Consider the following 52,201-nt stretch of genomic DNA (forward strand, 5'->3'; position numbering starts at 1 on the left):
TGGCAAATAAATAAATGAATGAACAGAGGGAGGGAAGTGGCTTGTGGGTTCCTTCCACCCCGCATTCTCTCCAAACATGTGTTCCATGCCCCTGCTGGAGCACATGATAGCTCATGCCTCAAAGTTACACCTCCGACACACACCCCTGAATAAACCCGTGAGATGCCACCGTCTTCCTCCCTACCCCATGCCAGGTGTAACTGATCCATTCTGACAAGGGCAGGAGAAAGGAAGCCGGTGGAGGACGTTCTGTCCCCAGTACCAGCACTTCTGCCCTACCTGGATCTGAGCCACCTGGCTCAGGCCTTCCTCACCACGTCTGGGGATGAAGCTGGCGAGATGATGTCCTTGGAGATTCTGCATTGCTAAAGCTTCTATTTGCATCTGGGATGTAAATTGCTACCTAAACTACTCAGTTTAAATTATGTAGGAATTTGAAAACTATATATTTGAATATTTAGGAGTAGCAACAGAGACTTTTTAAAAGCAAATTTACAGTAGAAAGTGAGAGATGCCCTGCGTGAAGTATCACCTAAGTCATTTATTCAGTTACAAATAATTACCAAGAGCTGCCTAGGGCTATAATTATGAAGAAGAGTCATCTGCCTTAATGGAGATTACTGTGTAGTGAAGGGAGACAGGAAATAAAATAATAATAGCTAACTTTTTCATAGTACTTATGATGTGTGGGGCACTTTACCTTTCATCGTTGTAACAATTCAGTGATGTTCTATTACTATCTCATTGTAGAATTAAAACTGATAAGAGTTGTTATGGGGGTCTCAGCTCTTCTTGCCTACGCAGTGAAGAATCAAAGGTCAGCAAGTAGGGTTTATTAATGATACATATTCAGGGAAGAGAATGGGCCTAGCGGAAGTGGGGAAGAGAGAGAGAGAGAGAGAGAGAGAGAGAGAGAGAGAGAGAGAGAGAGCGCGCGCGCGAGCCAGAGAGCTCAAGGGCCAGGGGCCAGAGAGAGAGCCCTTGTCCCGAGGACTTCTAGTTTGCTGGGTGGGGTGGGGATTAGATATTGATTTGGCAGGAAAAGGTGGTACATGCTCTTCCACAGGAGGGTGTGACCCCCTAAGATGGGTGGAGGTGGAGGTCTGTTGACTCAGATCCTTATCTTGCTCCAGACTACCTCTTGCCGTATGCTGTAAAAACAGGTCTGTGGCTGGAAGCAGTTAATTGAAGCTAGTTAGGAGCTTTCTCTGTAGGCACTGTGGGACCCCTTCCACCCCTCCTCCTCCTCCATTTTCTAACTTCTACTAACAGTCACAAAAGTAAAGTATAGGGAGTAGGGAGACCTAATCTAGTCCTAAGAGTCAGGGAAGACATCTCTAAATATAGAAGATTGAAGCAGAAATCTAAGGATTGAATTGGAATCCAATAGACAAAGATATCGGGGGAAGAGAATTTCAGGCAATTAGAAACATCAGATGCAAAGGGATAATCATTTGTTTGAGGAACTGAAAGGCTGCTTTGTAGAGGGGAGCACAAACAGCCCAAGATAAGGCAGGAAAGGTAGGCAGGGGCCAGATCACCTAGGTTTTTTCTCTGTTGTCTTCAAAGATAAGGTCAGGGAAGCGGAGTTAATTAGAAGATTTAGGGTTTAGCCCTAGCTTTGTTCTTAATAACCTCAGCCATCTCTCTGTGGCTGTTTCCTCATGGGGGTGAGGGGACGCGGAAATGAGTGGATGGACCAGAGCTCTCAGGTGGCCACAGGTTCTAAATCTGATTCTAGGTAAGGCTCTGCTGGAAGGAATTGCCAGATTGAGCCATAGGCCCCAGCTGCTGCTGAATGCACGGGAGGCCTCTGACTCTTCAATAGATTAACAAACGATGGAGAACATCACACACAATAAACACAGCTATGAACTTGACTTGCTCTTGCTCCCCTGGTTTGAAATGGTGAACAAACAATAACAGTGTAATAAAGATAATGACCTCTTTTGAGCAGTTACTGTGTGCCAGGATTGTACCAGGTACTTTTAGGTAGTCAAAAACTGAAGCCTCAAAGGGTTACACAACTTTGGGAAGGTCCTCACCACCCAAATTTGTCCTGCCAATGGAGCATGCTCAGTCCTGTTTCCTATGGCCAGGTGTGTTAACTTGAGCAAAGACTTTCTCTGAGTTTGCACAATGGCTAAGTTGAAATTTGAACCCAGTTTTGACTCCCAAACTGAGGGTGTTGACCACCATGCGATGTTGATGATGCCCTACGTCCTTAAAAGACAGGCAACTTCTTACGCTATTAATAGAATGACATTGTCTCTTCAAGTCCTTTCTGGGTGAGGAAAGTGCTTTTTATAGCTTGGAACTGCTTCTGTTTACTTGGTCTCTTCCAACATTGGTTAATCCTGCCTACAGCTGTGTCCTTCACTGTCCTTACACTGTATTCCTAGGTTACCTCCTGCAAAAGACAACTCCCCAAGACCACATGGTGTTTGTGTCGGTGCCAGCAAAGAAATATCACTCCTCTCCTAATCAGCCTACCTTTCTAAAAATAATTGTTCTCCGCCCTCCCCTCAGGCTTGTGAGTAGTTTGGTCACTTAACCAAACACACGCACACTCACAAAGGTTTCAGGGAGGAGGCAACAACGTGAATGACCTTGCAAAGGCATCTAACCCACTGGGGACAGGATTAGCAAACCTGCAACCTTGACAAATATTTATCGGCTTCCCCCGCCATTCCTCCGGAAGCAGCCCTCCTCTCTCGCGCCGGTCTCGCCCAGTCGCTTCTCGGCTCGCTCAGCCATACAAAGCCCAACCCGCCCATCTCTTCTTTGCAAACCCAGAGAACTTCAGTCCGCATGTTGAAACTCGTCAGTGGCGGTAGCGGGCAGGACTGGGCATGCTCAGTAGCGGAGGCTGGTCTGGGAGGCGAGGGAGCCGCGTTTGAAGTCGCGCGGCCGGGAGATTTGGGGGAGGCGAGCTGCGGGGGCCCTGGCTGGGGGTGCGCCGGGATCCCCGATTCCGCGCCCGCGGTGGGCATGCTCCAGGCCGGCGCGGCGGGGTCGGCATGCGGGGGACAGGACGCGGAGGAGCTCGGGGAGCCGGTGGGAGGAGCGGAGGAGCGCCCGGCTCGCCTTCCCCCGCCGCCCGCTCTGCGGGTGCTGAATCGGAAGCCGCAGGGAGGATCCGAGGAAATAAAGACGTCTGAGAATGACTCCCAGCGAGGCCGCCTGAGGCGGGGCCCGCGCGCCGCCCCGCCAGCCTCCGGCATGGGCGACTACGGCGGGCAGCCGGAGCGCTCGGCCCCGCACACCCCGGGGGATCCCGCCGGCGCCCGCGCTGCCGCCGTGAACGGGCTGCTGCACAACGGTTTCCACCAGCTGCCGGTCCAGCAGCCGCGCTTCTTCAACCGGGGATCCGTGGGCGGCGGCGACGCGGCGCCCCCGCGCCTCCTGCTCCAGCCCGAGCTCCAGCCGCAGCCGCAGCCGCAGCCGCAGCCGCCGCCCGCTCAGCACGACTCGCCAGCCAAGAAATGCCGGCTGCGGAGGAGGATGGACTCGGGGAAGAAGAACAGGCCGCGTAAGTCCCACTGGGAGGGGAGCGCCGACGCGAGGCAGGCGCAGCGCGTAGGGCCGGCACCCAGAACCGCGGGGTGAGCGGGGAGCGCCCCAGAGCCCGCTGTCGGAGGGGGCGCTCGGAACTTTTCCTCCAGGGGCGCTAAGCACTAAAGATAGCTACCTGAGCCTGAGCCTTGCTTGCCACTATCTGTAGAATGGGCCGGTGGACACCGAGCCCGAGCCTTGGTCGCGGCTCCATAGAAAGCGACCGCATTGCCTGACTTTCTAATTTGTGGGACAATGCACGTGTGTGAACATTTGGTGGGGTCCGGAGTAGGAGTAAAGCAGAAGGGACCGTCGGAGCTCCCCTTGCCCTTCTCAGAGTTCGTCTTTCTGGGGTTGGCGCTCAGGCAGGCAGCTTGCCCTTTGAATCGTAGACTAGCCGCCAATACCTTGGGTCTATTGGCGAACGCGAGGTCTGGAGGCGTGGAGTTTGACAACCCCTGTTAGACGCTGTTTCTTCGCAGCCAATGAAAGGACCTGTTGTGCCAGACACTCCCACTGATACCATGTGGGCCGGAACTATGTGGACCAATGAGGATTGGAGGTGGATTTTTTTTTTTTTTCGGAGCTTGCAGCGATAGAGTTGGGTTTCTAATGGTAATGTACAGCGCAGAACGCTGAAATGCATTATTTCACAATCTAAAGCTTGTACGTGTAAAGTTAATTTGTAAAGAGTACCTTCCCCGCGGGACGTTCTGGGATGCAAATTTGTAGATCGAGTTTAGAACTGGTTTTCCGATCTGAGCTGAACCTCATTCAACTGGTTACCTCTTTCTGGGCGTCTTTAATGAAGCTTATAAATGGCAAAAAGCAAAGTAAGTGGAATGCATGCCAATGAGTGATTGCATTAAAACATGCACCTTTTGCCTACAGGTTATTCTCTTTGTTATAAGGAAATTACTAGATAGGTTTTGGATTTGTCTGTAAAAGCTTGATATTTGTCAAACAGGTTCAGTTTTTTCTGTTTCTGTTTATCAATTTAAACTCTTAGCTTTTCTGTATTCAGTTAAAATCTTCGCGACTTGGGCAAGTATTTTAACCTGACTGTGGGACTTGGTGATTCTGATGCTTGTGTTTTGTAGGTCTGAAATGTTTAGGTTGAAAGTTAAAATCTTTTCTAGAACTTTGAAGCCATAGCAAATTTGGCTATCGTTGTAAGGAAGACATCCAGCACCGGAGTTTGTTTTTGAGACTTGTTAGAAAAGGACCTTCTTTATGTGTTTGATATTAGTTACTTGTGATTTATTAATTTTTTTACTTCTTTTGAAACCGTATTTTAGTTATTTCTCTAACCTATATTACCAAATTGTATGAGAGTTTGCAATATAAATAGCTAAAATATAATGAGAGGACTGTATTGAGTTTTTGTTTAGTATTGATTGCTAGCTTAAATGGTCTATGTTTAATTGAGGGTGTACCACCTCTTAAAATAATATCTGAGGAATTGAAAATATACTCTTAATAATGGCTTGGAGGCAAAGAAAATATAATCTTGAGACTTAGAGACTTAATTTGTGCTTGCAAACCCACGGGGATTATTTTAGAATATAAGAAAATACAATTATGCTTGTGTGCCTTGTGTCATAAAGTGAATGGTTTATATTTAAGTTTAGTGACCATGATGCTTACAAACTTTTAAAAATGATTCATCATAATTGACTTTTCATTATCCTACCGTGTTTTCTGTTCTCAAATCCAAGGAAACATTTCTGAAATATTTTTTACATGTTTGGAGGTACATCTGATGTGTTCACTACCAAAATTTCTTATGTGAACTTAGGCTTAAGTTAATATCTTTATACATGCCTATTAATATTCAGGTATCTTGTTATAAAAAGTTGCTCAATCAGTTGGTATTTAGGTACTCTAAGATGAATCTACTTAGAATTAAGCATATGCCTGTTTTCTTCTGATTCATAGATTTTCCGTGAGCAATTATGTATTATAAAGAGTATTTAAGTGCTTTAAATGAAATTTAAGAGGATGTCAGTGGGGGAAGTAGCAAAGCTAGACAAATAATTCCTAGTTACCAGTTTACAACATCAGATGCCAACTTCTGTCCAAACCAGAAGTATGTTAGGATAGCCACACATCACTTCTCAGATAGGCACCTGGGATGCATGTGTGGGTAGGTGAATTTCTATTTGTAATATTTTGGGTAGAATGCAGTACACATTAAAATACTTAATTTTTTAAAAAACAGTGCATGGAATAAAACAGCTCAGTAGTTTTTGATTATTTAAAAAAATTACATCTGAGCCCTCCATGCAGGAAATATTCACAATCTTATCATTTAAAAATCAGACCAGTACAGGTTGATTTTGCTAAACCAGGAAAGGAGAATATTGTCTACTGTTTTCATCTAAAGGACCATCACCTCACTCTACGATATCCTTGGAAAGCTTTTCCAAGACGGCTTCCTGAAGCTTCCTTGGCTACTTTACCCACTTTTTAAAAGCTGTGTGCCCTCAACCAAGTTACTAGCTCTCATCTTGAAATTCTGGACTTGTTTCTTGTACCTTCAAAATTCTATGGTACTTCGGAGTTGAGAGTTCTTCCGACATGACTTTTGCACTAGTTGTCCACTCTGCCACTTCACTTAGTATTTAATTATGCTTGGTTTTTTGTTGTTGTTCTTGTTTTTGGTTTTTGTCTTTTGGAAGACTGATTATAGATGCTATGTATTTTTTCTCTTTGTCCTTGCACATGAACATTTGATTGATGTCACAGAAAAAAAGGTACAAGTGACATTACCACCTCATTGAGGTAGCTGTTTCCATCTCTACAACAGACTTTGACAAAGTCCTTTGTGAAGTTTCCATAAGATACCAGCTAGGGAGATTCCTTTGGTTTTCTCCTTGGTGCTCTGTTTGAAGCAAACATAAATAGCACTTTATGGAGTCAGCTCACCTCCCAAATATTTTGAAACTAATGATAGTCCTAATAAAATGCAGTGAGTTCTAAGTAGTCATTCAGACCCCAGAGGGCTTGAGTTTGAATTGCAGCTGGATGACCTGGGGCCAGTTACTTAACTTTTATGCTTCAGTTTTAGTATCAGTAAGATGGAGATAATCATACTACCTCATCAGGTTGATGTGAGGATTAAATAAGATAATACATATAAAGAACTTCAATTCCTGCTTGGCTTATAGCAGTTATTCAGTAAATGCCAGCTGTCTTCCCCACAGTACAGAACACCCTCCACCATTAATCCACAGGACCAGATGGTTGAGGTGGCAGAGACAATCTCAGACTGACTTTCATAGTTAAAACAAACAAACAAATACAAAACAACAACAACAAAAATAGGCCTAGAATAAGAAAGACCAAAAGGTTTTATTTGATTAGCTGAAATACTTTTGGTCCCATAATTACTTTGTTTACCCTTCCCCCTCAAAATATTGGATAATACAAAAATGTACCAAAAAAGCAGGAGAAAGTACTCACAGTTCCATCACTCAAAGCAACAGCTTAAAATGTGCCATATTTTAAAGACAATACTAAGATAAGGTTTTGGTAACTTTATTTAAATATTTTAACATAAGCATTTTCTTATGGTATTAAAACATCATTTTTAATGATTGTGTTGTTTTCCCAATATTCCATTCTATGGATATACCCTAATGTACTTAACCTGTCTCATAGCTTTAGGCTGCAGCTAGGGTCTCTGTATCATTACTAGTGCTACAGCATCACTTTAGTACATAACTCTTCTTACTCAGTAGGTTACTTTTGATGAAATTGGTAAATACGTAACGTACTTTCTGGAGGAGGGACAGAAATGGCACACAGTGGTATATAGATGTTGCCTTGAAATCCTGGATATTTTAGGCTGTTAGATAAGCCACATTAGAGGAGAGGGAAAAATTGCGAAGGACATAAAATTGTTTGAGTCACTGAATACTATGCTACAGAAAGGCAAATATTTGAGCATCATCAGAAGGCTGGAGGACTTCTGCCCTTCTCCCTCCCAGTGTGTTGCAAAAAGCAGGCTAAGGACTGATGAGTACGGTGGCCTGGTGGCGGGGAGATTCCGACTTCCCAGATCATCCATATAGATCACTGGCAGAAGATAGGTAGAGTTCATTACGCACATAACATACTCTTGGTTACAAAGAGAAGAAACCCAAATCTGTTACCATTTTTATCTGGCCACCATTGTGAAAGTACACGGCTTCAATTTTCTAAATATTGGGATATTTACCTTTGCCGCTCGGGCTTTCCACTACCTCTGAATCAGGCTAATTAGAATAAGCAGAATAAAAGATAAATAAGTAGAATTGTTTTGGTTGTATCTGCATCGAGTGTGGATACATGTGCATTTAAAAAAACATAATCAGCCCTTCTAGATGGATGGGAAGCATTGCAAATTTAAGAACAAAATACTGAAATGGAAAGCAAGAGCACATTCTAGCATAGCTACTTTCTGGGACGTGGTCAGATCCCCAAGTTTGTCAATGAAGTTGTAAATTATACAGTACACATTGGAACTGAAGATTAAGAATTTCAGGCCCAGCTGTCCAGCATCTAAGTGGTTAAGTCAGGTATCAGGATCTGGCAGACATATGAACACCACTTTTCCCCAAAAAGATCAGTAAGTGGATTTGAACATTAATACAAAGCATATTTTGTTTGGCATAGTAACCAAAGTTAGAAAGAGTGCGGTTAATTGTTAACATGTGGGGCATTTCACAAGTTAATAAAACAAAACCCATCATGCTTTTGGAGACAGAATTAATAGGGAAACAAAGGAGTACGGGTTGTAATTGACAGGTTTTTGGTTTTCTTTTTTGTGATAGTATGCCTTGTGTGTGTGTGTGTGTGTGCTTTAATACAAACCAATAACCATGAAAATAAAAATAAATCAAGGTTTAACTTCTATTATATTTAATTACATGTGCTTTAACTTTTAATATATAAACCTGTATTCACCCTGGGATGACAATATTCTAAAACAAATATGGAAACTCTTCCCAAAATGGTACACAGAATTTCTAAGTAGACCTTTTCTCTAGATAGTGCAGCTGTCTCAAGCTTCATATCTCATTGCTTAATTTATGATATCTTTTAGATGCTTAGAATTGGCTAATCGTGTGTGTGTGTGTGTGTGTGTGTGTGTGTGTGCGCGCTTTCTCCTTGGGAATGTATTTGAAAGCAGCAGATGATTGAAAGGGGTTAGGGAATGTTATTTTTAGAGACAGTTTCATCAAAACAATGATCTGGACCTCTAACAGATTTCTCTGTAGTTCGGGAAGAAGATGGAAAAACTTATCACAATAGTAGGTACCTACAGTAGTTGCTTTGATTGACTGAATAATTAGAGTAGCTATTATTGAGCAACAGCTGTGTGTGTATTGTTCTGAGTGTGTTTTTATAAAAGCATGCAATTACCACTCCCACTCTGGTTTTTACAGATGAGGAAGGAGAGGCTCAGAAGTGAAGCAACCTGCCCGAAGGCCTGTAGTTAGTGAATGGCAGGACCAAAATTCAAACTCAAGTCTAACTCCATTGCCGGCTAGCTGGCATTCTTTTCTGCCACAATATTAGGTATTTATGTTGGAAAAAAGAAGTATGTTCTGTAAAACTTTCAGAAAAGATAAGTAAGTGTATGCAATTTTTACAGCTTTGGCGAAAAGCTCATCCGTATGTTTGTGGAAGTACCAGTAACATAAAACACTCCCAGCACCCTTTGAGATAGGTATTGTGGTAGATTGAATGTTTGTGTCCCCGCAAAATTCATATGTTGATTTCCTAACCAAGGTGACGGTATGAAGAGGTGGGGCATTTGGGAGGTGATTAACTCATGATGTTGGAACCCTTCTGATTGGGATTAGTGCCCTTATAAAAGAGACCCTGGAGAGCTAGCCAGCCCCTTCTCCCATGTGAGGTTACAGCGAAAAGACAGCCATCTGGGAAGTGGGCCCTCCCCAGACACCAAGTCTGCCAAACCTGGTCTTGGATTCCAGAACTGTGAGAAATGTCTGGTTTATAAACTATCCACTCTATGGTATTTCTGTTATAGCGGCGCAAACGGAGTGAGACAGGTACTATCATGATGCTCCTTCACAGGTGAAGAAGTTGAGGGAGGGCTCAAGTACTCGGGGTAAAACCAATCTGAGTTCAGATTTTGACTTTGTTGGGCCGTGGGACTAGACCATTCTAGTGGGTTCCCAGGAAATGTGGGCAGTATCCTGTGATGGAAAGCACTTTGGAGCCACCAGACCTGGATTCAGATTCTCATTCTACTACTTACTAACAGTGTGAGATTCTTAACTACTTAGAGGCTCGCTTTGTTGAGTAGAGATAATGGTGCTTATCTTTCACATGTGAGGACCAAATGTAGAAACCATGTATAAAGTGTATAGTAGAATGCCTTGACCCTGGTATATACATAGTAAAAAGTATTTTACTATCAATACTATCTACTACTAATAAAGGGCATCTAATATTAATATGAGTTATTTAGTCACAGAGGCTTGCAAGACTTTCTGAAATCTCAGGATTTCCATGAACTCATCTTGTCCCAACTGAGAACCTTTTGGGACTGAGTTTCAGGTTACCCTCCAACCTGATCTGACCTCACCTCCTGAATGGAGGCTCCCCTAATTCTCTCTGACATTTCTAGAAGGACACAAGTCCTGTCACAAGACGTGACCTCATTGTCACTTTCATAGATTGCCCCACTAACGACTCCTGAGACGAGGACAGCGTCCCTTGCCTAAGAGTGAGGAATGTTGATGACTTGGTGAGTAAGATGACTGTACATTTATTTTCCTGCTAATCTAGTGTCAGGACAAAATTCATTTTTAAAAAGGAAGTATCTTCCTTTGATCTCCACTCTTTGCTATCTCCACCCTTGAGGGAGGCAGATATACACGAAAGAGATGAGAAGGATTAGAAAAGCGAGCCCTTTTCGTGTATAAAAGCTTCATGAATTGAATATGGCGTCAGAATTCAGAACAGCTGCACCAGTTCTTGGTCCTTCTTTTTAACCCACAGCCTTGCAAACTTCGTCCTGGCAGAGGATGACATGGGTATTTCTGGGCGTCTGTTGCTTTCAAGACCAGCCCGTGGACCTTCTGGTGTGCCTGGCCTTGACCCTACGCTGAATCTGAGTCCACAGGGACTTTAGATAGCAGCTCAGGACAGTCTGGACCTTCGTCAACCTCTGTGACCTGTGGTCAGCCTGGGCAGTGCCAGTTACTAGGAACCCTCTGGGGCTTCTGGGTAAACAACTCCTGGACAGCCTGAGGTAGTCAGTCCAGGAGTGAAACAGGAAGGGATAGTCTTAGTTAACCTCAGGCTTGATGTGTGTAAGCAGTTTGGTAAGGCTTCCAGGAAAACAGCTGCACTTAATACATGTTAGGTATTTTTATGGGTGGTGCTGTAAGATGTCCTTCCGTACACTGTCAAAATCTGCCTCTGCATGACTGTACTCTATGTTCCTTGACAATATAGTATATCTAAGATGTCTTCTACATGACAGCTCCTTAGGTATGTAAAGACCATTGTTTAATCTTGACTTTTCCTTGGAGTCCTACCCTGTGAAGACTCAAACTGTCACCTGCCAGACTCCCATCACCCATGAGATTCAGTGCAGGTTGTATTGGGTTGTCAGAAAGTGTGAAAGCTAAGACGGTAGGATGCCTTCTTGGGGTTGTCATAAAGGGATCAGGTAAGTATTGCCCTGGGTGGCCTTGAGTGCTGAGATTGAATAATCCATATGGGTACTACAGGGACCAACCAATTTTTATTCTTTTGTGCCCGGCACTGTGCTAGACTCTGGATGAGATACCCAGTGTCATGTGGTTCTAAACTACAGTATAGCCTGAAACCCATTGCCTGGCTTGATTTTATTCATATGCCACGGCACTTCCACAAGTCACTAAACTGAGTCAGAGGACTTGAACATACTTGAGACTACTTACTCTTTATTTATACTTCTACTACCTATGATTGATGAAAAAATATATAAAGAGATGCTATGTATTTAGGGGAAAAAGGTAATATCAGGTTGGCCAAGGCGATGTCTCCTATTCTTACCTTTTAAGGAAGGTTCTTACTGTTAGGAAGTGGCCCAAATGTGATTAATTCTTTGGGGTGACATGTAACATTTCATCAACACTTTTAAAGAGTGGAAGGAGTTACCACAGGAGTGCCAGTGGTATGCTGGAGTTGGCTCCTATGGGATCTACGAGCTGACTGCTTACTTCCTAACTGCATTCAACGTCCTTGTGTTGGTAGCTTGAAATTGGCCCTAGTGGGTGTATTTATACAATGAAAATTGGTAAATGCTGAAAATCTGGCTGTATTTTCAGAGCCAGTTGTTAGAAATTTATCAGTACACTACTGACTGGGATTCAGGTCACAGGTCACTCAGAGAAATGTCTCAGAGAACATCAGTAATACAAATGAATTATTAAAGCAGTTGAGGACAGAGAATGGGAGGAAAAGGTCAACATGTCCTCTGCTAAATAGGACAATTCCAGAAGATAAGTTAGATGAGGGAAAGGAGGCATTTGACAAATATTTGAGGGCCCACTGTGGTATGAGGGTAGAATTTAGAATCACATTGTTATCTGCCTCCCTTTCTCCCTCTTAAATTCCTGTCTCAAATATAGTTTGGCTCAGTGCTGAATTACCCAATTAGTAGAACAAGCAGGTGTTAGTGTACCAACGCTGCATCAGGGGACCAAGGAAAGGAGAAGAACATCATATGCTGTGTCTTTACACACACACACGCACACACCAAAGTATTAATCACAGGAAAATCATAACTTTGGGCTTCTTTATCCTTATTTCATCCTCTCACTGCCCTGAATGAATATTTGGAGAATGTTTAGATTAGAAAAAAAATCTTTATTTAGGAAAATTTCAAACGTTATAAAAAAACCAGAGCATAGAGCATAACTAACTGCTAATTACTCATCACTCAACTTCTATAATTATCAACTCATGTCCAGTCTTATTTTATTTTATCTGCTATACGGGAACCTTCCCCTCCCAAACTGGATGATGTTGAAGGAAATCTCAGGTATCCTATCATTTCAATGGTAAATGTTTTCATATATATTTCTAAAGGATAAGAACTCTTTTTTAAAAACATAACCGTAATCTGTTTTGCTGAATAAGTTAACAATGTATCATATCCAATTGAGAGACTATGGTATTTTATGATGCACAAATAGGTAATAAATTCAGTTGGCTAACCACAGTTGAAATTGTTACATCCTGCTTGTTGATAGATGAAAATGTGATACTGTGTTGCCTCAGAGGATTTATGTGTTATAACAGTACATACCTGTTATTGTCTGTGTCTGATTAATTTTTAACCATTTCTTTATGGCTTGCGATTTGAAACCTCATTCTTAGAATGAAATAGTCCTGTGCCAAAAATGGTGCTTTTGAATTTTTGTCTTAAGATGAAAAGATTAGGAATAGTATTAAAAGAATTGCACCCCTCTCCTCTCCTCTGAAGTCATTAGGGTGGGAGCAGGTAAGCTAGCACTTGTCCCGAGGCCACTTAGGAGGTAGGACTGGGCTCAGGCCTGGGAATCTGGAGGTGCTGGACTCAGGGTTGGACCTGGGGCAAAGAACAAGATCCTGAGTCTATTTAGTATTATTCCTGGGGATCAAATCAGTTAAACATCCATGACTTCTTACCCGTAAACTGCCAGGACTGGTTTACTTTTGTCAGTTTTACGGCTTTTGTCAGTTTTATGAAAAATGGGCTTCACATTCATTTTATGCACCCCTGCCTTCTTTGACAGAATAATGAGTATCATCTAATATTTTCTAAAAATATAGGGACATCATTAACATCAATTTTTATCTTGTGTTGTATAAGTAATGTTGTACAGAGTGTTCGGGTTTGCTCCTGTTTTTCTGTCAATGGGTATTTGCTATGTATCGGCTGTAACTTTTAGGAGATCCAAATAATTCATTCAAAATTCTTCTTTAAAAATATTTTTGTTTATTTAAAAGCTGTAATTAAAAAGCATACGGTATACCACCTAACTGATGTTTGAGTGAGAGTTCCTTAACTTCTCTGAGCCTCAGTTTTGGCATCTGTAAAATGGCCATAATACTAGTGCCCACCTCGTTGGGTTATGAGAATTGAATTAGAGATTGCATGTAAAGCTCCTAGCATAGCGCCTGACACATAGTAAGCCTTTAATATTAGTTGATACAATGCTGCTGCTGGGTTAACTCATTATTTATAGACCTTGGAATAAGCTTCTGAATTCTATAAACATTGATTGGCAAGTTTGTAGCCAATCTGAAGTCTTTAAAAAAAAGTCTGTCCTCTGCGTATATGTCCACATGAAATTTCACAAGCCAGTACACTCCTGCAGTACACGTGCACCACACTCCAGTAAATTTTCGGCAAGTTTAGGCATTTTTACTTGGCAAATGTGCTCACTCTGGCTTGGGTCAGTTATGTAATAACAAGTAAATGGGTAACCTGTCAAGTCCTGGTCATGCTGCCTAAGAGTTTTAGCATTTAAAAGGTTCAGATGCTTTTTGTTTTTTTATATCTATTACAAGCAAACTAATAGGAGGAGTTGTTATTTTTTGTATTCAGCTTTTGTGAAACATTTTCAGTAAATCTTTTCAAGCTCCTGAATCAGTTTTGAATCAAGAAACCCCTGAAATTGCAAGGAAAGCTGTTCGAAAAACAGTTAGGATTTGTACCTATTCGCTGAAGCAAGCTTTTCCCCATATTGTGTAATCCAAATAATGTACAGAAATAAATTGGATACTGAAGTTCATTAAACTGCAACTGTCATTAATAAGTGACAGTTGCCCAGCCTTTAAGTTCATCAAAACAGCATCATTCTCATTGATTAACTTTACATTAAATGTATGATGTTTTTTTCTTGGTAAAATAAAGTAATGTAAACAAGATGTTGCTTTTTATCTTTTCGTATGTGAGGTTCAGAGTTAAGATGTAACAGAAAAAAAAAGGTGCCAATCTCAATGATACAGAAGGGCACTATGTCCCCAAACTAAATGGCACCAGATAAATAAAATATTTTAACTGCTCATATTTATACTTTCAAGTTTTAATATCTTTCGCCAATTAGATATTACATCTAGCTGTGCTTTGAAAAAATGGTTATAGTAAAAAAACATCTATTACTGACTACAGTAATCATCACTATGGTGACTTGCCAGCGATAACCCAGAAGGCAGCTGAGAACCTGAAAGGAAGCAAATGCTTCTGAGTTGGAAAATCAGTGTTGGAAAGTAGATATATTTGGAGATGCTCATGCATTTTACACTTGTACATCCTGTGCTCTCTCTGCATCTGTTTACTCTTGCCAAAGTCACAGACTTCTGGTTTCTCTGCATTCATACATAGCAGGTGCAGGATAGACATACACTGCGGTAATACTGGCAGCAGCAAGAAATGAACAGTGTTAGTCTAAAAGCAGGACATAGAAAGCTATATAATAGGGACAAAAGAATACCTACACCCTGGCAGCTTGGGAAGCACAGGTTTATGTCATTCCTGAGGACATCACTATAGAGGAGGCACAAAAATTGATGTCCATATGACCTTGAGTCATCAGAAAGAGTTAACATTTTCTTTAAGAATATGGGAAAGTGGGTTATACGTTTTAGAAAGATTTCCTTCAAAAACTATTAGGAGTCGTCATTTACATTTTAAATGGTAAGTTATCTATAAAATGAAGGGATTGGGCCTGAGCTTTATAGATGTGTAAAATCTGCTTTATAGAGATATAATTTACACACAATTCATTTAAAGTGTACCATTCAGTGGTGGTTTTTTTTTTAGCATATTTATAGGGTGCAACCATCACCACAACCAATTTTATCTTAAAAGTTTCTTTATTTTTAATTATAATTGACACAATAGTATTATATTTGTTTTAAGTGTACAACATAGTGATTCAACATTTATATACCTTACAAAGTGATCACCACAATAAGTCTAGAAACCATCTGTCACCGCACATAGTTATTACAATGCTATTGACTCCATTTCCTATACCATGCCTTAAAATTTTAGGACACTTCATCACCCCCTAAAAAAAAATCTATTAGCAGTCACTCCCCTTTTCCTTTTCCTTTCCAAGTACTATTTCATTGTGTGGAGATATCACGTGTATTTTTAATCCATCAGTTGATGGCCATTTGGGTTGCTTCTACTTTTTGGCTATTATGAATAATGCTGCTATGGACATTTGCATAGAAGTTTATATGAGGACATATGTTTTCATTTCTCTTGGCTATATACCTAAGAGTGGACTCGCTAGATCATACAGTAACTTATGTGCAACCTCTTGCAGAACTGCCAGACTGTTTTCCAAAGTGACTGCAGTCTTTTATATTCCCACAAGCGGTGTGTGAAGGCTCCACATCCTCACCGACACTTATTTTCCATTTTTTAAAATTACAGCCATCCTGGTGGGTTTCAAGTGGTATCTCATTGTGGTCTTGATGTGCATTTTCCTAAAAGAGCCCTGTGTCCTTGCAACACTAACATCCTGTGATTTTAAATTTTCTATAGGTTTGAATGTCATCTCCAGTTTAACTATAAGGTCCTTGAATGGTAGGAAGTGTCGGGCTTTACTTTGTTTTAGTTACGGTGCTTAAGCGGAAACCCTGCATACAGCTGCCATTCATAAATACTAAAGGATTGCTTTAGTTAAGTAGAGTCTGGTACCAAGACAATGTGAATTTCACTCAGCGGAGTTTTCATTCCTTTCCAGACTGTTCTTCTTTATCAGTCCTTGTGAACTAGACTATAAGTGTCAAGGGGACAGGTTCATTGCCACATGTCTGTTCAATGAGTTGGTGGATGCACAAGCATGTATTTGTCTCAGATTATTTGAGGAGGGTGCTGTGACTGTCCTCTGTTCCAGCTTGCATTGCATGTGAGCTGTTGGCACGTCTTTCCTCAGTCCCCACTCAGCTCAACTTGAAAGATTTGTGAGACGTTCACAGTCGAGCTAAAATAAATGAACAAATCCCATTTCAAGTAGACGTGTTGTTCTGCCTGGCGGTGCCGACTAGCAATGCTGCTCTCCTGGAAGCCTCTTTAATTAACTCCACTCCCTGGTGTTAAATTGCCTGGAGCATCCCTGGAGTAAGTAAGCATGCTCGGGTGGCTTGTCAAGACAGAAAGCTAAACCTCTTGGTAATTTAAACTGGGATTTGTTTAAGCAAGTAATGAGATTACCATCCTGAGCAGCAGTTTGGGGCATTAGGTAGCTGGAGGAGCCATTCTGGGTGCAAGTTGCGATCATTTCGGTTGCTGAGACAGTCCCATTGGAGATTGTCACACGTGTACCCTCGTATGCCTGCATAGTCGAATCTATGGAATCTCTTTTTAGTCCAAGGGCTGTATTTCTGACGAAGAAGGTGGCGTAATTAAAGGTGAGGACTACACAGAAGGTTGATATTCACCTTCCCTTGCCTCTAGATTGGGCAGGGCTGGCAGCTTCTTGATGGGAAATAGGGGAGATGACCATGATGGTCTGGAATTCTGTTTTCCTCCCACCTCTTCAGCCTGAGAACTTGACTTGGGAATGGGAACCGAATTTCATCTGCCTACCACTTCCTCTCCTTGAGACATGGAGCAGAAACACAGGGCTCGACTGCAGGGATGATGGACAAGATGAGCTCAGTGGTCACTAGAGTGATGCCCCTCTTTCTACTCTGATCGTAAGGGTGGCAGGGAGATGCCCCAGGACCTTGAGGAAGAAACTGCACCTCAATGAATGGCTCAGGGACTTGAAGAAGAGAATCAAGGACACGTATTTTTAACCTCAGGGGTTTGACATTTTTGGGTCCCCTCATCTCAAGCTTCATCTTGGCCCTGCTTCCTCCTGGTCAGATCCAAGCTAAGCATACATTTACTGGTGCCACCAGAATGTTGCCCTGTAAGAGAGCTTTTTTGTTGTTGTTCTCTCAAATCTTAGCCTTAAAATACAAAAAAAGTAGCGTAGCTTTTATGTCGGTGTTTCTGTCTGTTCTGATTTCATGTGGTTGTCTGTGTCAAGGGCGACCACATGAGTTGCAGATCAGACGTCTGCCCGCACGACCTAAATGCACAAGTACTGTTGCCAGAGCTCACTTCTTTATGGAGGCATGCCTGGTTACTTTTAAAATGGGACTCACTGGGAGAGAGAAGCACAATGACATTTAATTATATGTGGAACACATCTAAAGCCAGAGCCATGGGGTTTAGTCATGGGTGGATGATAGCTGGAACGTCAAAGGCTGTAATGAAAATCTGAAAATCACCTGCGGCACTCCTGTAATAAATTGTCCATAAATAATTTCATTAACAAGCAATTAGATGTGTCCTGGGAAGGAGACCACCTGTCGGGTCATTGCTGTACCTTGCCCTCAGTTGCCAGCCTCACAGTCCCTTGAAATTACAAGCAAGGGAAACAACTCCTTCAAACTTCTGATTTCTCACTTAAAAGTAGTCCAGCTGCTTAAATTATTGAGTTTGGTTTAACTAGAACAGTGGTGTTCAACTTGACCAGTGAGAATTACGGAAGCCCCTCCTTGAAAACATTTTCTCCAATCCCGCTGCATCAGCATCTCCAGTCAGTGGCCTGGGAGTCTATATTTTTAACAAGTGCCTTACGTGGTTTTGATGATGAGGCAAATTTGAGACATACTCATAATGTGGGTGAACATAGCACCATTGGTTTTTTTTAAAATAGATGTAAGTAAACACTTTAAAACTTAGTTGCACTAAATACCAAAATTGAAGTTGCTTGAAGGAAATATAATTGTAAATAAACCATAAAGATTCAGTTCAAACTGCAAATGCAGAGTACACTCTGGTATGGTATCCTGTCCGTTCTAACCTGGCATTAGGTGTGGAGCAAAATGTAAACAGGCCACTTTTCATGGACCCCAGGCACGTGTTCTCCCTCATGGGCCCCCTTGCTCCATACGAAAGAAATAAAAATGTTTTTCTACTGTGTTGGTATAAAGATTAATATATTGATATGATATAGTACAACATTTTCTTTGACCTGAAAGGTCAGATGTTTTCTTCCGATTTTTAAAGAAATTAAATATTTTTGTGAGTGTCTAAAAATACCGCAGGTCCTTGGCACGGAACCTGTTGTGTCTAACAGATCCTTTGGGCTTGCATGCAGAGGGGGTGAAATCCAGACTTTAGTTCTTGTGGCTGATGTGATAATATTTCTTCCCTCAGAAGTCCTGAAAGGAATCCTCACTATTCTCTTTTTCCCTCTTGAATATGAGAATATGATCAGCCCTTTTGTTCCCACCCTTGTCTGGGCGAGAGGGAGAAAGTTGATCAGAATCTGAGGCTGTGTGGCCTTTCCCACAGTGATCCTTTCCTGCAAACATACCTGGGTCCCTTTAAGTGTGTTTTGAAATGCCAAATTTAACATAAAGCGTTTTGCCCTGACGATAGTGTATTATTGTAGGTGGGTAAATCAAGCCTCTTCCTACTCTGAATTCCTGCTTGAGGGAGAGCTGGTGGTGTCAAGAGTCTAACTGGCTCAACAACTCTGCTCTTGGGTGTCATGCTTTCCTTCTCCCTCCCTCCCCAACCTCCTTTCCTTTTCCTTCCTTCCTTCCTTTACAACTTACACATACTTTCTTTTCTTGACTGAAAGCCTCCTTATGGTACATACAATGTTTTATAGTCGATCTCAGCTTTGTTCACACTGACTTCAGTGGTTTGTATGTGGGTTTTCTATGCCCAGGACCCTGCTCAGTTGCTGCTGTTGCCATTGGTTTCTTTTCTTTCAGGATCAAGGTGGGTACTTTCATTTAAAAATCTTATTTTTAATTCTTCTCTGGCAATTCTTTCTTGGAGTCTTAATTTTTCATAATTATACCTAACAATGGGACCAGCATCCTGAAGTCACCAAGATAAGTTCTGCTCCAACGTCACGTGATCTAATTCCCTTCCCCTTCCCAGCTACGGTGGGGGGTGGGGTGGGGTGGGGACAAGGCTGCCCCTCCAGCCCCGCCCTGACCTGCCCTTCCTTGTCATTCTTGATGGCTTGTGTGTAATGGTTAACAAACTTGATTTGGGGAGGCTATTGCCTGAGGAGAAGGGGAGGAGCTGTTGAGATGGGGAATGCCGGCATCTTCTCTCCATGACTATAAATCAGCTGTCTGCTCATTGAAGCCAAGTGAAAACAATTTTTCTTTCACATCATTCGAGAGAAGGCTTTGATTGAGAATTCTAAAATAACTCTGATTGTGAAGATTAAATGTATTGATTATAAAAGATTGAAAAGCATCATCAGAAAAGCCAGAAGAAAAAAATATCACCCTAATTCACTATCCAGGGATGAATGGCCATTAACATTTTGGCTTAAAGTTTCTAGTCTTGTTTTCTGTATACAAATGGCCATTTAATTTTTACACGAAATTGTAAGCATATGAACTGTACCATTGATCACCTGACCTTTCCACCTAACAATACAGAATGAACACTCTGACATCATTAAGTGCTGTGCTACAAAATAGGTAATCATTTATTTAACCAGCCCTTTATTTTTGGATAATAAATAAGTTTTCTCATTACTAGTAGTAAAAGTTCAATGACTTCAGGTAAAATTTTGAATACATGCATAATTATTTATTTAGTGTAAAGTGGATCTAGTGTATCAACGTGTACAGCAATTTGGAGCTTTTTAATATATAAAAAATAGCCCCATGGAAAGATTGTGCTAGTTTACATTCCTGTCAGTACTCTGCAAGGGTCTGCCCTTGTAACCCTTGCCAATGCTGGGTGTTGCCATGTGACTAAAATTCAAACTAAAGAAATCTGGTATGCATTAATTTGAAAGAAAACAAGGCTCAAGTTCCTCTGCATAGAGTATTTAATGTTTAGCAGATTGCTCTGTGTGCAATAATTACGGGTTTCTTTACGGTGTTACAGAAACCCTTTTAGTAAATTTTACATTTACTACTTTCTTCAAGGTTCTTAAATAGTTCTTAGGTTTTTCAACTCATGTTTTATGCTGTTTAAAATATATGTTTCTTTCGGGATGGCCGGTCAGCTCAGTTGGTTAGAGCGTGGTGCCGGTAGCACCAAGGTTGCCAGTTCGATCCCCGCATGGGCCGCTGTGGGCTGCGCCCTGCTTAAAAAAACAAAAATAAAAAACTGTATATATATATATATATATATATATATATATATATATATATATATATAACCCATATATATGGTTTTGGAGGGCTTTGTGTGTGTGTGTATGTGTGTTTGTGTGTGTGTTTGTGAGATAGAATGTGAAAACTAGGCAGAACTTTGGTGATCAGTTTATTCCACCACCATTCTACAGCTTAGTAAACGGCTCAAGAAAGAAACTTGCCCATAATCATTCTATCTGTGGGGAAGCTCTCAGTTATCATTGACAGACAACTCAGACTAGCCTTTCGAAAAGGGGGATTTACTGGCTTGTGAAATGGAAAATTGGCTCTGATGATACTTAGTGTGACTGACCTTAGACAATTCCTTGATCTTTTTAAGCCTTAATTTTCTTACCTGTAAACAGGGTGTTGGACTTGACCTAAGGTCCCTTCCACCTCGTAAAGTTATGCTTCTATGACTATATTAGCAAAGAATTTCATTATACTGTCAACCAAATTTAGATGCAGTGAAGGGAAGCCTAGCTATCAGAAAGGAAATTTTTAAAGAAATACAATTCTATTACACACCTAGATCTAAGTTAATAAAAGCTTTTTGTTTGGTTTTATTTTGGTTTTGTTTTTTTTTTTTGTTTTGTTTTTTTAACATGTAGAGGTTCTTCGGCAACTCCAATGTAATTAGTATTCATGTAGTGTAAAAATATCTCCGAAGTACTTTAAAAGCCTTTTTTCCTGTTGGTTACACGTCCTCAGACATCTTTTCCACCAATTAGTTTGCTACACAAATCTCTTCACAAATTGTGGGAAAAGAAATTCAGTCCGGCTGCTCCCTGTTCACGACAAATTATTATGACAGTCCATTCCAGCTTGGTGGTACCTTGAGAGATCTGTTACTGTCGGTGAACAACTGGTTACTGAGTTACAGCTGTGCCCAAAGGAGCTAATCTTGAGCACTTGGTGCCTAATTTACATACAAGAAGAAATATGGGCGTTAGGGAACTTGATCTGCTACTCACCAGGAACCCCTCTTAAAGCTCTGTGGCTCGTTGTTCAAGAGGAGGTAGATTTTCTAATGTCAGACTCCCTTCACTCTTTAAAATTGTTCCTTTGACTGCTGGGAAACCTTATCTGTGGTTGTTGATTCCCACCCCCCTCATTTTTGCTATTTGGAGTTCACTGTAACCTTTGAAATTTACTGCAGGAAGCATAAGTGTCCCTTAGAGACCATTTTAATGTTCTGGAAAGGTCTTTAAGAAGCAAGCTTTGTTTTAAAGCCATCAACTACCAATGAAATTTTAAAATATTTTTACCACCATTTTTGGAATACAGATTCATTTCATGGTTTTAATCACTAACAGGGCTGCCAGCCTTGGCTTGTGTTTAGAGAAGTTTTTAGACAGAAATAAATGCAGCAGGACGTACATACCTTTTTATTCTTTCTCAGCTACCACATGTTTATCAGCAATACTGGCAGTCCCTGGGTCTGGTTCTACAGGAGAGGGAGGGTTCCAGGGGAAAAAAACCAGCCAAAGATTTTGATGGACGGTACATTAGTCAGGATTGGTGAGATCACTCTTCAGTAACAAATAACTCTCAAATCTCTACGACTTAAAACAACAAAGGTTTGTTTCTCATTCACACTACGAGTCTATTGAGGGGTGGCTGGGGGCTCCAGCCTGGCTCATCTTCACTCTGACTCAGATGATGGAGCAATCATTATCTTGGATTCTGCTGGTCATGGTAACAGAGAAAGAGTTCTGAAGGGTCTAATGCCAGCCATAGGCACTCCTGTTTGGAAATGACATACACCATTTCCATTCTCCATTCACTGGCCGGATTAGGCACATTGCCCAGCTCAATTATAAAATGGCCAGGAGTTACAGTCTGATCCCATGGGTGTGGAAGGAAGAGAACCAGAAATATTTGGCCAGCAGCACCAGTGACTAGCACAATTTGAGTTTCTGATTACCAAATTGGCCCACTCTCCCGCCTGCAGGTGAGACATAGTCATGCCCTTCCCCAAGGAGACAACCCTGGAGTCCCATCCAGTCATAGCACCTGCGTGAGGCACAGTAGTCTCCAAATTAGGGTGTGATACCAAGTTGTTTTGACGTCAACTCGATCTAGAAACCTGAACCAAAAAAGGCAAGTTACCTGCTGTTCACCCCGACCCCCACATTGTATATTAATACATAATGGTGAAACAAAGGTTGGGGTGAATGGGAGACACCCATTCATTGGACCTCAGGCATTCCCAATTCTGAAACAGTTCTGAAATCTTCAAGGCTTCCTGCCTGGTAGGTGGAGAATGTTCTTTTGGGGTCCTGATTCTTCTGTCAGGGAGGACCTCCCCACTGCATTGCTGCCTTCATCCCAGTAGCCTCCCTGATCACATCTTAAGTGAGCTCTGGAGAATGTGATCCCAATAGGGGCTGAGCAGTTTCTCAGCTGCTTCCTGACTTTAGAGCAGGGGTGTCCAAACTTTTTTCAACGTTTTTCACCAAGGGTCATATGCGGTAAAATACACAAACAGCCGGGCCAATCACTGGAGGTGAAGTACGTATTGTCTCACCTGGTTTATTTAAGTAAACTAAATATATTTTTGGAATTTGCTGCGGGCCAATTAACAATGGATTGCGGACTGCAGTTGGCCAGCGGGCTGCAGTTTTGACACCCCTGCTTTAGAGAGTTGGGGCTCTAGAGTGCTTCCAGGTCTTAAACACTTTTCCCAGCCATTGTAGGTTCAAGCTCTTGGTTTCTTTGGCAGCACCACTCTTTTCAAAAGGAACTAGGTTTCTTACCTGTTGTACTCTAGTTTATTTCCACATGCCCAGCACTCAGTTCTTGGCATAGTATTTATATTTACTGTAGGCCTTTGTGCTTGTACTTCCAGCCTTTCTTTATTAATGCAGTTGATGTTACTTTGAACCTGTCAGGCTTTGGTGGGGAAGCCACATCTGGTGTATTTTCCCCTGAGCTTTTCTAATTGAAAGAATTAACTGAGAAGCCACTTAACTGCATCTTTACTTAGAGACATCTTTACCCTTTCAGAGTGTTGAGAGGAAGTGTAATTCTCTTCCTCTGAACCTCACTCCAAAGCTAAGTGCTAATTGATCTTTGTTACTCAAAGGCTGTCTCAGTTTTGTCATTGATGTATCAGGGAAGAGAAAGAAGCAGCTACTTTTTTCCAACCCTACAACTCTGACTTGATGGACTTGATTCCCTTTCCTTTTTGTTTGCCAACCAGTCCATTATTTTCTGAGCCCATCTCTCACTCTTTTTTTGGTTTATGCCTTTTAAGATGTAGCCAGTAGTCACCATCACGTGCTACTAACATTTGACCTTCAACCTTTTCCACGAGATCTACTACTTCTTTAGGTGTATCGTCTGCCTTCTAAGTCCTCATACATGGTGGTTTTACAAAATGCTTTGCTAGCCTCTAGAATTTGTTTCCTTTCTCCCTGCTGCCTGGCCTCTAAGCCAGTGCCACATTTTGTTAGTTGCTGTTGAAGCAACACTCCATTTCCAGCAGCAGTCACAATAGGCCAAGTTCCTTTGTAGTAACAGACAATTCCCAAATCTCAACGGTTTAAAGAACAAAGGTTTATTTTGTGCTCATGCTGTATGTGCATTGAGGATTGGCTGCGTCCTCACGCCAGGACCTAGGCCGATGGACCGGCCACTGCCTGGAATGTTTCCCATTGCTGTGGGAAAGCTCTGGAGAGTCTCATGCCTGTAGCTAAATGTTCTGGCCTGGAAGCGATGACCTACACATCACTTCTGCTCACCATTAAAGGAGGTTTCCTTCATCATTGTTTTTGAACTCTATCCATCTTGAGACAGAAACCTAGTCGATTCTCATAACTATATAGCATGTCACTTTTTATTTACATATTGTTGGACATTTAGATCATTACCAGTTTTTTGTTATAAATTGCTGCAGTGAACATATTTGAATATGTCTCCTTGTACACGTGTGCCAGAATTTCTTTAGGAAATAATTCCTTTTATTCTTTAGAATATGCTGAGAGAAGATGGACCTAAAGTCAGCCACTTATCCATAGCACCTTGTTTTATGGACATCAGCTTTTAGTTTACACACTTCTGTCCCCTTGAACTTATTATATTCTAGTGCCAGGAAATGATCAATCACCAAATAAGCTCGTGAATTTAGATACAGCAAATGGCAGTAAGTGGAGAAAACGTGGGGCAAGGGAGACAGGGAGTGCTGGGCTGATCTTTGTGTGATGAAGTAACATCGGAGCAGGGACCCGGAGAAGTAATACAGCAAACCAGGCCTGTATCCCGGGAAGAGCATTTTAGGCAGAGGGCACAGTAAGTGTTAAGCCTGTAGGTGTGCTTTAGGTGACCTACTGCCACCTTTTTCACGTGATGAAAGTGAGGCACACACGAGGGACATGTCTTATCCAAAGTCACCCAGCCAGTTAAATGCAGAAAGAGGCCTACAATTCAGGTTCAAGGCTTTTTCAATTATGAACTGAAAATTTAATTTTCATGCCCCTGGATCTCAACCTTCTCAGTTTCAAAACTTTTGATCATTGGGCCCCTTTGGTGGGAAAAAGAGGCAATGAATCAAATTCTAGTGCTGAGTAGGAAAAGGGGACACAGAAGAAAAAAGCCAAAACCTAAATACAATAAGTCTCATTTAGGGTACTGTGTTAGGACTCCACTGCCAGCTCTTCTAGAAACTACTTAGTATAATCGATGAAATAAATGTTACCTTTGATTATACAAAGAAAATGTTCATTTATAGCTTAATACCATAAATAACACATTGATTCATTAATTTATCCATTAATGACAGATTTGTTGATCTTAATCTTTTGGCAGTTTGGGATTTTATTTTTCCATACTGTTCAAGTTACTGCTTACCAAGTGTGGAGCAGCTAAGCTAAATGACAGCAGTGACACACAGGAAAGAAGAATCTGTGTACAGAGAATTGTCCTCCTCCCTTCCCTCACACCCTCCGTCCCCAGCATATCAATGTAGAGGGCTAAGTAGTAGGGCTGCTGAGAACAAAGAACTCTGTAGGTCCCATTTACGTGCCTGGCAATGTAATCTCTAGGTATAAAATATGAACAATTTGACCAGGTCTTACTCATATGGATGTTCTCTAGGGCTGAGTAATTAAACTTTTGAAAGAGGTCAATTTAGCTCCCCGTGTCTTTACACTCAGTTTTCATATTACAGTTTCAGGTTTAGCCGCTGGAGTCTGCTGAGGGAATGAAACGGGAGACTCCAGATTTTGGATACTCATTTGGGTTTGCTCTGTGTTCATTTAACAGCACAGCAGTAACTTTCCAGGTTGCCTCTAAATAAAGTCAGCCTGTTCAGGGAGCTCAGCCCATTCTCAATAAAAATAATTACAATGGAGATTCATTTTGTCATAGACAAACATCTCCAGCCGATTAAGACAAAAAATTATATATACACACACACACATTAAGTCCTCATGTAATGTCGGTAGGTTCTGTGACTTTAAGCAAAGTCACATATAACAAAACCAACTTACCATAGGCTAATTGACACAGACAAGAGTTAAGTTCCTATGGCGTCCCATCAATATTATAAGGAAACGACGTTATTGGAGGACCTGCTGTGTTTGTATGTATATCATTTTAGAGAATGGACCAAGATACGGCGTCTGTGAGATACATATATTACGTATCTTTATCTAGACCAGGGGTGTCCAAACTACAGCCCATGGGCCAACTGCGGCCCATGAGCCATTGTTAATTGGCCCGCAGCAAATTCCAAAAATATATTTAGTTTACTTAAATAAACCAGGTGAGGCAATACAGACTTCACTTCGAGTGAGTGGCCCGGCTGTTTGTTTATTTTACCGCATATGGCCCTTGGTGAAAAACGTTGAAAAAAGTTTGGACACCCCTGATCTAGAGACATGCCTTCTTGTTGCAGACCTGGTCAGGAGCTGTGCTTATTTGTGGGCTTGCCTGTCAGTGGCTGTGGTTCTTTTGGTTTAGTAGTTCCCAAGCCTATAGGTGGTAACCACTGGAGAACTTTTAAGAAATACTCATGCCCAGGTTCCACCCCTGGATTAAATCAGAATCCGTGGGAGAGGAGACCAGATATTGGAATGTTAAAGGCAATTCTATTATAACATGCGGCTGGGTTAGGGACTTCTAGGTAGGCTGTTTGAGATGGACCAAGTGTCTCTGCTTAATGAAGAAATTAGATGTAACAGGAGCTGTTCATTTTAGAATCCTGCCACCATCATGTCTGCCCATCATCTCTCATCGCCCACTTTTTTTCCCTTTCTGCTTCCTATTTATTCTGTAGAATGAAGCAGTGGAGTCGTGTTTTATAAAGTCAGCGCATGGAGACAAAAATTGAATGCTGTGAAGATTATCATTGAAAAATATCCTAGGAAGGCATTGTGAAGCTTAAGAGATCAATACATCGCCTATGGGTACACCTAGCAAAGCCAGTTTTTCCTATGGCATTGGAACAGGTCACTGTTTCTTTAGTCAGGATTGTGATAAAATGGTTAGCATTTGGGATCCATTATATATGCAAAATATGTATTCTGTAAGTATCGGAACTGCACCCAACTTGGTGAGATTCTTGAGCCCTGGGAAGCACATGGGAACTGAGACTGCTTTAGGAAACTGCAGAATCCTATTTCTCACCTCATACTCAATCCTAAGGCCGACTCTAATTGAGTGGAGTGTGGGCAGAATCATGAGCATCATTTAAATTGTGAATTTCTCCTGGTCTGTCTTCTCTTTTAGGCACATATAGTTGAATTCAGGGAAACTGAATGTTCAATGCCCACGCAGATGTGACACCACTGCATTTCCTTATTGAATATTTAAAACCTTTCTTTGCCTGTATAGAATTCAGCAACACTCTGTCTTTCTGTCCTCTAGCATTCCCGTGGTTTGGCATGGATATCGGTGGCACGTTGGTTAAATTGGTCTACTTCGAACCTAAGGATATTACAGCCGAAGAGGAACAAGAGGAAGTGGAGAACCTGAAGAGCATCAGGAAGTATTTGACTTCTAATACTGCTTATGGGAAAACTGGGATCCGGGATGTCCACCTGGAACTGAAAAACTTGACCATGTGTGGGCGCAAAGGGAACCTGCATTTCATCCGCTTCCCCACCAGTGCTATGCACACGTTCATTCAGATGGGCAGCGAGAAGAACTTCTCCAGCCTTCACACTACTCTCTGTGCCACAGGAGGTGGGGCTTTCAAGTTCGAAGAGGACTTCCGAATGGTATGTGGGTTTGTCCTTGTTAAAACCACAAAACCACCTTTCAGTGAAAGAAAGAAAACCTTTCACATGTCCATAATCATGGCCTCTCATACCGGAGAGCTAAACTACTACTTACTAACTAGCCTTGGGACTTGAGACAAGTTGATTCACCTCTCTGTGCCTCAGTTTCCTCATGTATATGGATAGTTCCTACTGCATAGGGCTTTTACATGAAGGATTAAATGAGATATTATATACCTGGCACTTAGTTAGTGCTCAATATATATTATTCTCAGTTATCATTTTTGTTACAATTACTGTTGTGCAGTACGCTAAAGACACGATGACAAACCCCCTTCCAAAGTATTTTAGTCAGAGTTTTCCATAGACACTTACCACAGTTTTATGAAAAGCATAATCACTGTCCCAGTCTTATAGATACATAGTCTGAGGCCCTCAGAAAAGACTTTCTAGAGCTGTTACTAAAAATTGTGAGTTCTGTCGAACCATTTGCACTGTGTCTTTCTTGTTTTTGAAGATGACTCAGAAGTTCTGCTCAAACAAAAAAATCTTTGATATCATTTATAGATGAATTTCTTTATTAAGGAACACAATTTAGGGAGTGTGGTTCTACATAATAAAGTAATGCTGTATTCTGACTGGTAGTGCATTCCAACTCTGTGTTGCTCATTTAGATTTGACAAATTTTGCTAAAGGGAAGATATGCATGAGACACATGGAGTCCAAACTTCCTCTTTATTTAGCAATCTCTTAATATCGATGTGTTCCCATTTGCCCATCTATATTGAGCCTCATCTCACGGGGAATAAGGTAAGAGTAAAGTAAAATTATAGGTGGAGAAAATAAAAGAAACTAGATTAACAGAAGTGATTGAATATAGGAGAAGGGAGGGTTCGAAGACTTTGGGATTAGTCTTGCCAGAAAGTTGAAAATATAGTGAGGTAAGATGTAAAATACATTTTCTCAGAGTCTAGAGTACAAATTACTGGCATTTTGTCATGGAACTAATGTAATACGGACTTGTCATGAAGTCTGTCATTAATGGATAAATTAATGAATCAATGTGTTATTTATGGTATTAAGCTATAAATGAACATTTTATTTGTATAATCAAAGGTAACATTTATTTCATTGATTATACTAAGTAGTTTCTAGAAGAGCTGGCAGTGGAGTCCTAACAGTGTACCCTAAATGAGACTGATTGTATTTAGGTTTTGGCTTTTTTCTTCTGTGTCCCCTTTCCCTACTCAGCACTAGAATTTGATGCTGCCTCCTACTTAAATGATTCATGGGCTCTTTTACCCACCAAGGGGGCCCAATAATCAAAGAGTTTTGAAACTGAGAAGGTTGAGATCCAGGGACATGAAAGTTAAATTTCAGTTCATAATTGAAAAAGCCTTGAACCTGAATTGTAGGCCTCTTTCTGCATTTAACTAGCTGGGTGACTTTGGATAAGACATGTCCCTCGTCTGTGCCTCACTTTCATCATGTGAAAAGGTGGCAGTAGGTCACCTAAAGCACACCTACAGGCTTAACACTTACTGTGCCCTCTGCCTAAAATGCTCTTCCCCGGATACAGGCCTGGTTTGCTGTATTACTTCTCTGGGTCCCTGCTCTGATGTTACTTCATCACACAAAGACCAGCCCAGCACTCCCTGTCTCCCTTGCCCCACGTTTTCTCCACTTACTGCCATTTGCTGTATTCTAAATTCACGAGCTTATTTGGTGATTGATCATTTCCTGGCACTAGAATATAATAGGTTCAAGGGGACAGGCGCTTTGTTTTGTTCTCTACAGTACTTGGTGTATAGAAGGAGCATGAGGAATACTTGTGAGTGAGTAAATGAATGAACGCTTAGGAAAGAGGGTGATAAAACCTACTCATCCTCACAGGCTTTGGAAGGATAAGGGCACATCACTTAGTGCACTGACAAGCAGGCTATAGGAAGAGATCTGTCTTCTTCAATTCTGTCTTCACTTTGGCCAAGACTAAGCATGAAAACAGAAGGCAGCCCATATACTTCCTTTTATAGGTGTATGCGCCACCTGGCCAGGCTGTTTGGAAAATACAGTCATGCGCCACATAACACTGTTTTGGTCAACAAGGGATGGCATATATGACGGTGGTCCCGTAAGATTATAATGGAGCTGAAAGAGTCCTAGCACCTAGTGACATCGTAGTGCATTCAGTACTCACATGTTTGTGGTGATGATGGTGTAAACAAACCTACTGCACTGCCAGTCATATAAAAGTATAGCACATACAATTAATTATGTACAGTACATAATATTTGATAATGGTAATAAACAACCATGCCACTGGTTTATGTATTTACTGTACTTTTTATTATTATTTTAGAGTGTGCTCTTTCTACTTATAAAAAAAGTAAGTCTGCTGTAAAACAGGAAGCCATGTTAAGCTGGAAGCAGCCTCACACATTTCATGTTTATTGCATCTCTTGATTGCATTGTTTTCTCTCGTTTTGTGCAGTAACATGTTGTCCAGGCTTATAGCCTAGGAGCAGCAGGCTGTACCATCTAAGTTTGTGAAAGTGCTGTATGATGTTCAAGCAATGAAATCTCCTCACGACACTACCCGTCTAAACAGTGCATGGCTGTACTTCAGACTTGCTCCCTGCTCCAGTCTGTTAGGCTCCAGCAGCCTGCTCAAGAGAAGAGAGGCTTCTGCACCTTGGTTGTAATGAGATATGACCTTCCTCCATTCAGAACCTTGAGAAGTACACTTGCTCATTACCAACATGTATTGAGTAACTTCCTCCCAGAACATGTATTACCCCAGAGGAGTGATGGAGGCATTGACAGACATTGCATAAACGCTCCAGGTCACCTTGATTCACTTCGGCCTCCCTAGTGGGGATGAACAGACAGGGTACCCTTGAGCCACCTAGGAGCTCACTACTAGCGGGGGACCACCATTCCTTCTGAATCAGAACTGAGACTGTGCCCCGGCTCTTACCTAGAGGGCACTCCTAGAGCCTCTTAATCTCTCTTCAGCTTTAGTTTTCTTATCTATGTAGCACAAGAATGCTACACGTCCTGTTCTCCAGCGGTCCCTTCCAGTCCCTAAAAATCCTTCCTGCTTTCTCTGCTTTGGGAAGTGTAAGGTATCATACAGATGTGTATTTTACTCATTTCTGAAATACAATTTGGTGACTCATTTCTCAGTTGTAGGTGAGTGATAGAACTGGTTGGGAGTAGATGCCCAGAATACACCCATACAGAGTATTAGGAGTCCAGAAGCTCTTGGGATGGTTTTTACCAGATTTATTTATTTACTTAGCTGTTTAGTTATTTTTGACAGACTGAGCTGAAGTGGACGAGGAGAACCTCTTACAGTTGTATCCTGAGCTTGCCTTGTGTTTTCTAATTTTAGCATGCAGGGAATCACTGATACAAAGAAAGTGTTTCTCTGGAGCTGGGATCTGGGCATGCTATTTTAGGCTTCCCACACAGTCATTCAGTTGTGCAAATGAACTGCAAAGTCTGAGGAGTAATTCCCATCTTGTTTTGCATTTCAGACGGCATGTTTGAGAGTCCAAGTTATGATTTGACTTGTTGCTCACACTTGGGAGCCTGTCCTTCTTCCTGGATGGTGAAGACGGCTGAGGTCTCTATGGGTCTCAATAAAAGTGACTCATATTTCCGTTTCCCAGTTTGGGGATGCCTCCCCTCAGGCTGCAGAAACATCCATCCCTAGGTGGAATGTGTAGAAGACATGTGTGTTTGCTGCTAAGCACTTTATTTGCAAATGATTTTGAGGGGAAAGGTGAGGTAACAGTGTTTCCTTTGCTTAGTTTATTTGCCCTGACAAGTTTTTCTTTCTCCTTCCTGTAGTTTCAGGATGTCCAGCTGGACACGCTGTGTCTCTGTCCGAGTTTGTGCTGTTGGCGCTGGACATAGCTGTCAATATTGTTGATGGACCTCTGATTAATTTTTAAGCGAGTTAACCTATGACCCCCAGACGGGCTGATGAAATTGCCACTTTTCAGTTTGGGGTGATCTAGGTGATAACTCTTCCTGTTTCATTGGACAAATGTTTTCTGGACAGGCCTTTGAGCGTGGTGCTCAGGGGCACTTATGAACCCCCAAAACAAACCAGAATGAACCCCAGAACACACCAGTGCTGTAAGTGTGATGGTATAAGCTGAGGAAGAACAGGGAGTCTGTGGGAGATATCTGCAAGTTGTATCAAGTAAGGAAAGTTATTTAAGCTTCATGAGCCTTAACCATAGAATAAGGATAATAGTACCTACTTGTAGGGTTTTTGTGAGAATTAAATGACCTAGTATAAGTGCGTGGCATGTAGTAAACAAATACGAGCTGTTGTTTTCGTAAAGAGATTTTCCAAAAATTTAAGTTAGACCTTATAAATTATCTTCCTTAATTGGTTCAGTTTTATGTGGGTGATTGCTAGGTGTGTGTGTGTGTGTGTGTGTGTGTGTGTGTGTGTGTGTGTCCATGGAAAATGATCATCAACCCAGACCCCTGGACCAGCAATAATACCACTCGTGAGGATCATGAATTAAACTTCTGAGGATGCAAAGTAGGCCACTCATCCCCAAGGCTAGCCCACAGCCAACTCATTCCCCTTTACCTTTTCCCCATATACCTAGGAGAATGGGAGTCTTATAGGAGCATGAAAGGACACTTTGAGGACCCTCCAGGTGTTAATAAAGGAGCCAACATTTTTTGAGTCCTTTGCCCATGCCAAGCCCTGTGTAAGCAGTTTACAAGTATTGTCATATTTAATCTTTACAACAACACTGCGTAATGGGTATTATTATCCCCATTTTACAGATGAGGAAACTGAGGCTTGAGAAGTTAGTAACTTGCCCTACATCCCTCGGTTAAATAAGTGTTAGAGCCAGAATTCAAAGCCAGGTCTGCCTAACTCCAAAGCCAAGGCCTGGGTAAAGGGGAGCTGGACTTTGTGGGCCAAGGAGATTGTCCCCAGCTTCCAGGCTCAACATGCCACCCTCGGATGTCATGTCCTGTCAAGGAAGTGTAGGATTCTTGCTGCTTTCAGAACATTTCTACTCCTCACTTTGTGAGAGCATCCCCTATCTCAGTGGTGTTCTGTATTTGTTTCCTGTGGCTTCTGTAACAAATTACCACGACCTTAGTGTTTTAAAACTACAGAAATTTATTCAGTCTTAGTTTTGGAGGCCTGAAGACCAAAATCAGGATGTTGGCAGTACCACACTTCTTCAGAGGCTCTTGGTCAGATTCCATTCCTTTCCTTTTTCAGCTTCCAGTGGCTGTTGTCATTCCCTGGCCGGTGGTGCAGCACTCAATCTCTGCCTTTATCTTCACAGGGCCTTCTTTTCTGCGTCTATCAAATATTTTCTCGTGTGTCTCTTAAGGAAACTTGTCATTGGTACCCCAACAGATATTCCATGAAGTTCTCTTTATCTCAATATCTTTAATTACATCTGCAAAGACCCATTATCCAAATAAGGTAACGCAGGTTCTAAAAATTAGGACATGGATGTTATTTTGCAGGGGCCACCATTCAGCCCCCTACACATGCTAATAAGATGCTTTTCCAGCAGCCAGGCAAGCTCCGATCCTTTAGCTCGCACTGTGGGCAGACAGGATGTCCGACGTCTGGTCAAAACCACTTCTCCAATGGAGTGACTAATTATCAACAAGATTGGATACAGCTTCGTGTTTCCATACTCTTAATGTTAATGACACATTGAAGTCCAGCTAAAAGCTTCTGGCCCCTGAGGTCGTGGCAACCTCTCTCACAAGGATTTGTTCTTTTTCAGATTGCGAATCTGCAGCTTCATAAACTGGACGAACTGGACTGTCTGATTCAAGGCCTGCTCTATGTTGACTCCGTTGGCTTCAACGGCAACCCGGAATGTTACTATTTTGAAAATCCCACAAATCCTGAATTGTGTCAAAAAAAGCCGTGCTGCCTTGATAACCCATACCCTATGCTGCTGGTGAATATGGGCTCAGGTGTCAGCATCCTAGCCGTGTACTCCAAGGACAACTATAAAAGAGTTACAGGGACCAGGTAAACTTGGTTTCCACTCAGAGAACCTTTCTAGGCTTACACCCGGGCCTCTTTCTTGAAGACCAGTTTATAAAAAAGGTTATTTAAAGTGAATACATTTTGAAAAGAAAGATCTTACCCTCAGTCAACCAAAAAGCATTTACTGGAGATGTGACAAGGGTGATTTACATAAAGGTTAATAAAACACCGCCCTTGCCTTGCTGGAAACTAGTCAGGTTTAGGGAAGAAGGGTCACATACATCAGAAGTTTGCCCAAAAGACAGTACATATTAAGTGCCAAATGAATGTCGGGGACAATAAACACAGTAGAATCCAGATGAAAGGATACCTGGATGGTCAGAAACCATCTTTTGGAACCACCTTGGTGCCTAGCACAGGATGAACTCCTTGAAATAATACATCATTCCAAGCAGTAAGCCAAACTGAGTGTATAAAACAAACTGAGTTTATAAGGAATGTTTGTTACCCTCAGGTAAATGCTCCAGCTAAAAACTGGAATAGCTGGCACACCTGACAGAGAATTTTGGAAAGCAACGGACAGGAAAACAGCCCTGCCTTCACAGTTGGGCAGAGCACCTTGTGTTTTTAGGCACACACACCCAAGGGCATGTGGGCTCAGCTTCCTGTTAATGGGGATTCAACAAGGGAAAAGATCTGGGGTCAGAAATCTTGGGGAATTCCTGGTGTAAACAAACCTAAACAGGTTTTCCTTACTTCTAAGAGAAGGATTTGGTATGAAGTGTTTCTCCATCCTATTGGACCACAGAGCCCCTTTCTGGAGGAACAACTTCAGGAACTAGTGCCCTGTGGAATGTGCTTTGGGACCTGATATTCAAACCATTGTGTTGGATAGATGAAGAAGATATTGCGTAACTTCTCAGGGCTTCAGTATCTTCATTTGTGCCATGAAGGGGGTGGTTTCTTAGATAGTTTCTACAGGCTTTTCCAGTACTGAAAATGCTATAGTACTACTCACCCATTAGGACAAGAGCCCTACTTTTCTACTGTATTTCCAGTCTTGTGATGGGTCTGTATAAATCAGTGGTTCGCCATTGGGGAAAGGGAGATGTATCCTCCCAGGGGATTTTGGCAATGTCTGAAGACATTTTTTAATTGTCACAGCTGGAGGTCGGGTTCTACTGGCACCTAGTGGGTAGAGGTTAGGGCTACTGCTAAATATCCTATAATGCATAGAGCAGCCCTGCTCAACAAAAAGTACCAAACCCCAAAAGTCAGTAGTACTGGTATTGAGAAACCCAGGCTAACACACACTCTCTCACTCTATGACTGAATCCTGCTTGTGTTCAGAATATAGGCTTTAGTGTGTAAGTTAATTACCAATAGGTATACATTTTCTCACTGAGAATACAGAACTAAGCCTACTTGTCCACACAAGAATCACAATTGATCCCATGGCCTCATGAGGACTGTCAGATGTATTAGAGACGAATGGGTATTTCAACTGATCTGGTTTTACCTTGGAGAGTGATTTCCTGATAAAGGTACAATTTTTAAGGAAAAACTACAGATTTCTTCCCAGAAGGAGTTATTGAAGTGGTAGAACTAACCCCAAGGTAACAACAGGCTAAACTTATTTCCCACAATTAGGAATATTTATTTTGTTTACTAACACATCCATAAGTTACATCACAAGTGAACTTTCTCAAACCTGGAGGTTCCAGGGGTTTTGGTCATCTTCCTGAATAGCTGCTAATGAACTAATTGTGGTATTTGGATTCTATTTCACGTATAATAAGGCCTATACATTTTAGTTATTCGTAAATGCCCATTAATGATCAGTGCTTTGCAGTCATCAAGAAATCTGTCTGGATGTCCAAGCTTAGCTACAAGCTTTCTTTAACCAGTAGTTTTGGAAATGTGCTACTGGAGACTGAATGTTAATAGAGAGCCCTTTCACAGGCTGCCAAATGTAGGGGAGAGGAATGAAACGTCAGTTCTGGGCCTCACGTCCTCCTGGTTCAACCAGAGTTGTTCTACCAAAGTTGTCTTTTGATTCTAGTTTGAAAACCACCGATATAAACTACCTTGGTCAACAGTAAACATCTGCATGTGGAACACGCTGTGGGAATCACTGATCTAAGCAAACGGTTTAAGCTTTAAGTTTTGCTACTTCAATTGTGAACTGATAGCTGTAACTCCAGGTTTTTGTTATGGTACATATTATACCCTATTTTCTCTTGAGCGTTTTTATTTTTAGGAAGCCACTTCATTACAGGATATCACTTTTCGTTTTAACATGATTTTTAATGGTTCTTTTCAGTGTTATGTGTAATTTTATGGCATCCTAGATTCGGTAGCAATATATTTTTTTTTTTCTATTGACACAATTCCAATTTTATTAGAAGAGCCAATGGCGGGGAGGAACAGGACTTCACAGCTGACATTGTTAGAATGTGTATGTAGTCTATTAAAAGAGGAATGTAAAGAATTTTGAAACTTCAGTGAGAGTTGTAGTACAGCTCATCTCGTTGTTTTGGAATCTATTTTAAGGGCACAAGCACTTGATAATTGAAGGTTTCTTCTACTTCTCCCTCACTCTACGGTTGTTGGTTTTTTTTTTAAAAAAGCAAGAGAATCACTTGATTAAACAATGGTTAGCAGGCTGGGGATATTAATAAAGTGCTCTTCTGTGGCTGTGCATTCTTTCCTCCTATGTGCAGTGTGCCAGCTGTCCAAGTGCATGCTCGCTCTCCCCATTCAGCTTCAATCCTGTGTCTGGAGTCACCTGTCATTTTCCAGTCATACAAAGCACTTATCTTTTTTCACTCATACCAACATATCAGTTGATGAGTTGCCTTCTTTCTAAGTCAGCCAATGTCTTCAGTTGCCTATGTTTGGAGTAGGTTGTTGAATGCCTTGATTAATACTGATATCTATGTTCAAAGAAAAGTTATTAGTGTTGATGAAAGAGAAAGCTAGAAATATGAGCAAAGACTTTGTAAAATATATATATAGAGAGAGAAAACAAGACAAATCCAGATGACCTGCAAACCAAAAAGCATTCCTGTTAAAACACAGTAATTTTGTAGAGTAGACTGAAACTGACAACAGAGCATGACCTGCCAGGTTAAACATAAATAAAATTACCTTGGGTAACTTTGATGTTAATTGAGTTCATTCTCAACTACCATAACTAGTTTCCAATCTTGTCTAAAAAGGTTCTTTTAGAGGAATGTTCCCCCAAACAACTGAAATTTAAAACATAGTTTGAGCCTTGGAACCATTTTATGACCGTTGTTACTATTTTTGTCTCTTGGTAGTTAAGTAAAATATTAGTAACCTTTTCCAGAGTCTACTAGAAAAACATATAATATGAGACCAATTATTGACTTCCTTTCAGAAATCTGTGCTGTAGGAGTGAGGTCGAGTGAAAGATACAGCTTTTGGGCTGGCTATTCCTGGCTGAGTCCTAGGTCAGTGTGTCATCATAGAATTTGGCTCCGTAGATGTGAACTATGCTTCATGTACCCATAGTTTCTTTTTCTAAGTATTTGTATTCCAAATATATATATATATATATACATATATCCAAAAAAAAAAAAAAATACATGTTTTAAGAAAGGAGAACTGTATTAGAATTGTAATACTCAATATATACCAATAACAAAAGATGAATACAAGTCACGTTTGACTTCTGCAATTACAAGAGGTGCTCAAAGTGGTTACCATCAGTGTCCAGACACTTCTGATTATGGCGAACTACTGCTTGAGCAACGGGGACCAAAGTGTCCACTTGTGTACATTTTTTTGGCATCCCTGAGATACATGTTTATATAGATGCCAATGTATACACATGACTTGTATTCATCTTTTGTTATTGGTATATATTGAGTATTACAATTTTAATAGTTTTTTCCTTTCTTAAAATGTGTATACATTTTTTGGCACCCTCTATATATGTATATATATGTATATATACATATATAGTTATAGTCATGTATAGTTTTATATAGTTATATGTATATTCTTTTCAAATATGTAGCAATCATTTCTATGGTTATTTGCTGCTTTCAGACAACCCAAATAAGAGCTATCGTGGTTTGGCTCCATTTTATAGGTTAGAAGACTGAATGAAGTACAGGTTAGTGGCTAGTTGCAGGTCTCACAACAGAAATCAGTGAGAGTCCCTCGCTGCGTTTGCTCTTAAAATTCAGGGGCATGTTTTCCTTGAGGTTTCTTTTTAGTCTCTGCCCTCTCTTTTTATCCAATCTACTCTAAAGCTGTTTTGTACCCTAGCACTTTACTTCCAGTGCCCCTTTGTTTTTCTTCTGTTTTATTAACCCAGATTAGTGGTCTTGATGTAGTTGGGGACTCGGATGGGATATCTTTCCGTAATTTAAAAAAATAAACCTTATTGTTCCTTTAGTCTTGGAGGTGGAACATTCCTAGGCCTATGTTGCTTGCTGACTGGTTGTGAGACCTTTGAAGAAGCTCTGGAAATGGCTGCTAAAGGCGACAGCACCAATGTTGATAAGCTGGTGAAGGACATTTACGGAGGAGACTATGAACGATTTGGCCTTCAAGGATCTGCTGTAGCATCAAGGTAGAGACTAAGTAGCTAGGAGCGGTAGTGATTAAACACAGGCAGCCTCTCCACCCTGGCTGTTCATTCATTCGTTTTTAAAAATCTTAACCCACCGCCAGCCTGGTACAAGTATCTATGGGATTGGAGCTCACACTTGATCTCTTGCCCTTTATGAAGCTCTGAGATGTTTCTTGATGCTGGTGCTTAAAATAGGGCAGCTTTGAAAGAAGCTTCTGGAAAATTTGTATTTCATTCTTGTTCAGATATCTAGAGACGTTAAAAAAGAATTTTTCCCGCCATTAATAGCCATGCTATTTTGTCCCTATTAAGAAAAGGGCAGCCAACCATTCATATCTGTAATACTGTCTGCTTGTAAACCATGGCAGTGGAATCAGGTCACTTGAGTTTGAACAGAGTTATTCATACAGCTTTCCACAGTACTTTTGTGGAAGCATGGAGTCTGCCTGGGAATGATTTTGAACACTTTCACTAATATTTCCAACATAGCTTTGGCAACATGATGAGTAAGGAAAAGCGAGATTCCATCAGCAAGGAGGACCTCGCCCGAGCCACACTGGTCACCATCACCAACAATATTGGCTCCATTGCTCGGATGTGTGCACTGAATGAGGTAAGGCCTTAACCCAGGGAAAGCCACCTGTCATTCATCCACATCGCTTTGGCAGTGCAATAACTGTGACCCTTACAAAACTAGACCGTTGGGAAACCTGCCCTTTCTGGTAGTCACAGTCTGTAAAATGGGAGGACTATGTGTGGGGTGGAGGAAAAGAATATGTGTATTATTTTTAAGTAGGTACTGGGTGATAAATAAAACCATCTAACTGTGGAAGAAACATTGTAAAATTATAACCCGTGCCATAGCCTCTCTAACCATCACTGTTACCATGTACCTGTTGAAGTGTGAGAAAAAGCTTTGTGCATCCTTGCAGATATTTTTGGGTGAAACATTCCACTTGCAATATTCGATATTCTCTTTGCTTTCAGCTTCTTTACAGTGTTGCCTTGTGGCATGGAGTTCAAGCAGCATTGTACAGGGCTATCAAAGCACAGAGAGCTTGCTGCAGCTGAGGCCAGCCAGAGCCCCAGGCACAAGAAGGGGTGTTGCTGGTGGCTGACAAAACTTTGGTAACAGGTTTTGAATTGTTGCTAAATTCCTTTGGAAAAAAATGGAACCCTTTTTTCTGAAATACAAGATGTGTAAAGTAGAACAGCTTTCACTGAGCTATGTTAGCGAGACAAGACAGAGGGTTAGGAGAAGTATTAAAGAATCAATGGTAGCATTAGTAATAGAGTTTTTTAAACTATAGTTTTAATAGAAATATGTACATGCAGAAAAGGGCTCAAATCATAAGTGTGAATTTTCACACACACCTATATAGCCACCATTCAGATCAAGAAATAGAACATTACAGGTACTTCAGAAACCCCCTCGAGTCCCCTTCTAGTTGAATAGTGGAGTGTTAAACAAGGAATGAGGCAGGCTTTATGATACATTGGTGCCCGCCCTGTCTTTGAGTTCTGGGGTCACAAGAGAAACACCTTCCTTTCATGACATTGAATAGAATATGTCACTGGCCTGTTGGTGCCATAGTTTTTTGTAAGTCCCCATTTCAATGGAGTTTAAATGTGAGGCTGTTATTCAGGTCAAAGAATGTATTATAGAGACATGACTTTTCAAAGTCCGTTTTAGTCATGGGACTCACTAACAGAATTATTTTTTTTTTTGACATTAACCTTTAAAGAGAGTTTTTCCACATAGCCAAACAATTCCTAAAACTAATATGTGTTTAGTTGGCTGTACTCATGGACTCTCAAAGGTCAATTTGTTGGAAATAGAGCAACAGACCTTTCCCCTGCTTTCCACAGAGCTTGAGTGAGCCAGCAGGTCTTTTTACAGGTATTGTAATCACTTCAGGGGAAGGACAACTGATTTTATTTTTAACTTTTTATTTCAATGTCAGTACCATTTATTTTATTACCACAGCGAAAGTGGCTGTTTGAAAGTGTAGCCACATTCCGTGCTCGTTTAGAATAACTATTTTTGAGGTTTCTGTGGAGTTGAATGAATGAGAGAAATCACCCATCACCTTGGGCAAGGGCTCTATTAGCTGGCGTCCTGCCAGTGCAGGCTCCCTGTGGACACACTAGGGTCTGGTAACACCACGTGTCCTGTGATGCAAATTCTTCAGTCATGGCTTTGCTCCCTGGAATCACTGATTGGAGAATCTTTGATTTCAGCCACCTGTACTGAATCTAACATATTTTTGCGTTGGTTATTGGAATGCTATGAAATGCTTCTCTATCAACTTAAATATGTTTTTATTCATTTTTAAAGAGAGAATAATACAAACACATAACACAGAAACTGACACCAGAAGGATATACAGGGACGTGAGTCACCATGTCCACTTCTGGCCCTCAATGTTAACCTCACTAGAGGCAGCTGTTGTTTTTAGTTTTTTTTTGTTCGTTTGTTTTTACTCTATATTGTACGCAATATGGGATAAACATATCCTTCCAAAGGTAGCAAACGCTGTATAACATTCCTTTTTTTAACAACAGTTTTATTGAGATAGAATCATATGCCATGCCATTCATTTTCTATATACGATTCTACATCTTGCTTTAGTTGTTTGTTTGTTTATCAACTTTTTATTAAATTGGTAAACACACATAAAGGAGAGAGAAGAGTATAAAGAACCTCCATATAGTCGTCAACTCAGATGATTAAGACTTTGCCATGCCTGCTTTCTCTATCTCTGTTTTCTTCCTCCTCCTCCTCTCTTTTTTGCTAAAATATTAGAAAGCAAATCCCAGACATTATATCAATCTACCCTACACACTTCAATACGCACTTCTGGAAATGTTGCTTCTTGCTTTTTTACATAATAATATATCTTGAGTTTGTTCATATAGGTATATTTAGAATTGCTTTGTTTCTTAATGGCCATATAGCATCCTTACATGTAGGTATGCTATGCGTGATTGGATTAAATTCCCTAATGATATTTACGCTTTTCTAGACCTTGCTATTAAAAAATCTGTAGTGTATTTATGTATATAGTACACACACACAAGCACACACACACATCGTAACACACATATACATCATTTTGCATACATATGGCTATATCTATAGGGTAAATCTAGAAGTGAACTTGCTGAGTGAAAGGATATATTGATTGTAATTTTGATAGATACTATAAAATTTCCTCCATTGAAGTGGTTCTAACTAATTTCCTACCATCAGAGTGTAAGAGAGCGAGTTTCTCCATGGAGGATTATCAAACTTTTTCTGTTTTTCAATTTAATAAGTAAGAAATTCTACCTTATTTTGGTTTTAATCTGTATCATATTATAAGTGAAGCTGATTCTTTTTTATCTATTTAATATTTAGTATTTTCCCTTTTGTGTGTGTGTGAACTATATAGTAATACTGTTCACCCATTTTTCTATTGGATTGTTGGCCTTTTTCTTATTGATTTGTCGGTAACCAATACATTTTATATTAAATGCACTGGAAATACTTTTTGTTTATTGCCTTTCACTTGGATTTATTCATGGTGCTGTTTTTCCCTGAATAAATATTTGATTTTTCGAAGTAAAAACATGTATCAGTCTTTTTAATGGATTCTGAGTATTATATCTTTTCTACTTAAATATTATTTTTAAAAAGAATTCTCTCATGTTTTCCTCCAGTCTTTTTCTTTTCTTTTTATCTTTGACCTATCTGGATCTTGAAATAAGGAACGTCCATCGGCTTTTAATGCCATGTCTATTCCTTCTGGCTTTCTGCTAGAGTAATGCAGGACTGGGCTTTAAGCAAATCCTACCTTTGTTCTGGGGGAAAAGGCGAAATGCCTAAATTTAATTAAGTTTCTCATTAATCTGATTTTCTTACTTTGAATGTTCCTTGCCACCTCTCAATTTGGGTGGTTTGTGGCTACAGCTTTTATTTGTGGAAACTTATTAATATCACCTCCCACCCCTCTACCCATGGAAATTTTTCACTGTGGTAAATGTACTCATGAACATGCATTGTTAAAACTTGAGACAGTTAAAAGGCAATGTTCCCAGACCCAGTTATTCTCAATAGACTGAACAGAAAATAATGCCAGCCTCCAAGACTCTCTTCTCTTTGATATGAGTGACCATAGCAACTGGCTCTGTGAGGGAGTGAGCAACCTCTGCATGGTAGACAGGCTGAACTCAGTGTTAAGTGGGTGTTCAGAATGCAAATCTGTATCCATGACAATAAAAATATAAAGATATTTTTCATTACCATATTTTAACCCACATGTTGACTGAGCAGGATATCCCACCATATATTGTAAAGGTAGAGACTGGGCATTGTTTCTTTTTGTATTCCCAGTGTTTGGCACAGAGCAAACTGAGCAAATGCGTTAGATGAATAACATATACCATGGTCATTTTATTTATGAGTTGGTTATAATATTTTATAATTGGAAGTTTGGGGGATTGAAGGAATGCGCAAGCAAATTTAGCTGAACTTGAACTCCAGTTACAATTTTATATATGAGTGTTGGGAGTGGAATCTCCTATCAGACCTAGGGCAACCTAATGTAATACCTGCAAATAAGGTCAATGTCAGTCTCTGTGTCGTCCAACCAAAAGCTCACCTTCCTGTTTTTGTGGAATGCACTATGAGGTTTGTTCGACTTCATCTTGGAAATTCTGAAATAATCGCACTTAAGAAAAAAAATATTCTGCAAGGTCCTGGAAGTATAGGGATGCATAGAACATTGGGTCTTTGCTAAATGCTGTTTTTATGCCATGGTTCAATTGTTTTTCTCTAATTTTTTTCCCCAGAATATTGACAGAGTTGTGTTTGCTGGGAATTTTCTCAGAATCAATATGGTGTCCATGAAGCTGCTAGCATATGCCATGGATTTTTGGTCCAAAGGACAGCTAAAAGCTCTGTTTTTGGAACATGAGGTAGGTTGAGCTTACGTGGACTTAATTGTCCTATGTGGAAGTTTTTTGGGTTGTCTGGCATATGAGTGGGTCCCTCAGTTTGCATTTATGCAGAGGATAAGGAAAAACTATATAAAATGGAAGCTTTCTTATCCAAATCCAGACTGGTAGTTGGTTAATTAAAAAAAAAAAAAAAAAAGAAATCAGTTAGAATGCATAATCCTTAAAAAATATCCCCCTACTTTAACCATTTTATTTTAACATAAATGTATAAATGTTCATCGACTCACCAGTTTTTGTTGTCGGACCAAGGCCTGTTTTTGAGCATGGGTTCTGCTGATTGTAGCTCTGTAGTTGTCTCTTTTTTTTTCCATAATTTTTTTCATATTCACTTTCTTTGATTTCTGATTTATTTCTTTAAAGTGGATCAAGACGTTAAAGATACTTGTGAGGCAATTTGATTGCAGAATCATAGATTTTCCCCTCAATCTTTCATATGGGGCACCCACCTAAATAGAGAGCAATGATTTGTGACTACCTTTTTCAATCTTGTTTTGTTTTCTTTCCAGTTTTATTGAGATATAATTGACACATAACATTATGTAAGTTTATGTGTCACATAGTGATTTGATATATGTATATATTACAAAATGGTTACCACAATAAGTTTAGTTATCATCCATTACCACACGTTGTTACAAAGATTTTTGTTTTCCTGGTGATGAGAACTTTTAAGACTTACTTTTGTACCAACTTTCAGTGTTAACTATCTTTTTCAATCTTTGTCAAGAATTTAACTGGATTTTCATAGACGTGACCATTCATTTTATACTCTTATTTTCCTGGTTGAGTTGGTACATAATTAAATTAGATTATTACATGAACAATGACACATATAAACAAATTTGAGGATAAATACAGCTGACTTTCGACAAGTAAACAACTCAACTGGTGAGAGCAGAAGTTCTTGGGCTATTAAGACCTTGACCTTGAGAGACTGGTGTCCCTGGTCATCAACTAGCCTGCTTACAGACGAAATGGAGAGCGTCGGTTAATTCAGAGTCCCTTAAATCTAGTTTCTACACTAATAGAAATCAGAGGTTTCTAAGAGGAGTTATAGGGCCCTTCCCTCTTCCTACCTCCTTTATCCCCGCCCCCCTTTAAATTCAGTTCTGTAGAGAGCAACTGTTTATTACAGCAGGTACCTCATCCCTTGGGTATATTACAACAGAAACAACTGGTATCATAAATTCCAGTTGTTAACTACTGTGTCATTTTTCTCATTGCCAAACTGAGTTACTTATTTGAAAAGGTGCTGATGCATTTATACATTATTTAGAGCTCTCTAAGCCCATATTTCATTTTTATTAAAGCATGAAACAATAGGAACTCAAATAACGAAATAGTTAAGGCCCAATGATAGAAGTTAACACTAAAGAAAACCTTTTTGAAAAAAAAAGAAAAGGTTTAAGGCTTGGCGTGATAAAACTTTTGGTGGGTGAGGGGAATGGAGTCCCAGAATTTTCACCTCCTCTGCCTTAATCAGAGCAGCTCCCTTTTAATCTGTTTATTGATTTTTCAAATAGGATTTTGTTTGGAGAAGAAAAAAAAGCATCTCAGCTTTAAAAAAAACAATAGTTAAAATGAAAACCACTGTTCTAGTCCAGCTAGTGTTGCCATATTTAGTGATTAAAAATACAGAACACAGTTATTTTATCTGGCATTTATGTATGTTTTATCTGGCAACCCTAAGTCCAGATTCTCTTGAACTAAAGCAGAAAACAACCCCTGGAAGCCATCAGGGACTAAAAGCCATCTGCAAGGGCACACTGGTAGTTACTGGGTAGTAAGATAGGAGATAAGATCCAGTGTTTTGGGGAAACCCACATCTGTGGGTAAAAATGCATGTCACTTTGTACAATCCTAGGCCTCTGCTGACTGTGGCTTTGGTTTGCTAGTGATTATCATAATTCAAGTCTCTACGGCCAGTGAAAGTGGAGCGTTTTTATAACCTCTTGGATGTATCTCTCAGAAAATTCTCTGCACTCTTAAGTTCGCTCTGGCTCAGGAAGGCCTTACTGGGGGATACCATGGAGAGAGAACTTTTGGGAGGCGCTGTTATGGTTGGCTTTCCTGCTCTGCCTCAGGAGTCCTCATTCAGTCTCTCACCTCTCCCTGATTCATGTTAGTGAGCATCTCCTAAGAGGCATAGTCTAGCTGAGCAGTGAAGAGCACAGCCTCTGACTGGGAGGCATTAGACCATGAAATGACTCTACCTCTCCCTCTCTTTTTTAGCATTTGTAAAATGGGGTATAATAGTATGTCTCCTAAAGTTATTGTGAAGATTGAATGCGTAAGCCTATGGTAAAGTGCTTAGAACCATTTCTAGTATATAGTGAGTCCTCAATAAATGTTAGCTGACAGCAGCAGAAGTTTCTGCAGTAACTGTCAAGTTAGGCATTTTTCAGTGGAGTGGAGTCTCCTGCCTTTTGGAAACAAAGTTCTCCAAAAATTTCTGTTGTTCATTTTCACAGAAACATGGGCTTTTCTTTTACGGGTGAGCAAAGTGAAGCTCAGGCTACATTAGATGCCTTTCCAAGATCTACTGAGGGAAGCTTACAGTTCTTCCCTGTGAGACATTACAACTTTGAAGTCTGATAGATTTGGGGCTGAACTCTGGCACAAGCCATGTGACTCTGAAAGGGTAATTGATTACCTTCCATTTCTCATCTGTGAAATGAGGGTAATATAAATTTTGCCATGGCAAGAATTAAAATGGTATAATTATAATAACAACAGGCAACACTTATATAGCACACACTAAGTGCCATTTTTTTAGCACTTTACATCAGTTAACTTATTTAATATATATAAGTAAATAGATTTTCAATAAATTATTATTCCACCATGTTTCATGGCAGTTAAAGTTTTACATTTCTCTTATCTACAACATTAGGGGGCAGCATTCCTAGAGTTATTAAAAATAATAGGTATTTGACAAAGTTCAGAGATAATTACACAGTTTTCCCATTGTTTTTGTAGGGTTATTTTGGAGCTGTTGGGGCACTGTTAGAACTGTTCAAAATGACTGATGACCAGTAGAGATGAGCCATAGGTGGGACAGCCTTTTGTGAGAACAGAGACCTGAGAACTGCCGCTGGAGAAGGTGAAAGCCCCTGTGGAACGGAAGCCAAGCCATTCATGGCAGATACACCTGCTGGATTTGTAAATAATTCAGAATCCTTCTAGCTGATCTTTTACTCTTGGGTCTTGAGCTTATGATTCAAAACGGGGAATACAAGAGTTTTTTTTTCTGTATACTGTATTTTTTAAAAAAATTGTGCAGTGTGGCCAAACCTACCGATTTTATGCATTAACTTTGAGAAGTTAGTTGTATGATGTTTAAGAAGGACCGGAAATGTAAATGCTGTTTATTTTTCTTCTGGGGTTTACTGATCAGTGTGGTGATTTTTAAATTCATTTAGTAATTACTCTAGGAGATTTTACCTTTACTTATATTTTTCATGACGTTTCATGATTTGCTGTTGGTTTCAAATGAAACTACCAATCTGGCATGTTTTACTGTGAACACTATTTTGTTTGTTTGTTTGTTTACCCTTTTTGTCTTGTTTTTTTTCTGTTTGAATGTCTTAATGGAAAAAGAGTCTTTCCCGCTGTGTCTGTTCTCCAATGACTCCCCTCTCGGCCATACCTTCCTTTAATGTAATTGTTCATATTAATCAAGGTGCTGTCCAACTCAATACAAAATTAAGCACGAGATCTAAAGCTCTCGAAAGTGGCCTTGAAGGGAAAACTCTGAATGTGCTCATGAATTTAATGAGTCTGGCGGAAGTTGAAAATTATATGCAATTTTGTCTCATCCCTTAGGAATATATAGTGTTTTGTTGGATTTATTTTATATCAGGTTGTATCAAATTGAAAGGTTCTATGATGAAATGTCCTCATCCATGCACAGAATATGAATGGCAGCAAATCCTTGCGCAGGACATTGAAATTTACAGGGCAAAGTCTCCCGGTAGATGAACTGTTCACATTGGGAAGTTTAGGAGAAGTCAGGTAGTAATAGCGATTTGTTTTGTTCATTTATGTACCTAGGAGCTTTATGACAAGGCACCTTAAATAATAATTGTTGTTTTTTTTCATTTGAAATATTTTAAACTAAAAACTGAATTTCAATCTCAGTTTCTCAAATTGAAAAAAAAATTAACCTACTGGTCTCTCTAGATATATTCTTCTTTTGGAAAGACATCATTGGGACTGATGGGCAACCTTTAAATGTCAGTCTTGTACAAATATTGAAAAGCATGAGCTCTAATGATTTAGAACTAATTAATCTTTTGAATTGAGCATATTGTTGAAAGGGATTTGGGAAAAGCATACATTGCTCCATGATGAATCTTTCCTTCTCTGCCTTCTGAGCACCACCTTTAATTTCCACATCTTTAAATCTTCAAGAAGTTGATGTTAATTGAAGTATTCACTTGTCTGGTTGAAATAAAGCCTGTTTCTGTTGTGATTTTTTTTAGTGTATATGTTATTTTCATTTCTTATTCTTCATGTTCATATAATCTACTTTTCTACCACAAAATGAATGTATGTTATGTTTTTGCAAACTCTGCATTTCATAATCTACATACCATAAGTGTGGTAAAGTCCAAAACATTGTCTCTTCAATTGAAACTGTAGCTCTATGCAGGAATTTTTTTATACATATGATTTTATTCTTATACAACTAACGCTTCAATCCCAAAATATCGCTACTATATTCGGTAATTCCAAAAGAGTTTCAAAATCTGGTCATCGTGAATACATTTTCACGATGAAAATGTATTCACGATGAAAAAGATAAGTGTAAAAAAAAATCTACATATTATCTACAATAGTGCCTTTTTTGATTGTTCTCGTCTACCATTCCTCCTCATCTGTCAGGGAATAGCACACCTTGGATCATGGTTCTGCTAAAGAAATCAGGGCAAGTTGGTGTGACTATACAATTTTTTAATTATCCAGAATCACTCTTCTTACAGATGTTTAAAATGTTGCTTTAGCTGAGGAAATAAATTATTCCATTATACCAGTTAAATGTTGGCTACATATAATCAGTCTTTCTTTTAATGTTTATTAAATTAATTGGGTGACATTGGTTAGTAAAGTTATACAGGTTTCAAGCATTCATTTCCATAATACATCATCTTTAAATTTCATCGTGCATTCACCACCTAGACTCAATTCTTCCATCACCATACTTGTATATTTAACCCCCTTTAGCCAACCTTTTTTCCACAGCAATGGACTTATAGCCTGAGAGTTTTTGCATTTACTTGAATTACAGAAACTTTACTTTGACTCAACATCACAAAGCAACTTGGGAAAACTGGTGAATTTTTATCTTGAACTATGTGAAGTCAGGATGGTCCAAAGCATGGCTTTTGATTGCCAGGCAGCTTCAGTTTGGATCCAGCTCAGCCACTGACCAGCTATACAGCAAGTTACTAACCTTCTCACTAAGCCCTAGTTTCTTCACTCATAAAATGGGACAAATAGTAGTTTTTACCTCCATGTGTAAAGAGACTAGCACAAGGGCTGACACACAGTAAATGCTTCATTGATGTTAGCTGTACTGAAAATAGATGTTTTAAATGAATGCATTAAACCAGTGATTTCTAACCTCTGGAATGTGGGGAACCCATTTTAGCAGAGATACATCCCAGATCTCCATATCCTGGTATATGTCTACAGCTGATGTCCACAATTCCAAAATCTCTAACTCTTCAAATTTATCTTGATAGTTCACTTGACAGAAAAAGTTGACTTGAGCATTATTTGTCACACTTTGTAGGACTCTTCACATGTTTTGTTGCAGAGCTATTTATGTGTTTGATTATATTTAGAGTACTGCCCCAGACCCTATTAGGGATGTTAAGTAGTGAACAATTCTGAATTTTGAAATAACATCTGGTTCCCAAAATTTCAGGTAAAGGGATGTGGAAATATAGCCTTAGTCTTCAGCCTATGTAGTGTACATGGATTCAGGGTCCCTTTGTTGGGAGCCGTTGTTACAGGTAATTTATACTTGACATCATTCAGTCATACAAGGAATAGTAAGAAGTTACTTTGGTTCTGGCAGGAGCTGAGGAGACTAGGAAGAAGAGGATTCAGACCCTGCTGTCTAACAGGAGGAGGACAGAAATCTTAGGCCAACACAGGTAATGAAGTGTCACAGATGTCATTCATTCATTTGCAAATATTTACAGCCATGAGCAAAACAAAGTCCCATCCTCACAGAGCTTACGTTCTAGAAGGGAAGACAGATACAACACTCATTGAGTGGTCAAAGACAACCTCTTTTAGAAGGTGACATTTGAGCAGAGTCAAATGAAGTTGGGAGCTCATGTAAATACCTGAAAGAAAATATTTTACTCCTGACAAATGAGGATGGAGGTTGTGAGGAATTGCCAGGAATCCAGTGTGCCTGGAGTAAACAATGGGAAGAGCAGTGGGAAATGCAGTTTTATGCATTACCATGGGCCAGGTCCTATACATAGTCTATAAGTGAGGGTAGAAGGCTACCCTTGAAAGAGGGATTGGTCACTTATCCTGGAGAAGGGGGCTAGAAAAGTCTTCAGTCTTAACCAACAAGTAGAGACCAAGGAGTGGACCAGAAGGGGAGGGAGCTTCCCCAGCAGAGAGCACGGTGAGAGAAGCATTGCAAGAGGAAACATCTGGGCTTACTCCGGGAACTGGGAGCTATTTGCTTCAGCTGGAGTCTGGTTAGTGAGAGAAACCATATACTGGGAGGAATCCAAACAGATTATGGAAGGACTCATATTCCATGATGAAGATTTTGGTCTTTTCTGTAGTCAGCGTGGAGCCATCAAAGAGTTTCAAGTAAAGTGAAACTAGAATTAATCTGGGTTCCAAGTGATAATGGAGCAAAATGTCCTATTGAGGTAAATGAGTAAACCAGTTAACCATGCTTTTGAATACATAACACCATTCCATTATCTTTTTTACTTGGTTTCCTCTGTTGTGCCAAATCTCTTGCAGTAGCTGCTTAGTAGACCACGTTTCTCTGTAACTGAGATGGTTGTATAAACTTTTGAGAATTTTCCCACAGGACAAAGGCTACTAATAGCTACAACTCTACTATGATTCTGTTCAGTGAGTAGAAAGGTTTCTACACCAATGCTCAACATAAACTCCATTACTTGTGAGAATTGTTTGGGGAGAAGGCACTTTTCCTTCCCGCAATCAGAAGATGACATCAAATTTGTGTGCAAGATTTAATGTACCTTTCTACTGGGTCTACCAGATGTTCATTCATTCATTCACTCTTCATCTGTTTAATTTTGACTGAATGCCTCCCAGATCATAGGCATTCAGTAAGATTAAGATCCATTCAGTTGTGAATAAGACAGCAAGTTCCCAGCTTTCATTGGGCCTACATTCTGGTGAGGGAGACAGACTAAGCACATAAGCCAATAAATAAACATGAGAATAAAGATAGTGATAGATTCTGTGAAGGCATGGGATACAAATGAATAAGTTATGGCCTTAGCTCTTGAGGAATGACATTTAAGTTCATCTTGCTTTTTTCAAATCACTTCAGTGAAAATGAAAAATGTTTTTGGGAAGCAGTTTGATAACTAATTCATTTAATTTTATTTAGAATATTTAGTTTGCATATGTATTTAGAATGATACTTGAGTAATTAATATATAATAAATATATTAATATTTAGTAATGCACCTTTTTTACTACTGTTTCATGAAACAATGTTATTTGAACTGTTCACTTGAATCTTCATTGTCAGTGCCTTTGTTATGACCAGAGTCATTTAGTGGTTTCCAGAACACCAAGTTTGACACACAGCACTTTTGAATCTATATATGATATTGACATTGGATTCTTTTTAACCAAGTAAAAAGCACCTGCTCCCATAAGTTGGATTGTTTCATTTTCCAAAAGGTGTATATTGCTGATGCCACAGTGTAACCATACGGAGCCTTTTTTAAAAGGCTGGTTTATAAGCATTCATCACTTGCAATACATAATTAAAGGAAATTTGTATTAAAACTCTTTGCTTTTTTTTATGCTCTATCAGGTAAACATTAAATATTTCAAACTGGAATTAATTGATGTTTCAGTTAATGTCAACAAACAATTCTCAGTCTCCAGTAAGAATTCATCTTTTATTCAAAGTTATGTATTTTTAAAAAGTTTTCAACAAGTTTTACATGCACATAATCTGAAAAGTCAAATAGTTCCCACAAGACTATGGAACATAGCAGTACCCATGTTTTCTTTAATGTTTTATTTCACCATTTTGAATATACCAGCTTCCCAGAAAAGGGTAGGGTGATGAGGGACTTTTTTGAGTACTTGTATGTCTGAAAATTTCTAAAAATATTTTTATTCCACCCTCATACCTGATTGATAGTGTGGCAAGGTACAGAATTTTAGGTTAGATATTTTCCTTCAAAAATCTGAAGGCATAGCCCTATTATTGCCAAGCTTCCAATATTGTGAGAAAGCCTGATACCATTCTGCCTCCTGAGCTTTGTATATGACAATTTTCCTTCCTCTTTTCTGGAAGCTTTTAGAAACTTCAATTTCCTGCTTCAGCTCCAACATGTACTTTTAGCATTATACCCTGTCCACGAC

The 52,201-nt window shown here is 40.1% G+C and overlaps 1 protein-coding gene across 2 annotated transcripts; it reads left to right on the forward strand.

The window, feature by feature from the left end:
- Positions 1–2,566: 2,566 nt before the first annotated feature.
- On the forward strand, positions 2,567–48,053 carry PANK1 (pantothenate kinase 1). 2 transcript variants are annotated; one of them, XM_019739082.3, is made up of 7 exons: positions 2,567–3,532; positions 27,616–27,968; positions 33,761–34,014; positions 38,402–38,578; positions 39,068–39,191; positions 43,412–43,537; positions 46,559–48,053. In XM_019739082.3, the coding sequence occupies exons 1-7, from the start codon at positions 2,812–2,814 to the stop codon at positions 46,616–46,618; spliced, it is 1,815 nt and encodes a 604-aa protein (XP_019594641.3). In that variant the 5' UTR covers positions 2,567–2,811; the 3' UTR covers positions 46,619–48,053. The 2 variants fall into 2 exon arrangements, with proteins under 2 accessions (XP_019594641.3, XP_019594650.1); XM_019739091.3 differs by lacking the exon at positions 2,567–3,532 and adding an exon at positions 4,148–4,388.
- The last annotated feature ends 4,148 nt before the right edge of the window (positions 48,054–52,201 follow it).

The sequence above is a fragment of the Rhinolophus sinicus genome, chromosome 15 (assembly GCF_057876585.1).
Source record: "Rhinolophus sinicus isolate RSI-liver-muscle chromosome 15, RSI-T2T, whole genome shotgun sequence".
Classification (NCBI taxonomy): Eukaryota; Metazoa; Chordata; class Mammalia; order Chiroptera; family Rhinolophidae; genus Rhinolophus; species Rhinolophus sinicus.

Bases quoted from the DNA above. Each gene is read 5' to 3' on its own strand.
- PANK1 (XM_019739082.3), top strand. From the start codon at position 2,812: ATGTTGAAACTCGTCAGTGGCGGTAGCGGGCAGGACTGGGCATGCTCA. The intron at 3,533-27,615 runs GTAAGTCCCACT...TCTGTCCTCTAG, and splicing joins GGGGAAGAAGAACAGGCCGC to CATTCCCGTGGTTTGGCATG. The intron at 43,538-46,558 runs GTAGGTTGAGCT...TTGTTTTTGTAG, and splicing joins CTCTGTTTTTGGAACATGAG to GGTTATTTTGGAGCTGTTGG.